This window comes from Hibiscus syriacus, unplaced genomic scaffold (genome assembly GCF_006381635.1).
Source record: "Hibiscus syriacus cultivar Baekdansim isolate YM2019G1 unplaced genomic scaffold, ASM638163v2 tig00000764_pilon, whole genome shotgun sequence".
In the NCBI taxonomy this organism is placed as follows: Eukaryota; Viridiplantae; Streptophyta; class Magnoliopsida; order Malvales; family Malvaceae; genus Hibiscus; species Hibiscus syriacus.
The window spans coordinates 335428-407516 of record NW_024061820.1 but is presented as its reverse complement, the minus strand read 5'-3'; the positions used below and the strand labels follow the sequence as shown (position 1 = coordinate 407516).

At 33.5% G+C, this 72089-nt stretch overlaps 2 protein-coding genes, 1 long non-coding RNA gene and 1 pseudogene across 11 annotated transcripts; 3 read left to right on the top strand and 1 right to left on the bottom strand.

The window, feature by feature from the left end:
* The first annotated feature begins 38686 nt into the window (after positions 1-38686).
* LOC120215379 lies at positions 38687-61554 on the top strand. Its single transcript, XR_005524938.1, has 3 exons — positions 38687-38699; positions 40272-40276; positions 61406-61554. It is a non-coding gene; the product is annotated as an uncharacterized LOC120215379 (long non-coding RNA).
* On the top strand, positions 49643-53253 carry LOC120215313 (ethylene-responsive transcription factor RAP2-7-like). Of its 6 annotated transcripts, none has more exons than XM_039213041.1 (10): positions 49643-50625; positions 50774-50799; positions 50928-50958; positions 51045-51132; positions 51253-51398; positions 51616-51660; positions 51769-51863; positions 52015-52142; positions 52389-52499; positions 52895-53253. In XM_039213041.1, the coding sequence occupies exons 1-10, from the start codon at positions 50102-50104 to the stop codon at positions 53171-53173; spliced, it is 1473 nt and encodes a 490-aa protein (XP_039068972.1). In that variant the 5' UTR covers positions 49643-50101; the 3' UTR covers positions 53174-53253. The 6 variants fall into 6 exon arrangements, with proteins under 6 accessions (XP_039068972.1, XP_039068964.1, XP_039068960.1 ...); XM_039213033.1 differs by having other exon boundaries at positions 49644-50625; positions 51769-51872; positions 52898-53253; XM_039213029.1 differs by having other exon boundaries at positions 49644-50625; positions 51769-51872.
* Positions 56223-62014, bottom strand: LOC120215303 (annotated as a pseudogene).
* Positions 62015-69588: 7574 nt separating this feature from the next.
* LOC120215348 (L-ascorbate peroxidase, cytosolic-like) lies at positions 69589-71632 on the top strand. Of its 4 annotated transcripts, none has more exons than XM_039213072.1 (10): positions 69589-69684; positions 69784-69909; positions 70005-70179; positions 70273-70338; positions 70563-70611; positions 70704-70786; positions 70895-70974; positions 71073-71175; positions 71296-71354; positions 71451-71632. In XM_039213072.1, exons 2-10 carry the CDS (start codon positions 69791-69793, stop codon positions 71464-71466), a joined length of 750 nt encoding a protein of 249 aa, XP_039069003.1. In that variant the 5' UTR covers positions 69589-69684; positions 69784-69790; the 3' UTR covers positions 71467-71632. The 4 variants fall into 4 exon arrangements, with proteins under 4 accessions (XP_039069003.1, XP_039069021.1, XP_039069009.1 ...); XM_039213078.1 differs by having other exon boundaries at positions 69597-69697; positions 69786-69909; XM_039213085.1 differs by having other exon boundaries at positions 69616-69687; positions 69786-69909.
* Positions 71633-72089: the final 457 nt, after the last annotated feature.

The following is a 72089-nucleotide window of genomic DNA, read 5'->3' as shown; positions in this document are numbered from 1 at the left end:
TATGATCAATTAACAAAGAATTAGGAACTAAAGGGGTAAATGAGTCTTTTAATAAGGGAAATAATTAAATATTAGTTGAGGATATTTTATACTCACGTGGAAGGCAATTGAGGGATAACTAAAGTTCCAGACTTCTCTTCTTCTTTATTCTTCTTCTTCATCGTGAAGCCAAGCTAAAGGTGAGTTTTCTTGTTAATCAAATTCTTGATGAATTTAAGGTTACTTATTGATCATTAGATGATAACTAAGCTTAAGGAAAGCTTAGGTTGTCTTAAAATCAAAAGATGATGGAGTTAGGAAGGATTAAAGAAAGGAAGTAGAAAAGTGAAATCTTGGAATAGAGTTCATAATAAGAATTAGAAGTGAGATTTGACTTGTCATCAAGCTAATTAAGGAATATGAAGTGTTATAATTAAAATTAGAACATGTTGGAATTTGAGTGAGATTCTTAAATTCCATATGGAGGATTGGATTTCTAAGTTTTAGAAGTATTGAATGGATAATCATTAGTTTAAGTAAGTGTATGCAAGTTAGGGATATAAAAAGAGGTGAATTATGAAGTGTTGAGAGGATTATAAAGAGATTTTGTGCTCAAAATAACATTTATGGGCTATATGCATCGATGCACATTCAATGTGTACCGATGCATCAAGGATAAATCCCAGAAATTGTTTAAGGTGTATCGATGCACATGAAGTGCATCGATGCACTAATTTAAAATAAAAACATCGAATGCCATCAGTGAATCGATGCACAAGTAGTGCATCGATGCACCCCCTTAAATACAAACATCGAATAGGATTTCTGTATCGATGCATAGATAGTGCATCGATGCACCCGTCAAGGGATGCATCGATACATGGTGTAGTGCATCGATGCATATCTTCATTAAAATATGAAAATGGCTTTTCTTTTAGCCTAAGGAATGATAGTTTAGAATATATTAATTAGTATACTGATAAGTATCAATGAATTACTATGTAGATACAGAGCCTAAACAAGTTCCAGAACAATTACCTAGTAAGATCGATTGAGGAAAAAGCAAGGAAATATAGGTGAGTGCATATGCATAACATGATTATAATGATATATTTAGTTCTAGACTTGTGAGAAGTCTAGATTCAATACATTGATGCATGATTCATTTCATATTGTGAAGCATGATATGAATTCATATTATGTGCATTGTGTAGCATGTTTTAAATTAATATGTATGCAAAGTTATATGAGCCATGTGATGAAGGTAAGGAAATGATATGTCTATGCGATATAGTATGTAATTTGGGAAAAGCCCATGTTATGTAGATGAGAACTATAGGTATAGTTGGTATGCCAAAAGTAGAGGGTCTATGCGGTCCTCGGGACATATATGTATTCTTTGGAACATGTGTAAGGTCTTTTAAGACATATACTTGATCATTGGAATATGTATATGATTCTTAAGGAATTTTCTACGTGGTCCTTAGGGACAATCTTATATGGCACTACGGTACAATTCTACGCGGTACTTCGGTGTAATTCTACGTGGCACTTCGGTGCATTTATACGAGCTGTGGTAACAGCATAGTGCACAACCTCACAGTACTCACATACCTTAGGTTCTCAGTATGGTACCATGGGCTAGTGAACTGATTAATATGAACTTATGAGTGTTAATGTGATGAGTCTATGTGTAGGAAACATGGTTATGGACATTATATAGATTAAATGCATATGTTTATTGCACTTCATTTCATTTTGGCATTCTCATGATATTTTCATATTATTATTATATTGCCTCACTAAGTCGAGGACTTAGCGTGTGAGTGTTTCACACGTAGGATCCGAGAAAGTAAATGAGACAGGTTAAGCAGCTGGACAACACTACTCCTGCAACTATCAGATCAGAGGTAACTTAATCAGTAGGTCATTTTGTAATGTAAATGAATGTTGGCATGTAATCAAAGGGTCATGTTGTGTATGCTCTGAGTATTTTGATAAACTTGTATTAACATATGTATATTATTGTATTTTAATAATACAAGTCCAAATGTTTTATCGTTTTTTTAAGAATATTGTTTTGTTTAGTCAATGTGACATCCTGGACTCGTATACGGGTCGGGTATGGGTTGAGGGTGTTACAGTGGAGGTTCAGCTCTAATCAAGCTGATAATTCCTTACGGACCTAAAGTGACATTGGGTAGGCATTGAGGCCCTAAGGCATTTCCTTGAGTAGGCTCTAAGGCCCCAAGGTACTTCCTTAGGTAGGCTCTTAGGCCTTAAGGTAATCCCTTGGGTAGGCTCTCAGGCCCCAAAATATTCCTTTAGGTTTGCACCTACGCCCAATTAGCCTAAGGTAAGTCCTTATGGATGCAGTTATGAGGAACTACATATCGGTGTTGGGTTGGATGGTATTATTGTGGTCTTAAAAATACGTTTTAAATTGTTGATGTTTTAAAATATTTGTACACTTTCTATGGTTTTGTTGAAACACACTAGACTCCTCATATCAATCTCTTGAATATGCCTCTGAATATTTCCTTTAAATTTTGATTTTCTGATGGTTACCTGAATAAATAATTAAGGAAATCTGAGCTCGTCGCTAGAATCTGGTGATGTATGTATCGTTAAGAAAATTTATGTTTTACCACATACCTGATGACCTATTGCATTCATCTGGAAGTTTTGTATTATTGGGCTTTCCAAAGCTCATTCTGTTACTTACCATTTCAGGGTAAAAAGTTTGATCATATGATTTTACCGACATCAGTAAAGGAGTTCCACCGGCGTTGCTTGTGGAGTACAATGCATGTAATTAGGGGGTATGTAGTTGTATTCTATTTTTATATTCAAGTCTGAAACTTGTTTTATTAATGAATATTGTTTAATTCTATTTTTAATAAAGAAATAATTTTTTGAACTTGTATTTTGGTGACCTTAATATGACACTCCGAATCGGATAGGATCACTTATATCGGTATGAGGGTGTTATAGTCAATTGAACTAAAACAAGTGTCGATTATGAAACAAGTAGAATCTTGAGCAAGCTAGCTATGGGAGCCATGGCTCGTTCTGAATATTGAAAACCAATAGTCTGAAATGACCCCCGCCCCCCGGCGAAAGGGAAAAAAAATCTTACCATAACATTAATAAAAACCTTTTTTGAATTCTTTGAAAACTGCAAATCAAATTCTGCAGACCGACCATGCATCACAGCCACATGTCATGGACCGTGGACCTGCCTAACTTAATTAGGTATCTTGGGACATTAGACTCAACAGAGAGTTGGAATAAAGAATTATTTTATTTTATTAAAAAATGGGTCAGCCCTACCCTTACTGAACCAAGACTAGGGGTTGACTTGATTCGAAAAGTCCATGGCAATAAGAGCCAACGCCCAACAATGATATATAAAGTCTTGAGCTCTGGCAGAATAGTGGGCATTGGCTAGAAACAGCTCATCATCATCATTGCATTTTACCCAACACCGTGATTGCATCATCATGGGACCTGACTTCGGTCTTCGGATTCCATTAACGGGCCCCAAATTTCTTCATTAAATTAAATTTTAAGAGAACCAAAATAAAAATAAATGGACTGATTGTTCTGTTCGCATATCGACATACAGGAGATTGGAGAATTTTAAGGTGTGTTTGGTTCACGGAATGTAAGATTATCAGTGTGAATAAAAGACTACCTTTTGTGTTTGGTTGGTTTAGTAGGAATATAAGATTATAATGTTTGGTTAAAGGAATAAAAGATTATTGGAACGTGTATTTTATCAAATTGTCCTTATTATATATTTGTTTTTTTAATAAGTTGAATTCTACTATAATATTATTATAATTAATTTATATATTTTCTTTAAAAAATTTAAATTCATAAAATTTGTATAATTTTTTTACAAAATTGAAAAGATAAATAAGTTTAATGAAAGGGTAAAATTTTATTTTAACCCTTGAACTTCATATAAAATTCTAATTATGAATTTTTTTTGTAAATCTAAAATAATTTAAGAATAAATTTGTATTTAACCTTCATAGAATTTTTATTATTCAACGACAGAAGAAGTATAATTTTGAAGAAATTTTTTAAGGGCATTTTAGTTTAAAACGCCAGTAATCGAATAATACCTAAGGAAATGGATAATCACATTCCCTGTAATATACCAAAAAATCCATTGTTGGTAATAAAAGATTACCGGAGACTGAAAATGTTGGCCAACCAAACAGGGAATGAGGATTTCATTCCCCGATAATAAAATTTATCTTTAACCAAAGAGCCCCTTAGGCTTTCATATGTTGGCGCTCACATATCAGAATTCAGCTGCCTCTACAGTGAACAATTCAAAAGTATTGTTCTATATTTGAACCTTTTCCTCTCTTGGACTTTGCCAGGTAAAGAGCCGACCAGTTTTATCATTTTAGTGTTTGTAGCAGTTAACCTGTAGCGCTAGCAACTGGTCCAGAATGTTGACCTTCTTTCAGAAAAAATGGAGGTGTAAATCTGTACACCCTATTTTGGATTCTAACTTTTGGTGGTATGATCCATATGAAGTTTATATATATATACACACACTGAGAACAGGTTGCAGTCTAAATTAACAAAAAAGTTGTAAATATTATATTTGTTGAGTGGTTTGATATTAGGTTTGTTGCATACTAATATTAAAACTGGATCCTTTCATATCAATTATCAGTTCGGTTAAAGTGATTCATCAGTAAACTTTTTAAATAAATTTAGAGATTTAAATTGTAATTATCAATAAAAAATTGGATCAAAAGAATTATAAATTTATATAATACTTAAATTAATTAATTAATCAAATATTATGATTAAATAAAAAAATCGATCCTTCCCTGGGTTATCAAATATTAATTTGGATTTTGGATTTATTGGTTGCCAAGTTTGTTAATTTCCTGCTATATATATATATATATGTTTTGACTCCTTCAGCTTATAAAATGCATTTTTTTTAAAATAAAATGATTATTTTTGCTGTGTTTTTCCACAAACTAATAAAGAAAAAGTGCATCTTCACCTTTATATTTATATATAAAAGAAAAAGCTTGCCTGACAGCAATATATGCTGCAAAGGAAGCAATCCATCTTTTATAGTAATTAGTAAAGAAACATTATCTCTACCGACCAAATTCTAGTTTTTGTTGTGTTTACACACGACACCATAACAACAAACAGGGGGAGGGGGGCCTCTTTATTTAGCTTTCATCAGCTATCACCAAGAATTTACAAAACTTAGGTTCTCCACACTGCAACAACTTTCTTCATCATCATAATATTCTAACAGACATTTGTTCAATGCGTTGAGGAAGCCATGGACATGATTCAGGTTTGTGAAGTCAAAAGCTTCAACAGTGAATGAAATTAATTTATACATATTTGGATCGATCTTGTTTAAATGAAAACTAGTTATAATTAGTAGGGTTTATGGTAAACTATCCCCTACTAATGATTTCCTTAATTAGCAGGCTTTTGATTATCTTGATCTTCAATGGTTTTTTAATGGACTTCGTAGCTTTTTGCTTCTTCTTTTTTTAAAAAAAAAATACCATAAATTTTGATGATGCTTATGATAACTAGATTCCCTTACTTTCCAAATACCAATGTGACCTTAGATTAAGAAGAAATAATGAAATCCGAGTTTGTGTTGAGAAGCATAGATGAGTTGACTCACATGATTTGGGTTAGAATTGAGTTCATTTTTTTGTTTCGTTTGATTTGGCAATGGATAGGTTAGATTAGTTTGAAAAAGGATATTACCAAATAAGAACAAGACAACGACTCCAAATCCCACTACATAAAAGGATAAGTTGAAGAGAATTTATTTATTTATTTATTTATCGACAAAAATATTTTAAGGAAAAGAAAACAAAAAAAGCTGCCAAACTTAAAAGAACTTTTCAAACATTCTCTCTAAAATGACCAAACTAAGCTGAGAACAATGGAATCCAGAACTCAAGATTTACAGAAAATCCAAATATTCTTCATTAAAATAGAGGAAACAATCGTGCGAGAGAGCTTAAAAACACAAAATACAAAAGGAGAAATAGACAAGGGTTCATATATTATCAACCCTACCTTAATTGACAAAAAACACCAGTTAAAAGTAGGGTTACCCTTGATACCTGAGTCTAAAATGTCAGGTTTTCAAAAGCCTAGCTACTAGAATTTTAGAACGAAACTTTGTTTTATTTTTGGGATACTGCCCCCTTTTCTTCATCTCAAATTCAGAGAAGCGAAGAATATGATGGTGCTTGATTTGGCCATGGGATGTTTGTTTTCTAAGACGCGTGGCCATTTCCTTCAGAGAAATACCCACTTTGATGTGAACTGGAGGTTCCAGAGGAGCTACTCTTTCCATCGCTGCCTTCACCTTTGTTTTTGGCCGTTGCTTCTTTAGCCTTGGATGCTACAGAAACAACACTCTTTACAATGCTCCCAAAAATCTGAGCCTTTACATGCCCTCTCCTCGGCGGAAATTGGGTCACCTTCCTCTTGTTCTTCCTCTCCTGACAAGTCGAACCACTCGCCATCAACATTCAAACAGACGATTCTGCAAGTGAAACAGAGAAGAAACATGCATAATAAGAAATATGTAACACATACACACACACACAAAAAAATGATAAATCGAACAGCTAAAGCTCCAATTGAAATTCAATGAAATCAAAGAAGAGAAGAACATGGGACTCCTGAAAGACGAAAGATTTAGATATACACTTGTTCTTCGAATTGTGATACAAAAAAAGATCCAAGCTTTTACAAATTTCAACAATAAAGGAAAAAAATATATAGTTCGCATAGAAAGAGGAAGAAGAAGCGGGATGGAAATTAGGAAGCGTTGGTGTTGAGTTTATTTTTATAGACAAAAAACAATATTTGACAAGGAGCAGGTAAATTACATTGTTGTTTCTTGCCATTGTTATAAATACGTGTATATAGAATTTGGCCCCCGAGGAATAGAGAAGAGGGTTACAGCTAATAAAATTTATATGAGAATTGATTGTATAAATTAAGGGATTGTGAAGTGGGAGAGGCACTTACTTTCTATGCAAGTTCTTCGGATCAGAACCCAGTAATCAGAATAACGACACTTGATTAATCTGAATAGAATCTCAAGAAAATGTTCCCCTTTTCCTTTATTGTTTGGATCATTATTCAATCAATTTAATGACTATCAATATCAATAAAGTTTCCATCTTGTTTCCAAAAAAAAAAACGGAAATTGTGCTCAGCCGCCGTTGCTGCCACATCAGACTCCAGTAGTTGATGTTTAATATAAACCCAAAAGAACATACCTGTGGGCGTTGGATATGGTGGACACAAACCAACTAAACATTAAATAAAACAAACCGACTAAAAAGTGCAAGAGGATTCAAATATTTACCTATTCTTTTCTAACTAAACCTTGGTGGATTACATAATACAGACCAACTAAAACATCCAATATAAGGATTGGAAATGGCATTTTTCAGAGATATACAATGATGCCACTTGTGCTCTATTCTCTTCCTTCCTTGGATAAGTTGTTCAACATCTCAATTAAGTCCAAAAAGAATAGGTCCAAAGCCCAGCCTTTTACGTTTGTACACTTAATCACCTAACACTTTTCATTAAAAGGAGAGAGAACAACGTAGACCAGCTTCAAATTATATATATGAACTATTTTACATGGAGTGATCCTCAAGTTAAAGCACAACGTGCTTATTAGTCAATTAATTTGAAGTTCTTTTCTTTGGTCTAAGCCCACTTGTATTTTAATTTTTTATATATTTTTAATGATTAATGGTTAAATTGATAAAAGTTATAGATGTAAAGAATTTTAAAACTTATTTTTTTCTATTTTTATAATTATCTTATCAACTATTAACGTCAAAATGAAAGAAATTTTTAATGGAAGATCATTTTACTCTTTTCACAATATACACAGATCAATTTGCTTATATTTTTAGCAGAGAGATTAAAATACAATCTAAGACATAATATAGGGACTGCTATGGTACTTGTAAAGTTGGTTGTTGAAGCAAAAATAAGTGAGTTTGGAATTTATCTCTTTGAAAATCAAGGTATTATTGAAATATATGGACCCCGAGTAGAGTTTGAAAGCCAGTAAAACTACTGTAAGTTACTTTTGTGGAAGACTAATCTCTCTGTGAAAGGCTGAAGTTGATAACAAAATTAAAGGAATTTGATTGAAAACAACATTGTTCACAGCAATCACTTTTAAATTACATGGAAACAGATTTGGAGTCCAAGAAAACCGCAACAGTATCGAGTCATTACCAAACACCCTGCAATAGATATATTATTGGGTTAAGTTTCATATGCATGTGTTTGTATATTCGAAGAACCCAGGATGTGGTCTGAACAGTAGTAGCTTTACCAACCATTTATGGAGATCTAAACTCTCTCTTGTCCAAAGATGATTCATGTCTTAAAGCCCCTTTCCAATTTGGGCCACTTTGTTCTTAGGCCGAATCAATGCAAAAGCATTACAATCTCAACCTCTTCATAGTTTATGTTAATTTCCTGAATAATGGCAAAGTCTGCTGTCATATGTTTGATTACAAGGCGGCAGCTTAGCTGGTTTGATTACACAAGATATTTGGGGACCAGGTTCCTGGTGGGGTGCCACTGTCCATGAATATGATCAACTGAACCTAGGCTTAATATAATGTGCTGTGCTTTGGTTTAGGGTTAAAATCAATAATAAACAATCTGTTACATGTTTACTTCAAAGGGAACTGTCGTAACCGGTTTTCGTCCGGGCACAAAATATTTACTTGACGGGAAAAGTGACGTGAATAAATGGTTTTGAAAATAATTTGAGAGTCGCCATCGGCCTTTTGGGTCAGGTAGGTCGAATACCTAAAAAAATATCTTTTAAAAGAGTTTTTAAGAAAACATCAATTTAAAAGATAAACTGATCTGCGTTTATAACCAAAAATTCGTTCTTTTTAAATAATAAAAAGGGATTCGTGGTCGATTACGTTTAGGGAAGGATTAGCACCCCTACAACGCCCAAAATTGGTACTTTAATTATAAATTGTCTCTATTATTAAAAATTTTAAAAATTCAAAATATATTTAATTTATAATCCTATTATTTCAAAATTATATAAAAATATTTAAAATATCGGAAAATGACTTCTAGGTGCCTTAAGACGGCTCTTTTCTTTGATATTGATAAATATTAATTTAAATTAAATAAATATTTTTTATATTTTTTAATTTTAAAATACCAGAATAGGACATCCAGTTGTATTAAGACTGTCATTTTCTTCGATATTAAAAATAAATAAAAAATTTAATTACTATTTATTATATATATATTTGTGAATACATAAAAATATTTAAAAATATAAACAAATAAAAATACCACTAAAACAATATATTTTAAAAGCAGTAAAATAAATGAAAACATATAAAATAAATGACTAAATTACAATGAAAATAAAATTAAAAATCTAATTAATAATTAATCGAAACATTAGGGACTAAACATGCTATTTCTTTATTTTATTTATTTAATGACTAAAATAAAATTATCTAAAATTAGGATATTATAATAAAATAAATTAAAAATATAAACTAGGGATTAAAATATTATTTATTAAAATTAAGGGATTAAATCTGTTATTTATCCTAAATATATTATTTTAATATGAAGGACTAAAATAAAAGAAATTAAAATTAAAGATCTGAATTAAACGTATTATATAATCGATTTAGTGACTAGAATGTAAAAATTACAAATTAGAATGGCTTCAAACGGGGTTTACCCTTTGTGAAATTACAGAAATACCCTCCCCGAAACGACGTCGTTTGGGAGAGGGTATTTATAACCCAAACCGGTTGGCCCTACGGGCCAGCTTCTCATTTCATTTTCTCTGTTCTCTCTCTAACAGAGAGAACAAAAATGTTCTCTGCCTTCTCTCTAGCTTCCCTCACCGGAGGGAAGCCAGTCACCGGACGGCAACCGTCTGCCGCCGTGACTGTCACCGCCGGCCACCGTATATGGTGGCCGGAAAATTTTATTTTTCCACCAATGGGTAGATCGGACCGTCCTAAGGACGGTTCCGGTGTTATTTTCTCCTAAAAAGCTCCCAATCGGAGCAAATCTAGGAAAATACCTTCGGTTTTCGAAGGTTGTTGGTGACGTTTGGAGGGTTCCGGTGGTCGTGGCTTCCTCGGTAAGCTTCTCTCTTCCCTCTTCTTCTATTTTTGATTGCTGGTTGTTATGATTTGGTCTCTATTTTGTATCTTTTGCTCTCGGTTTTTGTCTCTCTGGGATCTGTTGTTCTCTGTCTTCTTCCCTTTTTTTTTTTTCAGGTTCGGGTGGTGGCTTTTATAGCCACCACCGGTGTGGCCATCGGACCGGTCCAAAGAGGGGATTTCGGTGAGTCACCGGACTACCAGTGGTGACTCACCCCGTAGCCATGGCGTGGAGGGCAGCTGGGTCTTCTGGGTTCTTCGTTTTGGGACGTGGCAGCGGCGGAGGCGGCGAGAGCAGCAGCGGCGGCCGCGTGGCCCTAGGGTATCATACCCTAGGGTTTCCATCTGGAGCCATCTGGACCGTTGGATCTTGCCAGATCCAACGGTCAGTCTGAGGCGGCTGGCTTGGGATTAGGGTTCTGCTTTGAGCTATCCGGATTGGGTCTCCACTTGGGCCTGAACTGGGTTTAATTGTAATATATTTGGGCCTGTAAAATTATTTAATAATAATATAATATATATAATATAATAATAATATTTAATAATAATAATAATAATTTAAGTAAAATGAAAAATTAGTGTTTACAGCTGCCCCTCTTTGCTCATTCTTGTGTTAACAAGAATAGAGCAAAGACGAAAAAGACAATAATTTTTCACTCAGCTTATTTTAAGTAATATGGAAATGTTGAAAACATTCTGCCCAGAGGTCTTATGAATGAACCCGAGGGTTTAAAAACATCAAAAAGCTCCCGAAGGCTTTTTGGAAACATCATGCACTGAAGGACTTACAAATGTGGGAAATAGTTTACTAAGTAAGAAACTATGAAAATTGTTTTTTTTTACTATTCAACAATTTCATTTTCAGAAAAGATTGAATGAGAAACTATGGAAATCGTTTTCTCATTATTTTTTTTGAAATAACATGTTGATTGGGTAACATGCCCCAATTTCAAGATAATTTTCATTCTTGTGGATTGCATCCATCTCTTCTTCACTTGATTAATATGGAGATGTTGAATAAATTCTTCTCTTTCTTCAGAAGAGTTCTTCTCATTATGAACTTTCCGCTGGGGATGATGTTGACCTATTTCCTGTGATAGAGTCATTCAAAAGGTTGAATAAGCTCTTGATGAGTTCTTCTCATTATGAACTTTCTCTAGAAAGGCTGATGCTAATCTATCTCCTTTTGTGATAGAATTATGCAAAAAGTTGAACAAATTCTTCTTATTATGAACTTCTTCTTCCTTCTTCAGATGACTTATTCTCATTATGAACTTCTCTGGAAAAGCTGCTCCATCAAGTGATGGATTTGAGCAAAAGGTTGAACAAATTCTTCTTATTATGAACTTCTTCTTCCTTCTTCAGATGAGTTCTTCTCATTATGAACTTTTTCTAGAAAAGCTGATCCATCAAATGATGGATTTGAGCAAAAGGTTGAACAAATTCTTCTCATTATGAATTTCTTCTTCCTTCTTCAGATGAGTTCTTCTCATTATGAACTTTTTCTGGAAAAGCTGATCCATCAAATGATGGATTTGAATCTTTGCTAAAATTTTGAAATTCCTGTCAAATATTCAACATGGATAAAATGAATGAAAATGCTCCTATTTTGCAAATGTCTAAATATGATGCATGAATGTTGATGCAATCTTCATTTGACTTCAAAATGGTGAACTCGGTTTTCCTCCACTTCATCATTTATTGCCAGGGTCACCTCTGGATATCAGTGTAGCAACTTATGCTATCAAGCTTGCATTTCTGAAGAACTATCTGATCAACTTGTATCTTTATGTATTCTTTGCTTCATGAAAGTCTCAGAAGAATTGTTTTATTTGTGGAACTCTTGTCGTAGTCAGAATTATGACCTCAATGCCCCATTTTGTCTTGGATAAAACCAACTTTATTTGTTTGGACTTGTGTAGAAATCCCATAAAGTTTTCATCTTTGAAAAGAGAATCTGTTATCTTTAAAAAGAGAATATATCATCTTTGAAGAGTGTAGATGTAGATATGCCTGACTCAGCAGGGATTAATTAAGAGAGTAGAGTCTGTTCTGATTTGACTCTTGAAACATATCACAAGGAGGATTTATTCCAATTCCTTTCATGTCTCCACATCTAATTGGATCTCGAACAAAGCAACTCAAACCATATCATGTAAAGATGTTTAACAACAACCTATTGTTTGATCTTAGTTGGCTCCAATAGTTTCTTGTTGTTAAAATTTCAGCTCTCCTTCTGTGGAAAGAAATCTTTATCATATCTCAACTTCTAATCTTGGGGTTGAAGAAGACAGACTTCATCTTGGATCAAAAATGGAAACCATATGATCACAACATTGGTTCAGCACCATAATCACTGGTTCATAAAACATTTGATAATACATTCATCTTTTCCTGTGGTTTCTGTCGAGATGTAAAACACTTGACAATACATTCATCCTTTTCTGTGGCTTCTGCTCAGATGTTTGTAAAACATTTGACAACACATTCATCCATTCTTGTGGTTTTTGCTCAGACGTTCATAAAGCGTTTGACAACACATTCATCCTTTTCTGTGGCTTCTGCCAAGATTTCTTAATCATTGAAGCTCTTTGCCTAGTGTTCAAAGCTTTTGAATGATGTCATAAGACCATTTGAGAGCAAAACTCAGTGGAGATTCAAGTGTGATATTAGTATGACCAAAAAGTTGGTCAAATTCACAAAATGTACTAGTGTCGAATTGAATAGGAGATACCAACTGATCACGTTTTCATATCGGGCAAAGGCAAATATAATACTGATCACGTTTTCTTCTGTAATGAGCGTTGTAAGAATTAGAAACATATCAGCTATAGGGGCCATGTACAGGAAGAGGTTCATGGAATTCTTGCCACTGGGGATGAAACACCCATGATAAAACCAAAATAGATGAAAACTCAATTCACCCTGGCTAGCAATGATGATCCCAATAACAACGGGAATAATAATAATATAAGGGAGAGTCGAGTCTCCCTTTTCAATGTCATCAAGTAAGCAAAAAACTGATGTGAAAAACAGCTTCATAATCTCAACATTATGGTTGAAACTAACTGCTAGGAATCTCAAAAAAATATTTCCAATCATTACCGACACACAAAAGGCCAAATTCAAATTTCGAGGTCTCGAGGAACTGATCCTTGGATCGAATGGTCTACAAAGGGACCATCTTTATTCATGCGATTGTGATGTAGCTTAATAAGGAACACGCTATCATGTGACACATGGTTAAGAAGATTGGGTATTTGAAAACATATTTGCTGAGTAGATATTTTTTCAACATGATCATAATGTAACTGCCTGATGAACGAAGCAATTATGTATAGTCAGCTTCATTGTCATTGTTTCACCATTTTCATTCTTCATACCTTTCTGTCTCATTGGAAATATCTGTTCAAGTCAATGATCTTGACAGATGATGATGTGGGCCTTCAGCATGCCCCAACAATTGCTGATACGATCGTTCAAAAATGCATCAACAGTCCTAATTCTGATTGAAATGGGCTTTCAACATGCCCTGATATTTGCTTCTTGTTAATCTGAGCCTTCAAAATGCCCACATGGATCTGTCTGAAGGAACCTTTAAAATGCCCCAACATTTGCTGATACAGATGTTAAAAGTGTGCTCAACATTACTTCTTGTTGAGATGAGCCTCCAAAAATGCCCAAATATTCATATTGCTGTGAGCCTTCAAAATGCCCCAATATTCTATTTCTGGTAGAAATTGGCCTTCAATATGTCCCTCTAGATCTGTCTAAATTGGGCTTTCTAGATGCCTCAATTTTCTATTTCTGGTTTACTCTCGACGTCTGTTTGACTTGAATATCATGATCCCTACAAGGTTCAATTTTGACAATACACTGTGGTGGATACTTGTGGCTTTATTCGTGCTTCAAATATGTTTATCCTGAATACTCTCATTCTGGTGTCACTAAACAATAATATTGTCAAGTAACTGGAGAAATTCTCTTGATATTGTCAAAAACTTAAGAAGTACTCAATCATTCTGATAGAAACGTCTGAGATATGTGTCTTCTAAATGAGGTGACCATTTTCTGTATCTGGAGGGATTTAGTCGGACAGAGTAGTAAAAATATCTTGGTAATCTGTTCCAGGCTGACACAGTGGCTTATCATCTTTCAGTGAAGGCCATCTCTGAAATATACTTTTCTGTGGGAGATAAACCAATTTATGCAAACAGTAATCTGATGCAATGGTAAGACTACATATACAATGGTACAAGCTCATCAAAAATCCGCACCCATGTAACATGTTGATCCTGATAACAACTCATCTGATTATGAAGCGATCTTTCAGGATGATTTCACAGATATTGATAGTTCTTCTGATATCGAGGAAATCATGAATTCTGATTCTGATGAGGAGAGTAAACTGTTATACTTGACAAAAATGGGATTCTCAGAGGTTGAGGCTTCAATAACCATGGAGAGATGTGGTTCAGATTCATCAATTGCAGAATTGACAGATTTTATATGTGTTGATCAAATGGCTAAGGTTACTGATGCACTTCTTATGGTAGAAGATAGGAAGCCATTATGCAATGATCTCAATTACAAGCAAAGGCGAAACTTGGGCTATGATTTGTGGAAAAGGAAGAAACAGAGGAAGCTTGAAAAGAAGCTTCTTAATGAAGATGATCATGCAGTTCATCTTTCAATTCCAATGATCGGTTCTGGGGTTCCTACCGAATCAGATCAGATAAATCAAAGAACACTTCCAGAAGATGCTATTGGGTCTCCTTATTTCTACTATGAGCAAATTCATCTTTTAAATCCAATGATTGGTTTTGGGGTTCATACCAAACCAGATCAGATAACTCAAAGAACACTTCCAGAAGATGCTATTGAGTCTTCTTATTTCTACTATGAGCAAATTCATCTTTAAAATCCAATGATTGGTTTTTGGGGTTCATACCAAACCAGATCAGATAACTCAAAGAACACTTCCAGAAGATGCTATTGAGTCTTCTTATTTCTACTATGAGCACATGGCACTTGCTCCAGTTAATGTTTGGACTGGAATATCACAGTACTTATTCGATGTAGAGCCAGAATTTGTAGATTCGAAGCATTTTCATGCTACTACACTGAAAAGGGCTATATTCATAATTCTGCCAATTGAGAACAGATTTTCTCTTATTCTGCTTCCTCCATGTGTTGATGTTTTTCCATTGACAAAGAAATGATGGCCTTCCTGGGATCCAAGAACAAAGTTGAACTGTTTATAAACATGTACAGGAAGTGCCAAATTGACAGAAAGGATCTGTAAGGCTCTTGAAGCTTATAACAATGAGCCACCTTCGAGTGTCCAGAAGTATGTTCTTGATGAGTGCTGAAAATGGAATCTGGTATGGGTTGAAAAGAATAAAATTGTTCCACTTGAATCTGATGAGGTGGAAATGCTTCTAGGTTTCCCTAAAAACCATACACAAGGATCTGTATAGAGACATGTTCCATGGTGGTATCAATGTCCTGTCTCTTTTCTCTGGGATCAATGATGCAGAAGTTGTCTTTTACTGTCTTGGCATACTTTTGAAAACAGATGTGCAAGAACTGAATGATGATCGGTTGGAGCAATTGATGAGTAGTTTTGTCGAATTCGACCTTGTTGTAAGTGGCATCCAGCGTAACAACCTTACTGGAAGAAATAAACATCATTATGATGGGCTTGAAGATTTTTGTTGGTGCATTTACTTGCAATGGTTGCTACAACAAACTGTCTCTTCTGCTGCTTCAATATATCCCACTCTTTTCGAATTATGGAACGGTTTAGTTGACAGTAAAATTTGTCATCTTCAACTTTTGGAATCCTGTAACCAATGTTACCCTATATAAAAGGCCTATAAGGGTAGATTCTGTTCCAATGTCTTATTCTGTGCCATAAGTCCTCAAATTCAAATTCAGCAATCTTCTGAAGGACATAATGAATATCATCTTGACAAAGAAAATGATCAGCATAGAAGAAGTAGCAATAATGTATCAAGACTTGAGCCAGCATCACGGTATAACCAGAGTGCAGGTAGTGACTTGTTCATGGCTTTATGATGTAATCTTCTAGAGAACATGAATTGATGGTTGGGGAAAATAATCTTTCTGGTGATGCTTATCGCCCTCAGTATGAGATAAACGATAATCTTTCTTGATGAATTGCTAATGTTATAGGAGAGTGTCACAAGTTCAATTCTCCAGACTTTCTGGCTTCTTGGACCACTTGCCTTCAAAAATGTGAAGCGCTTCATTCTTCTGGCTTCGTTCATTCTTTTTCTACAACAGAGGTAGAATAAGCAACAATTGCTTTAAGGATCTTCCTCATTTGAGACTGTACTGTTTGAAAATGTTTTTTCTCCTTTCTTTATTGAAGAATGAAAGAATTTTGCAAAGTATTACCCCTTTCAGGTTCACAATATAATCGAATCATAAACAATGAGTTTAATGAATATCAAATAAATCAACTACACTTTTAAATCATTCAAAAATCATAGTCCTATGGCAAGTGTCAAAATTATTGACTGATTTGAGATGTAGGTTGATTTTGGTAAAGTAGGTTCTTTCAAGTTGGTTCAGTATGTCGCTTCGGGCTTCCACTAACTTGAAGAAATGGTTGTTATGCTCATCTTGTAGAGATGTTTCTCGTTTCCAGAATCTCAGGAACGTTTTTGAGATGTGTGGTGCTTCATTAAGAGCTTAAGATCGTCTCTTATGTCGTTGTTGCACCATTCAATATTCGAGCCGCCTTTTCAGGTTTTCAACTCGAATCCTCCTTTGGTTTCAAAGATGTTTTATTAAAAATTTATATCTTGAACCCTCCTTTTATCATTTTTCATATTATGCATTAAAGATTTTAAAAACCAATTTTTGCAAATAAAAATCAATCTTGAGAGGCGGAATGAATTCTGAAGATATTCTCTTTTACTTAGAAATCCATGTACGATTAAAATGGACTTTTCAGGTACGTAACGTAGGCCATGGCTTATGGTTATGAAAAAAGGGATAAAAAGGCCCAAATAAGTGTTTAAGGGTCATCAAACCAAGGATCAATTCATTCTGATGCCATCAATCTTGTTTTGTTTGACTTGGATCTGCCTTGCTGGGGAATTTTCCATCAACTGGATCCCTCTAGACTGCCAAATTTTGGATTCATTTCCATTTTCTCATATCTCCAGCATTTCTTGCTCTTCTTGTTTGTACTTGATCAACCTTGTAACTTGAGGCTCAATAAATCACCCATCTTGATTCAATTTTCCTTTTTCTTTTTTTTTTTTTTTTTTTCTTCTTTCTTTGCTGGATGAGTATAATACTTCAATTGCTTTGAGCACCTCCTTTTCCTTTTGCATTTTGGAGGTTTTCCATTATTCTTGATTGGATTGATCTTCAAGCACTCTGTATTTGACATACTTTGTAGTTCAAAACTTTCATGACTTCATGGAAACTTGTCTTCGTAATAAAACTGTATTGACAATCTTTATTCTTATGAGCCAATATCCTTTACCTTGCCCCCCAATGTAGAGGGTGATCCTTGGTTAGGGTTGAATTAGAAGAAAAATTATTCAGGCTCAAATGGGGACAACAAAGGATATATATATATATATATATATTAAAGGATAAATGAAACAATGCCGTTCATCATCTCATACACAGAAACCTTTGTAAAAAGAGGTATCCACAGGGGGATGAATATTCAAGATTAACTTTATTTACATGAAAAAATGTAATTAATGCATGATATATTTATTTCAATCAATCACTTTCCCCTTTTTTTTTTGAGTATGCTCTAATCACTCGAAATTATCATCAATGAGTTGGTCCATGATGCCTCATCTCGTCTCTTCTTGCAGTAAAATTCACGAATAGTTGAAAGTTTGGTTCTTTTGAGGTCTTTTGGTTTATGATGGTTTTGTATTTGGAAGGACAAATGTGTGACTTATAAAGTCATGTATATGGTGGAAGGTAGTATCATCAATTAATCGACTCTACCCGAGAAGGTAAACATCTAGAGTTTGTGTCTCAAAAACAGGTAGAGACATTTCTTCAGAGTCTCAGATAAATGTAGTGTCAGGATTTGGTTTTGGTAAAGGTCGAGTAATTGGTGTTGGATGGGATATGGAAGATATAATTTTATCACTTGCCAATAGATCTATAACTCTTGCAAATTTAAAAGAATATTTAATCTACTTGATACTCAATAATCTCAAGATTAAAACTTGATTCTTTGCTCATAACCATAAAAGCAACACAATTTATTTTTTTTGCACAAAAGGCGGAGAAAGAAACAAAAAAACAAGTTCAAACAAGATGCTGAAAATAGAAAAGTATTATAGTGGTAGATAACACTTCCACTTATTTATTTATCATGACTCATCACTCCTCTATTATTGGGTATGTACTTGACCCAAGATTTTTATCCTTATTTGCTCCCCATTTCTTGATCATTTCTTGTGTCAAGACTCCCATATCGACGAGCGTCTCTATTTCCTTTAACAGTGACCAACAATTCCCTGTTGAATGTCCAGATACTCCCAAGTGAAAATTACAGAAGCTATTTTGATCATAGCAATGAGCATAATGCCTTGGTGACACCTTCACCAATCTTGGTGTAATGTATTGAGCTTTAACAAAATGAGGGTACAGGTCTGAGATAGATTCTTGAAACACCTTTAGAGTTTTTCTTGCTCGCGAGGCTATCACTTTCTTTGATCGTTCTGAACGAATGAATGCTCTCATGTTATTGAGGGGGTTCTGAATGCTCATTTCAGCTATAACTGGGGTAGTATTAACCAGACTCCTTAAGTTTCCCCTTGCCTTACTGGTTTTCGGAATATCTGATATAGGTATCTGAGGTATCTTCTGGGTTATATCTGCCTCATTCTTTCTTAGACCTATAGGCCAATCTCGAATTACATCCATGGGAGCCTTTTGATTTCTTTTCTCATTTTCTTGTGCCTGATATTCTTCGTAGGATTTGGTTATATTAGTTTTTGTTGCAACAATGGTTTCTGAACATTGAACCTTATCCCCTTCTTTTATCTTGCATTTTTGAATTGCTTGCTCTAAAGGATCTTGGAAATTTCCCTTAAGGTTACCAGGAACCTTAGCTGATCAATTTGGAATTCTAGTCTGATTTATCCAAGGAACTTCCTTATAGGTCCAATTCTCATTTGGAGGCCATTGTGATTGATCAAGTTGTGGAGTAATTGATCTGGCTGAGAGCATTTTTGGATGCAATTTTTCACTCGAACAGTGGAAGGGAGGAAATTGAAATCCCTGCACATTCTTTTTTTTCTTGATCACTCTATAAGGTTTGGCACCATGTTTAACTGAATAAGACCTCATTGTATTAACCCCAGCTTCTTTCTTGACTTTAGTATTGTCAGAGCCTCTTATTTTGCCATTCTTGATAGCCATTTCGATGATTTCTCCACTTATGATGATGTCAGAGAAATTATTAGGGACAACCCCTATCATGTGATTAACATAAGGAAATTTTAATGTGCTGATGAACAAAGTAGTGAACTCTTTTTCAGTCAATGGTGGATGTACTTGAGAAGCAACGTCTTTCCATCATTGTGAATATTGTCGAAAGCTTTCATTGCACTTCATATTCATGCTTTGCAACATTGTTCGATCAGGGGCAATATCAGTCATGTGCTTGTATTGACCCAAAAAAGCTTGAGCTAAATCCCTCCAAGAACGTATTTGAGTACGTTTTAGCTGATTATACCATCTGGATGCAAACCCAGATAAACTGTCTTGGAAACAGTGGATCAACAATTTTTCATTCTCTACATAGCCAGTCATACAACGACAATACATAGTGATATGATATGAAGGGCATGTAGTCCCATTATACTTCTCAAAATCTGGAACCTTGAACTTTGGTGGAATAACCAGGCCAGAGACCAAACTTAGTTCTTTGGCGTCAAACCCATAAAATGACTCAACTGTCTCTATAGATTTTATCACCTCTTCTATATTTTCCAGTCGTTTAGTGAATTTTTCCTTCTCAACTGATTTGTTTAGGTCAAGGACCTTATTACAAAATTCATTAGGCTCCAACTCAGAAGTAGTAGGACAATTAGTGGGGAATGATGCTCCAGCTTGATATGGTGAGTTCTTAACAGCAAAATAAATTGGTGACTGAATTTCCTGGGGTACAGAGGTGAACTCAGGAATATGAACAGGTGTAACACCCAAAGAATTTATGGGGTTTTCAACAAGACTCTTTCCAGCTGTCTGGTGCTTCTCAATCATTTCTTTCATATTGTTCAGTAAATCGATATGAGAATTTGTGATATTAGCTCCAATTTGTGCCAACTTGCTCCTTAATTCCTCTTGTTTTTCTTTCTGCTCTATCTCAAATTTGGCTAGCCTATCTTCAGTTTCTTTAGACATTTTTCTTGTGTCGTGCTGAGCGTTATTGCTTCAAGGAAAAACCAAGATCACTTCGTTTGAAATCCTTATTTTAATGAATGAATGTTTTAATGTATTATGACATAAAAAATGCAAAGATGCCAAATGCAAATGTAAATATGTAAATGTAATAACAAGAATACAAATTGTGCAATACAAATGCAAAGATGCCAAATGTAAATATGCAAATGTAAAAATGTAAATGTAAATTATTTAAAATACCAGAATAGGACATCCAGTTATATTAAGACTGCCCTTTTCTTTGATATTGAAAATAAATAAACATTATTATTTAATTAAATATGTTTTAATGCATGATGTAAATTTAAAAATGTAAATGTAAATACAAACGTAAAAATGTACAAATGCAAAATACAAATGCATGTATGAAAAGGTGTTACTCAAGAGTGATCATCTTAGAACAGATTTCATTGAACGCAAAAGTTTCGGTACATCAAACAAAACTTTACATGTAGGGATATATTTCATTCCTAACTTCTCCAAAGCCAAATTAGTCTATCAACTTAAGGGACATATTGCTTGTCTGGACTGCAACCTCTTCCATGACATTCTCTTTCATTTTCTGTCACTTCTCGGAGTTGCTCATTTTCCCTTGTAAGAGATCTTTTCTGTCCAAGAAGTTCTTGAACAAGATCTTCATATATGTTGCAGTTCTTTTTCAGCTTGGTGACCCCTGTTATCCATTCTTCTGGGGTACTTCCTAGGCCAGCATTTTGAAAGGTTTGACTGATCTTCTAAAAATCTTCATGCATGGTTTTCATTTCTGTGCTCAATTTCTCGTTTTGGTCGTTCAAGTCCTTCAAATAACATGCTTGAGCTTCATAAAAATCTCCACTACTCTGAAAGTCCCGACTGATACTCTTACCATAGACTGCTTTTGGTATCAATCTGGCAGAATCTTTATGGATTACTTTTGGTATTAATATAACCGGTTCTCTGTGTGCAGAACTTCCCTCGATCCTCGTAGTTTCTTCAGGATGTTTTTCCTTGGTCGTATCATATTTTGTTTGATCATAAAACTTTTTGTCCATTTATGATTTCTTTCCAATATGATGAACAGTCTTTCAAGCCAACACCTTTTGGTTATGCCATGATCATGTAATGCAAACAAAAGAAATCAATATGAACATATTAGAGCAATGTAATATGCATGAAAAAAAAATAGAATAGTTAGTACCAACTAAAAAAATCTATTTATCAATGTATAAATCTTAACCTCATGTTTTCTAGTTCTATGATTTGTTTGGAAAATTTAACTTAACCGCACGATTTCTAGTTCGCATGCATTTATTCAGGAAAAGGAAATAAAATAAATTAAAAGCTAGAGCTTATTTCTCCTTTGTGTATACCTACTGACAAAATTTCGGCATGGTTTCAGATCGAGAGAGTTTCTAGGGTTTATTATATGCAAGTTTTCAGTTCTAGGAGTAAAGGTACTCGAACTGTCCTTGTTGATGCCCCCTTGGGCTATCAAACCCTCAATCCTAGTCCATTACAGACTTAAACGGACCGAGTTCAATTCGAGGGGATACATTTCTCTATGACTACCACGGAGAATAAATTCTCACGAAGACATAGAGCATATGAACCCCAAAAGTTACTTGCTAGGTCTGACACGGAGAATAAATTCTCACGAAGACGTCGCTTTCACTCCCACTTAAAAGGGACAAACTCAATTATAGAGCTTTATGTTATGCAATGCAAGTATTGTGTGTGAGGAGAAATGTTTAAACCTTTGACAGAAAAATAAATAACGAAATAAAATACTTACAAGTAAAATGAAACATATAAATATTATGAAAATAATAAGTAAATATAAAAATTTTGAAAAGAAAGAATTAAAAATTAAATATATGAACTTTTAATTTTTAATTAATAGAGACAATTTATAATTGATTTTAAAGTTTGACCAGTCCCCAGCAGAGTCGCCAAGCTGTCGTAACCGGTTTTCGTCCGGGCACAAAATATTTACTTGACGGGAAAAGTGATGTGAATAAATGGTTTTGAAAATAATTTGAGAGTCGCCATCGGCCTTTTGGGTCAGGTAGGTCGAATACCTAAAAAAATATCTTTTAAAAGAGTTTTTAAGAAAACATCAATTTAAAAGATAAACTGATCTGCGTTTATAACCAAAAATTCGTTCTTTTTAAATAATAAAAAGGGATTCGTGGTCGATTACGTTTAGGGAAGGATTAGCACCCCTACAACGCCCAAAATTGGTACTTTAATTATAAATTGTCTCTATTATTAAAAATTTTAAAAATTCAAAATATATTTAATTTATAATCCTATTATTTCAAAATTATATAAAAATATTTAAAATATCGGAAAATGACTTCTAGGTGCCTTAAGACAGCTCTTTTCTTTGATATTGATAAATATTAATTTAAATTAAATAAATATTTTTTATAATTTTTAATTTTAAAATACCAGAATAGGACATTCAGTTGTATTAAGACTGTCATTTTCTTCGATATTAAAAATAAATAAAAAATTTAATTACTATTTATTATATATATATTTGTGAATACATAAAAATATTTAAGAATATAAACAAATAAAAATAAAAATACCACTAAAACAATATATTTTAAAAGCAGTAAAATAAATGAAAACATATAAAATAAATGACTAAATTACAATGAAAATAAAATTAAAAATCTAATTAATAATTAATCGAAACATTAGGGACTAAACATGCTATTTCTTTATTTTATTTATTTAATGACTAAAATAAAATTATCTAAAATTAGGATATTATAATAAAATAAATTAAAAATATAAACTAGGGATTAAAATATTATTTATTAAAATTAAGGGATTAAATCTGTTATTTATCCTAAATATATTATTTTAATATGAAGGACTAAAATAAAAGAAATTAAAATTAAAGATCTGAATTAAACGTATTATATAATCGATTTAGTGACTAGAATGTAAAAATTACAAATTAGAATGGCTTCAAACGGGGTTTACCCTTTGTGAAATTACAGAAATACCCTCCCCGAAACGACGTCGTTTGGGAGAGGGTATTTATAACCCAAACCGGCTGGCCCTACGGGCCAGCTTCTCATTTCATTTTCTCTGTTCTCTCTCTAACAGAGAGAACAAAAATGTTCTCTGCCTTCTCTCTAGCTTCCCTCACCGGAGGGAAGCCGGTCACCGGACGGCAACCGTTTGCCGCCGTGACTGTCACCGCCGGCCACCGCATATGGTGGCCGGAAAATTTTATTTTTCCACCAATGGGTAGATCAGACCGTCCTAAGGACGGTTCCGGTGTTATTTTCTCCTAAAAAGCTCCCAATCGGAGCAAATCTAGGAAAATACCTTCGGTTTTCGAAGGTTGTTGGTGACGTTTGGAGGGTTCCGGTGGTCGTGGCTTCCTCGGTAAGCTTCTCTCTTCCCTCTTCTTCTATTTTTGATTGCTGGTTGTTATGATTTGGTCTCTATTTTGTATCTTTTGCTCTCGGTTTTTGTCTCTCTGGGATCTGTTGTTCTCTGTCTTCTTCCCTTTTTTTTTTCAGGTTCGGGTGGTGGCTTTTATAGCCACCACCGGTGTGGCCATCGGACCGGTCCAAAGAGGGGATTTCGGTGAGTCACCGGACTACCAGTGGTGACTCACCCCGTAGCCATGGCGTGGAGGGCAGCTGGGTCTTCTGGGTTCTTCGTTTTGGGACGTGGCAGCGGCGGAGGCGGCGAGAGCAGCAGCGGCGGCCGCGTGGCCCTAGGGTATCATACCCTAGGGTTTCCATCTGGAGCCATCTGGACCGTTGGATCTTGCCAGATCCAACGGTCAGTCTGAGGCGGCTGGCTTGGGATTAGGGTTCTGCTTTGAGCTATCCGGATTGGGTCTCCACTTGGGCCTGAACTGGGTTTAATTGTAATATATTTGGGCCTGTAAAATTATTTAATAATAATATAATATATATAATATAATAATAATATTTAATAATAATAATAATAATTTAAGTAAAATGAAAAATTAGTGTTTACAGGAACATCTACTTCTGCATCAGATCTTCTGTTTTTATTCTCCATTGGAAGCTGAGATTATACCCCAAAAACAAAAGAACAGAGGTTGGTGCAACGAACCCTTTTCATTTCCCATAAACCAGGATTCATGAATGTGGACCAAATTAAAAATAAAGTGGATCTTTGAGGGGACGCTTTGGGACTTTAATGATGTTCAAACACGAATGACCGCTTGGTGAGTATGTTGTGGTGAAAAAAATTGGATCTTATCTCATGCAACATATTGTTAGTTTAAAAAAGTTAAAATTTATTCCTATAATGATGTTATCTGAAAATTTATATTTTCGTATTATTTACAAAATAATACTTAATTTATGATATAGAACTAAGAAAAATATACTAACGAACCATTTCTTAAATTCCCAAATATTAACTAAAATTAAATAAAAGGTGCATCTCATTTATGACATGATTTTGCATCGGCCTCCTTTCATTTCAACGCCCATCTAAGAATTTGTTTTCAACATGTACATGATTAATTTCTTTCTCTCGGCTTCCATTTATGTTGTTGAAAATTTCATACCCAGATATTATCTTACATTTGAACTCTTTTAAGCCTTGTTTGGTGATTGTAATTATGAGCCATTATTAGTCGGTACCACAAAAAACAACAATGGTGGGCAGAGGACCTCCATTTTAGTACATTAACATAAGTATGAACAAACCAATGTTTAGCATGTTTTACATGTAATAAGAGGCAGTTTAATTACAGTTCCCATTATCTTGATTTAAATATTGTAACTTTTATATAAAAAAAAATAAGATCCAAATTTCAGATATGATATCATTAAATAGAATGGTTACAAATCTAAATATGAACATAGAGTAAACTTTAATTATAAAAAACAAATATTATATATGCAAGTGTTGCATGATTGAGTGTGATAATTACCAAAAAAATTTGCTTACATTGTACTCAATATCAATATTCAAGCATCATATGGGAGCATTATTTTTCTAAAGGAAAAAGTAAAACATTTTACAACCTTCTGGCAAAAGGGGTTATTTTAATAAACCAATTGCATTCGCTTGTTTGTATTAGCTAAGAAAACATAAATAAAAGGTGTTCCAATTTTTTAATGACCCAATGTGATGGGCTCTCACCGCATGTATTATTTATGGTCCAATTATAATTTTCCTTAATTTATAAAAAAAAAATAAAACGGAAAGAGGAAAATTGTTCCAGCTGCTTCGAATAATGAATACTACACTAAGCACCGAGTCAGCAGCCTGACTAAACAAATAGTTAAAAACGGTGAGTTCGCAAAGCTTGTCGGATTTGACTGTATTTTCAAGCCAAAAGGCTTTTTGAAGTTTAAAAATTAGTTTCAACTTACAAACCAAACCTTAATAAACAAAAAAAAACTATTTAAGATTATGTTCTGATTTACCTACTATTTAATTCACACTGATTTTATTAACATTGGTTTCGGCATCTTATTCTCCTCCAAGTTTTATTATTTTATTCTTTTTATTTATTTATTTCCCATTTGTACTTTAATATTCAATTAACAATTTAACTTCTGACCTGTCATCTCGGGCCAGTATCCAACTTTTTTTTATTTTAGGTCGCTCAGTTAAGAGATGAAATAAATATAAATTTTAATATTTATTTTTTAATTTAATTACCTATATTTAATTTATTAATTAATTATGTTAAATCAAGTATTATTTATTTTCATTATTGCATTGATTTCCAACACAATTTACTTCATTTGTAATATTAATATTCGAAATCTTAGTCTTACCTAGATGATCTAACGATTCATCCTATTAAATCGATTAATTGTCGATAAAATGTATGTATTTTAAATTACTGAAAAATTTTATACAATTTATATATTTACACATCAAAATCTTAATCATTACTTTCTATTTATAGGGCTTCGCACTGCAGGCCTTACATTTTTACCATTGTTTCGATTAACTTCAGGGCTAGTCCAAGAAAAAATTGAGTCAAAACTCTAATAATTTTGTATTAAATAAATTTGTTTGAAAGCATCGAACTAATATGTTTATGATCAACATATATGAACAATAAATAAACAAGAAAATAAGCTAACTGTAATTTATTATTATATTTATATAAATGCAAATTTATAGAAAATAAGTTAGATTTATTTTTTTAATAATTTTCTTAATTATTGACAACATATACAAATACAGTTATTGAATCCAATATTTTAAAGGAAAAGCAACACTTCCTTTAACTACCGTAATCATTTAATAATTTTTAGTTAGATGTAATTTATTATTAAACAAGTATTAAACATGCAATGATAAAACAAGTAGTATTATTAATTGATTATATAAATAAATACAGTATTCGTGTTAAAGTCTTGACATATAGTTTTATTCAATAAAATAACCGTCGCTTTCTTTCCTTTGGTCCTTCTAATATTTCCTTTTCACTTTTTCTCAATTATTTTACTTTTTGCGGTATCGTTGGCTTCCTTAAACATGTGCTTTTTAAGGCTTCCTCAAATAAAGTGTTATTGATGTTACATGTTTGGTGTGATTTATGTGAATATATGATACAAATATATGGGTCAAAGTTTTCTATAGTCTATCTGTTATATGTATACTATAAATTTAATTTTTATACTTTATTTTATTTATATTATATATTTTTAAGATTTTAAAATTTGATCTTGAATTAATCTTATATTCAAAAAAATACATCAAGTGAGATCATGATATTGTTTCTTATATTATATATAAGTGTAGACTTCCCAAAAACTCTTTAACTCTATCTTGGACGATCCCTCCTCTTTGTTTCGGGTTATCGACCTTCAGTTCCCTTTTTTTTAATTTTTTTAATAATAATAACTTTATCTTTGTAACACATTTTTCCGTCATTATTGTTTTTCGTCTTCTTTCTCGTTTGTTTCATAGTTTTTTTTATTTTATGTTTTCTCATGATTGGATTTGATGACATCATGACTGATCAAGCTACACTTATTTGTAATCTTGTTGATCTTCTCTGTTATGGATTCTCATATTGAATTTAGATACGCGATTTTATGCTCGTTGATAGTTTCTCGTGATGTTTGGCTCTGATTTGCGATTCTCGATAGTTTTTCAATAGCTTAATCTCCTTTTCTAGTACGTTTGTCGATGCAGTCAGATTTGTTCGAGTCTTTTGGTTGAGTTTTTAACAGTTTTCATGTATGTTTCTTATATGATCTAAAGTGGTCAGTTTCAATATTATAGAAAAATGTTCAAATTATGTATTTACTTTACAATGATAGTTGTAAACTTTTATTGTAATTATATATATATATTACAATTTTTATATATTTTCACTTTTTAATATGATTAGCGAATTGTATTAGAAAAAGTTGTAGACTTCACAGTCATAGTAGTCATATATTATTTAGATCATGATTGCAATTCTAAATTTATTTAAAAAAATGTATAAGTTAAAATTGATCAAGCTATAATATATTGACTAAATTTATACATAATACAAAAATTAATGAGAAAAACTCAATGAATATATAAAAATTCTCATTTATTTTTCTTCACCATTCAATTTTGACAATAAATTATATTCATATATTCATATGGTATATCCTTTTACAATAAATTATGGTCATGTGATATAATTTTTTTCTTGAAATTTAGAACTTCATCCTATAAAAATAACAACAGCGTAACTATAAAAAAAATTAATAACCTCAAAGACAACAAAATCACCCAATGCACTAAATTCAAAGCCATTGTGAAGAATCGAAATTATTGAAACTGTTATTTTAATTGATAAAAATAAAAATATTATAATAATATTTTGGCAATTAAAGCAATATGCTCAAAATAAGACTATCCTAGCGAAGTAGTGAGCCCATTATTAGTATATTATCTGATCTAGCAAAAATAGATATGTTAAAAAATATTGATTTTTTATAATTAATATTTTATTAACCAAAATAACAGTAAACTGTTACAAAACCAATTAATCAATGAAACAAGTAGGGGACCTATTTACAATAAAAATTAGACTATACCCCAATGATTACAAAGAATAAATTTGTACAATAAGATTGAATATCATGTTTAACTTGAAAAGTTATACTAATAACTTTAAAAGTGATATATTTGGTAATTTTTTTAATAAATATGGGGTGAATTTAAGGTAGTATATGTTCAAAGACTTTTAACCAAACAATGAATGTTTATATTCCTACATACACGGTACTCGAACTTAAGATATTAAAAGATAACAACAAATCTATTAATAGTTGAGATTGTTTGTTCATACAAACGTTTATGAATAATTAAAAGAGAAAATAACTTCAGTGACCGAAAATGCCTTATAATATACGATTTTAACCAACTTTTTTTAGATTTGCGAAAATGACCAACAAATTCGTAATGCGATCTTGAATTCGCAACGCGAACTCTAATTTCGCAACTCAGTTTCCAAATTCACAACGCGAGTATCTAAATCGCAACGCGAATCTGTAACTCGCAACACATAAGTCAAATTCGCAAAGCGCGTTTATTTTCGCAACTCGAATTTTATTTTCGAATTCGAAACACAATATTAATTTCGCAACACAAATGTAAACAGTATAATCGCAAATCATAACCTAAAACCCTAAATCACAACTCGGTCTCATCTCCATCTCTCACTCTCTATGGCAAAATTCGTCCCCATCTCCGACGATATCCGTCCCCATCTCCGACGAAATTCGTCTATCTTAATCTCTCAGAGCTACCCTCACAACCATTCACGGACAGAAATGGAAAATCAACCACCGAGGGTTAGTTTTTTTAATTATTTTTATTTTGAAATTTTTGTATTATTATTAGATTTTTCATATTTAAATTAATGATAAATTTATTGGTAATTTCAATAATAGATTAACCATTTCACTTAGATTGCTTAATAAATTCATTCGGTTGCTGCCAATACTGCTAAACTGTTTAGTCTTTAACCCTGTGAAGGTAGTATTTGTCTTTGTTTTGTCTTTTGGTTGAAGTAATGCAATTCATTCAAGTTTCAATTTGCAGAAGACTATTTGAAACTTAATTTCGCAACAAAAAAATGAAAATCGCAACGCGATTTTAGTTTCGCATTGAAATTTTCATTTCGCGTTGCGATTTTAAGTTTCAGAAACTATTCTTCTTCTGCAAATTGAAACTTGAATGAATTGTATTACTTCAACCAAAAAACAAAGACAAATACTAACTTCACAGTGTTGCGAATTTAAGTTTCAAGAATAAACTATTACTCTTTATGTTGTCCTTGAACCTGCACTAAACCTATATGTTGTCCTTTTAAATGTTTATATAAGTGCCTACTTCTATAATGTTATCTGATGCATTTTGTGAACTATGATAAAATAATGACTTGGGTGAATAGCGTGCAAGTTTGAAACATATTTGGCTTTGTTTTCACTGTTTAATATCATGTTTGTTTATAGTGTATAATTTGTAGTTTTTGGTATATCTAACTTGGTATGTTTATTGTTTTTGTAGAATTTTTTTCGGCTTCATTGACCTTAAGGAATAAATTAAGCCTAGCCACTACAATTGCGTCGACGCTTACATCTGTACAAAGAAAATTATTTGAGGATACTTGCTTCGGGTCATGGCTGAAAGTACAATATTCGGGTGGAGATGCTATGTTGACCCATTTGTTTCTTCAGACCATGACTAACGATCTACCCGAGAGGATACAACGTGGTGATGAAGAGATATGGTTTCATTTTCCTCCGGCGTATACTTGCTTTGGGTGGGAGGAGTTTTGCTTAATCACTGGTCTACGCTTCAGACACGATGATGTAGGTCGGTACATTAGTCATATCGCCCGCCCATCATGGTTATCTCGGGTTTTTCCTAAGCTGGCAAAGGCGAAGCCGAGTTTACACGTCGATGACTTGAAAAGATTATTTGTTAAAGATGGTTTTACTCGGATTGATAACCTCGAAGTTGTCCGAGTGTGCCATTTATTACTTTTACATGCCAGCTTTTTAGGCAAAGAGGCCAGACAACCTATTTCTGAGGACCTAATATTATTGGTAGATGACCTAAATGCATGGAACCTGTTTCCGTGGGGTTTATATATATGGAAAGCTACATGGAAAAAGTTGTCGTATGCCTTTGAGGACCAAAAAAATTTGTGTGGCCACGGTTCCAAATACACTTTGGTAGGCTTTATTTGGCCCTTTAAGGTAAGAATTTCTATATAATGTTTCCAAAATTATAATTAATTATTTAATAATTACTAATGTTTGTCTATTATATTGTTTGTAGATTTGGATATTTGAGGCTTTTCCTAACATGCAGACATATGAAATCAAAAATTCAAATGATATTCCTAGGGCTATTTCCTGGAAGAGGATCCGGCTGTTGGATTGGGAAGAGTTACTACCATATACGACGATGAATGATGTAAGTTAACACAAATACTACCATATATAAACAAGTTATTACTAGTAGACATTTAACTTTGTTTGAGCTTTTATATTGTTAGGAGGCCAACTATCTATTACAGAGGCTGACATCCACAGAGGCTTAGCTTGCCACTGATTAGTTGCAAGCTAGTAAGCGTTTTTTTATGGCACAGATGATGAGAAGCCCCCACTTCGAGAGCCATCACATGATCGAGCCGATTATACACCTCCACAACGAGAGCCATCACCTATTCCGTCACATCATCGAGCCTCTTCTCCACCATCACCTCATGATAGGCGACCGGCAAAGATGTTACGACATTTATCTCCCTGTTCTCCACCTTCACGGGATGAGTTAGGGGAGTTACGTGATGAGGTAAATGCTTTTCGTGAGGATGTCAGTACTTTACGTGAAGAAAATAGTGCATGACGTGATGAAGTACGGTCTTTACGTGGTGAGGTAGAGGTTTTACGCGATGACAATGGTGCTTTACGTGGTGAGGTATCTACTTTACGTGATGAGGTAGCCGCTCTACGTGAGATTGTTGCATCGTTGCAGAATGAGGTAAGTGTGTTTAATACTATACTAAAAATGCAAATAACCTTTTTCGAAATTATTTATTTGTTTATTTACTTATTTATATATTAATTTATTTTTAGCGGCCTGATAAGGTAGATGCTTTACGTCGGGTTTTTCTTGCACGACAAGGTTCACGCATCAGACGTCGTGCACGTGCCATTACGTCTCCGTTCACTCCAATAGTGCCAAGACTCCGTAAGAAGAAGCTCGATTCACCTTTCATCGTTCAAGTGGCCTCTCCTATTGTTCAAGAGGCTCATTCCACCGTTCAAGAGGCCCCTATCATCGTTCAAGAGGTCCCTTCCACCGTTCGAGAGCCCGATTCACATGGCATAATATGTCGACATATTGATAAACCTCATCACGTGCCCAACATGATGGATGAAAGTTGGCTTTCGTATGAGTTATCGGTCAATACCATTCCGGTATCTAAAGTGGAGAGGAGAACACTACCGGACACAATTCTGGATAATACCCTTTGGGCTAAGACCGCAGTTGATTTTTATCTACATGAGCGGAGCCAGGGGTGTTATGCTGATATATGCAAACTCGACGATGATATGCATTTGTTTCTTGATCGGTCTTGGTGGGGTGTGTTATTAGGGGTTGAAGACAATGACTATTTTGACCGGGGGGGTAAGTCTTATATTGTATTTTGACTAATTTTTTTAAAATTTATGAAATTCACTAATATATGTATTTTTTTTATAAAACAACATATTGATGCATGTGTGTCATGTCTTATGATAATAAGGAAATTGAAGAAAATAAAAAATATGCGATGGACTATTATGCCGACATCTTTTCACATAGCTCACTTGAAGGAACAAAGAGACACTTCATATGTGTTGGGTAATGGAAAAGCTAAACTTTATCCTGTGTGGTGGGAGGTCGATAAGGTTAGTATTTATTTTTGAATATTTTAAAGGTGTTCATAAATAAAAATTTGATGTGCGCAATTGAATTATTATTTATGATTGCAGGTGTTTATCCTTGTTTTAGAACGTCGTTATTGGCTTCTCGTTGAGCTTCAGCTCTCATCCTTGAAGACAATGGTATATGACAACATGTTGAATTACATACCATTATCTGATTTAAGAGATATTATTTGTAAGGGATGGAGCGCTCATTTGGCTAAATACTTGGATGCGATTGATTATTGGACTAATTCTGGAAACAAGAAGCAAAAGAAGTTCAAAGTTACAATGATCAGAGACAAGACCGCGCCAAAAAAATACATAGAGCCAGAGGGGATTGTGGTCCTCTCGTATACATGTTCTTGGAATGTTTGATGACGGGAAGTAAACAGTTTCTACCTCCCACATATAGAGACAGAGGTGCAGTAGGCTTGTGGTTTTGACATTTTATGGCTAGAGCGATATATGCGAGACGCTGCCTACCTGCATCCGCGTGCTTAAAGTATGCATAAACAATTGGTAATTTTGAGCAAGTGTTGTTAACATATATACTCTTTGTTGGTTTGAAAATGTTTGGTTAAGTATCTAGAATTCAATAATTTGTTGTTTGTTGGTTTTAGATGTGTAGAAAGTGTTGTTTGAGCAAATGTTTGGTTTCTGCAGGTTAATCCTGAAGTGAGCTGCGTGAAATTGATGTATTTGTGCATAAACAACTGTCTGCGTGAAATTTATGTATTTGTACAAAAGTTGATTTGTAAAAGTTGATTTGTTTAATTGATGAGGAAATAAGAATTATTTTTTGCTTGTTTAATTGATTTGTAAAAGTTGACTTGTTGTTTTAAATTTCAATCTGCATTATGTTAAAGGCAAAAAGACCTATTGAAGGTACACTTTCGCAACGCGAAAATCAAATTTGCAACGCGAAAGTCAAATTCGCGTTGCGATGGTTGCGAAAGTCAAATTCGTAACACGAAAGTCAAATTCGTGTTGCGATGGTTGCGAAAGTCAAACTCGCGTTGCGATTTCAAGGAAAACACCTTCAAAAAGATAACATACAATAATCTGATAAGTGATAACAACTGAACAGATCATAGCAATGTTCAAACTCAAGTTACTAATGAATGTCTAACTGAAATGTATGCATTCACACATAAAATATACATAATACAACGCTTGCATTTAAAAATGACCTAAGTTAATAAGTCCCAAAAGGTGAAGCCGGTTGTGATTGGGATTTTAATTTTGATTGCGATTTTGATTTCCTTTTGCTTGGCACTATATGAGCTTTGGATTTTGATGAGGATCCATATTTTGGTAGAGGAAAAGATGATTGTGATGGCACTGGTGATCCACATGTCAACCTTATATGACCACTTTCCTTGCACCTACTACATGTCGATATCCTTTTTTCTTCACTCTTAGACGGTATACGATCGTGATTTTTTGGTCGACCAGGTAGTCTGCTGTCTATGACTGGTGGCAAAATTGTTTTTAAGTCATCTGGTATGTCCCACTCAGAAGGATGTGGAATAGGGTAGACAATCTCGGCATAAGTCAGTTGATATACTTCTATAATATAGCAATCCATAGCGTATGCGCTTGAATCATCTTGGTTTAGATGAAGAGCAACTTTTATAACATGGCTACACGGATAACCAGATGTTTGCCATTTCATACAACTACACGTCTTTGTATTTAGATCGACAAGCCCATTTAAGTTATTATTCAATACTTCAAACAAAGTGTTTGAACATGGTTCAACTCTCCATGACGTTGATTTCACAACACGTTTCGTTATCTTTTTTTCAGTCCATGGTGTAACACGACGATCCAATGTTCCTGTAAATTTAAATAAATAATACTTAGTAAAATATATGATAAGTTACGAATTTAAAGAAATAATACATGCATGGTTTCTTTTCTTGTAGTACCACTGTTGAATAGAGGCTCGAAAAAAACTCCATTAACATAGTAATGGGTAATTTATGGGAATGACTACTTAGAGCGTTAATTGATTCTACACTATTAGACGTCATGAAACCATATCTTGCTCCAAGTTGATGTGCTCTTGACCATCTTTCAAACCCGACATCTTCTAGTGTTTGAGCACATTGAGGCAAAACACGTCTTAAACAATTTATATGCTTATTAAAATTCACTTCCCGATAAGCTTTTACAGTCTTCCAGTATGTTCATTTGTGATTTTTTATACCAGCAGACCTTGATTTTAGATTTCTGTACAGATGAACACCACAAAGTCCATGAAAAGCATCTGGGAAACACCTTCTAACAATATTGTCAATTGAGTTTGCCCTATCGGATATGATTGTCAGATTGCTAATAGGACCTATACAATCCCTAAGATGCCTCATAAACCATGTCCATGAATCAGAGGTTTCAGATTTGCCAACCCCGTAAGTTATTGGCAGTATCCCATTGTTAGCATCCGTGGCTACTGCTAATAAGTTTACTCCAAGGTATCGACATTTCAAATGTGTTCCGTCAACTATAATAATTGGGCACATACAAGTAATAAACGAACGAATCTACAAAATAATATAAACAAGACATAATCATTTAAATGTGAAATGTATGCGACTAACAAAAATGAATCAACAAAATTATATTGATTTACTAACCGCAGTACCAATGGCGATAAACAACAACTCAAAGCATCCATCTTTATCTGTTTTGATATGAGTTACCGACCCAAGATTTTTCAGCTTTAAATTGTGACAATAAGCCGACAGTTGGATATACCCTGTCATTCAAAAACATTAACTCAGCCAGAAAACCACCCAACACCTTTTTATTTGTCTGTCTATGGTAAGGAAAAACTTGGGTTCTTGAACATGTATGTTTATCAATAAAAGTCCTAACTTGAAACATTTCACAATCTTTTATCGTCTTTGCAATCATACGCTACGTACAGTTTTTGTCAATCATACACTTTGTTTCGAAACAATCTTTGCTTGATTTGATAACTTTTAGTTGATAGCCATCTTCCACACATTTCGTATACAAAACTATCTTCAAGTCTTCATTTGTATCAAAACAATCATCTTTCTTGATACGAATAATTTTTTTGTAACAATCAACTGCTATATTTATCAACTCTTCTTCCGGTATCTGAAGTAATTCTGGCATATTCCAGTTATACTACCGTGACATTTTCTTCTTTTTCTTTTCTTCGGGGACTTCTTCTTTTTCTTCTTCAGGGTTATATGAATTACATAATGGATGTTCAACATGTTCATTCACAGTCGTAACTTCCTCCTCATTATTATCAACAACATCTTTCTCGGCATCGACTATTTCATCATCAAAATTCGAGTATTGACCAATATCAAAATCATTACACGTAGGGTCTGTTTCTTCTTCTGAAACATCATCAAAATCCGAGTATTGACCAAGATCAAATTTCGAATACTGACTAGTACTCATAATTTTTTTTTGTTGAATCATAATCATCTAACTGGTCAATACGAAAACCGGAATTTTGTGATGAAAGTTGATTGGGATTTGGATTAGGAAAAGGTTGCGGGTTTTGAGATTGTGTTTGGTATTGGAAATGTGGTGAAACAAAATTTTCTTGGTGATGAAATTGTGGTGGAACCATTAAATTTTGAGGTTGATAACAACGTTGTACATTGTGAGCACCATAAACTGGGGTTGAAGAACTTAGTTGATTACTACCCGCTACTGACCCAACTTCACTACTTCTAGGTTCAACAACATACAATATAACATCATCTTCTTGCGAAACACTAATGTAAGCAATGAATCGTTCAACATCTTCATTGTCAGTTAATAAATAAACTTTACATTTTCTCTGATAAGATAGCCTAAATCCACTTAGAGGCTCTAAATTCAATTTCTTTGCAACACGTAACATTAGAATTTCATAAGTTAACTTTTTTTAATGACAGTTTTAGTTGAAGATTCATGGGTAAAGGCATATATTGTAAAACACCATGAACATTCTCCAATGACCCTCCAAAACACAAATCTATCCAAACATGATCAACATTAGATGATTTCATTATACAAATTGTAAATTAATTTACTAAACAAACGAGCTATAAACTACATATCATCACTAACTTAGAGAAAAACATACATTTATTAAGTTGATAGTTGATAATTTGGGAGAGAAATCATTAAAAAATTATATAGAAATAAAATTATGTAAAAAAAAATTAGAGATGGGGAAGGATGTCGTTGGATATAGGAACGGATGTCGCCGGAAAGAGTGATAGATAGAGATGGAATGAGTTGCGATTTAGGGATTTAGGTTATGAGTTGCAGCTGCTGCGTAGTTATATACCCAAAACATTTGTGTTGCGAAACTAAAACCTGTTGCGAAATTAAAATTTGTGTTGCGAATTCAAAAAATGAGTTGCGAAAACAAAATTCGCGTTGCGAATTCAGAAATCAGGTTGCGAATTTGAAATTCAGTGTTGCGAATTTGGAAACTGAGTTACGAAATTGGAATTCGCGTTGCGAATTTGTTGGTCATTTTCGCAAATCTAAAAAAAATTCGTTAATATTATATATTATAAGACATTTTCGGTCACTGAAGTTATTTTCTCTAATTAAAAAGGTGAAATGTTAAGTGTAATTTTCAGTGTTGTAATTACAATAAAATATATTCAGTTTAGTAATTTTCAATAAACAAAAATTAAAAAATTAAGTGTAACTTTTTCAATTAAGAAGTCCAGTTAATTGATTTTTGGCACATGCCAACTATTTTTTTTTATAGAAGCGAGCTAAATATTTTAAATAATGGCTAGTAGTTTAGTCGAATGACTCACATTCGCATTTTCGCACTTAAGAAAAAACAAGACAAAAGGTGCATGGATCTTAATTTATATGCCTCTTCGTTATTGTTTAACATATATATACTGTAATTTTTTGTTAAATTATTATTTTTTGTAAAATATACATTAACAGTTGTTTAATAAATAATTATACGTGAAAGGGTAATTGATTTTTAGTTTTGTGGTTGAAATTTTAATAGTTATTTTTAATTATTTTTTTTGAATATTTATTTATTTTAAACCAAATTAATACCTAATAAAGTAAAGATAACGAAGCCAGAGGTTTATTCGTTTAACGTAGGGTATGGTTAAAATAGGAAAAGTGAATAACATACAGGGAAGTACAAGGAGGTAAACATGGGAAGTAAGTTTATGGAAATGATGGGCGCGTGTTAAAAGTTAAAACCCTGGAATCACGGAATAAGAACCAAGCACGAGGTTTCCTTAAAGGGGACCACCGTATATGATATAAAGGCCGTCTTTAAGTCCCCGTACGATTCACTGCGTTTGATGGACGCGTGGTTCCAGAGACTGGGCTTTCTCACTTTGCTCCCTTCATATCTTATCCTATCATTATTACTGTCAGGAACTTCATGCTTTCCATGGTTGCCGTTTGCTTCTTTCATTCGTCCCAAACCACTCTCACTATCACACTTGGGGATAAAAATCAATATGAATATTTGGAGTTGTTTTTTTAAAATAACTTTTAATAGATAAAATATTATTTTTAAAAATATAAAAATATTTATGATATGAACGAGGATAAATGAATCATTTTATTTAAAAATATTCTTGAAAAAAATAAGAGTTCGTTTGATTCTAAAAAATATATTTTATTTTTATTTTTAAAAAATAGTTTTTATTTTTAATTTTTAAAAAATTTGAAAACATGTTTGGTTAATATAAATAAATATTTAAATTCAAAAATAAATTAGTAAAAATATATTTTGTATCAATTTTTAAAAAATAGAAATGAATAAATAATTATTAAAAAAATTAAATTAGACTATAATTATTAAAATATTCATTACATTAATTTAACATGCGAGTTATGTAAAAATAAAACAATAAAGTTGATAAGAAATTTCATAACACAAAATTTATTGTAGTGTATAATAAGAATATAATGTTATTTGTATATTGGACATCAAATAAATTTTAAAATTACACAAAAATATTGTTATAAGCAAGAGCACACAAAAGTATTAATAAAATCAAAGTATATTTAAAAGTAATTGAGGCCCTCAAACTTTTGTAAAAAAATAATTAGTGTAGCCTCTGAAATTTTTTGCACTTAAAAAAAATCTAACCCTTTGAAGAATAAAATTAAAAACGTTGATTGTCAAGGTACTTACACGATAGTTCATAAACTTACATGACAATCTACAATATTGATGTCGCAGTTTAGATATTGTTGTGGCAGTACACGATAGACAATGATGTAATAGATAGACTTAATTGATTTTTTGGCTAAGTTTGATGGCGTAGTTGATTTTTTTAGAAAGTTTGAAGATTTTTTTAAATTAAAAAAATAAAATATAAACAATTATTAAGATATTCAATACATTAAATATAAAAATACTACAAAATTAAATTATTAAAAAATTTAATTTAAGGACTATATTGAGTGTAAAAAATGTTCAGGGATCATATTGTTTTTTACAAAAGTTTGAGGGTTTAAGATACTATTAAATCAAAAAATATATTGTTAGAATAATTTGAACTCATGTAAGTTAAATTAAAAATCTATATCTCATGTTTCCTATTCTTCAAATTTCCAAAATAATTTTAATAAAAATATTGAAAACATTTTTTTTATATTTTCATATTTTCACTGATTTTTGTTTTTATTTTCTAAAAATCATTTTTCAATTTTACAACCAAATATATTTTCTTCAACGTTGTTTATTTTCTAAGAATATAAAAATGAAAACAAATATATATTTTCTAAAACAAAACAACCCTTAAATACCTATTTTGATTTGTAATTAGAACATTTAATATAGTTTTCTTTTAAATATTACTTTAATAAGTACGATTAGGTAAAAATCTCTCTTGATTCAATGTCAACCGTTGATGTGTTTGCTTTCCAATTAATGTACTTTTTCATCATAAATAGTACATCTAACCTCAACAGTCTGTAGTGCATATAGTTAAAAGATTTTAATTGAGACATCTTTATCTTTTAAGAGGTTCAATATTCATTAGGATCAAAATCCTCACCCTCCTCCTTAATTAGAGATTATTAAAATACCCACAAATTGTTAAGAGAATCCAAAAAAGATAGTCTCTCTATTTTACTACTAACAAAAGACAACCGTCGATATAATAAATCATTTAAAACACCAGCCATGTTGAACCCCAGCCATGTTGACTAAAATGGACGGTGATAGTTAAAGTAGGATCAACAATGCACGTGGCAAGTGAGAATTGGTTGGAGAATGGATAAAGAGGATAGGTTCCCGCATTGACTTAGGAATCAGGATCAATGGTGACGGGCAACGGGGTATAGCCGGTGGATCAGTCACCATCGTGGTGGTGTGTCGGGTCAAGGAAAAGGATTGGTTATAAAACTTCGAATTTCTAAAATTGGAAAATTAATTTAACAAAGGATTTTAAGGTAAGCCGACTACCTTAATGGGAAGGTTGTCAAAGGCACTAATAGTGTGACATTGTGGCCAACAAAAACATTATCTCCCGTTTGCCTTCCCCACCACATATACCTTTTTTTTCCTTTTATGGACATTATTTATTTGTTCTTTTAACTGTCACGTGTAGGTTAGTTCTCTCTATCATCTTTCCAGTGCTAATTTAATATTTTGTAACATATTATTTAATATAAGAATAAGTACATAAATTATACCTTTTTATTTAAGTGCATAAATTATTTTTTGATTGATTCAAATATTTAACGTTAAAATTATTATCATTTTAAGTATTATGATCATAACGGCTATTAAAAAATATCTTTAAGTAAAATGTATCATATTTTAATAATTTTAAAGATTTTATTTTTTAAATAATTAAAATAAATTATTATATTTTAAAAAATAATTTTTGAAAAAGAAAAATTCTATCACTCCTCCTTCTCCTCCTCTCATCCTCTCTCCCTTCCCACCTTCCTCCCTCTCAGTCTCACCCACTAATCTCTTGTCTCCCTTTATCCAATATTAACATTTGGTAACGGCGGTTGAAATGATTTCAAAGGCTAGCTTGTCAGGGATTGTGTCGTTGGTGGAGGTTCGATCATAAAAAGGTTCGATCGATGACAACGATGATGGCTGACGTGGTATAAAGATTGAAATAAAGGTTTTCAAAGTTTTTGGAGTTTTTTCCCCAAAATTTTTGAGTTTTTTTAAAATATATTTTTTAAGTTTTTTTAATAAAATTTTCTAAATTACTAACACGTGATACATGTCATTTAACAAACATTTTCAACATTATTACGGTCATAACACTTTAAATGATAACGCTAGATACTTTGATTGATCAAAAAATAATTTAAGCATCTAAATAAAAAAATGTATAGTTTAGATATTTATTTTTATATTAAACTTATATATTTTATGAATTTGATCCATGAATTTGAATTAATGATATGGTATTTTAAGATTATAATATTATTGTTAAAAAATTATTACAAAATGAAAATATTAGTAATAATTGAAAAAATAAACTGATCGAAAAAATAAGGCACACGTTAATCAAGGACAACGTATGGCTTTAGAGGGAAGTATATGCATATTTATTATTGTGGGAAAGCTGCTAATTTAGTTTATGTGTCAAAGGGAGAAAAAAATATGTATAGTCGATTATAAAAAGAAAGAGTATTGAAACTTTATACTCACACTTTTGAATTTCTATATCCACTATTGACATTAATTGCACTGTTGAATAATATATAACCCTTGAATTTAATAATATATTTGATAACTTATTATTTTAATATATTATTTTTATAAAATATTATTTAATACATTAAATAATATTTTCAATTTTAAATTAAAACAAAAAAATCTTGATATGTTTTACTCATTTATTTATTGAAGAATTATATGATACCTAAATTATATAATTTTAATTTGCACTAATATATATTTTAATATCACATGTCCTATTTAATATTTAGAGTTTAAAATTTTTGACGTTACTATTTAAAATGTAGGTCAATAGATTATGATTTCTATATTTGTTAAAATATATAATTAGGGGTTCAGTTTTTAAATTTTAATTTTAAAAAATAATAGACATATTATATTAAATAAATTTTATTGCCGGTTATATATTAATTAAAAAAAGTTGACTTTTTTATAAAAGAAATTCAGTCTATTATACTTTAAAATATTACTAGATGGCTTGGCGTGGAATGTTGGCAGGAATGCGGGAAGTTTTGGATTGAATGATTTCTCGGTTTAAAGGTAAATCATTTCTTGTGTTTATATTTAAGATAGTTTGGTGTGCATACGTATAATGTATATGGGAGGAAAGAAATTATAGGTAGTTTAGGGACATTAGTAGAAATATTGAGAGTATGATGAATTATATTAAAGGAATTGTTAGGGTGAAGGCGCTTAGGATGGTCATTAAGAATAATGATGTTAACATGAACTTTTGTATATCTTGGGGGATTAATACCTTTAGAGAGGTTGTTTTCGTTCTTCTTTGACTGTATTGATTGTGGCAGTGAATTTTGTACTGGTTCTTGGATAATAATATGAAAAAATTTTCAAAAAAATATATATTACTAGATGGGTTTAACTAACCTAAATATGTGAGATGGGTTTAACTGAAATGACTGGACTGCCCCTTCATAAATGACAACAACTTGTCATGGTTTTTCACCTATATTTGATCTTTTTGTCCCCTAAAAGATTTGTTCGATCGGTCGAATATAAGATTTTTTTTCTGCACATTTTTACTTTTTTTAAAGGTTAAAAGATGAATTGATTATTTTGACTGTGAAAATTTGTGTTCAAAACTGCGACATGTCCCATAAAATATCTGATGTAGCGTGATTAACTTGTTCTAGAATGCAAAAAAAGAAAAACCCCATCGTTAACCTACTCCTATCTTCAAACCTCGTTTATGCTTTAATGGAGTCTCAACCCCAGAGATTATGAAATAAAGTAAAGCTCTTGGGTGCAGGTTTTTACATGCGTTATTTTCACTCATGTGTCATGCCCGATATTTGTCTTTGAAAACATTCTCAATCATTTTACTTTGCTCCTCAATCAAACTCTAATCAATTAATTTGAGTTAATGAATAAAAACATGTATGGTAATTTAAAAAATCTATAACGCGTATTTTTAACTTTTACAAATGATATATTATAATTTCACTAGATTTTGTACTTTATGAATTTTAAATACATACCGTTAAAATCATATGTTATTCTAGAAATCGTTTCTTTTGAGTATCAAACAAATCATTGAAGATTAATTTATAAAATATTTTCTCATGAACAAAAACGTCGGTTATAGATGTTACATTTTATTTGAGAAATTGGGAATTTGGTTGCAATTAAACTAATCGCGAGACCTTTAATTACCCAATAGACACTTTATTAGAAAACATATATACAATCTGCTACGTCCAACCAAATGCATTTAACTTTGTATTTTACAATAACTAACCCCCAAGTCGTATCTTCCCGAAAAATCAAGCCCTCTCTCTTTATTTTTCCATTTCACATATATGATCTTCATTCTATTTTTGGGGTGGAAAAAAAAATTCAATCATCGGTGTACTGAATAACAGTCTATATTTTTCATTTTTAGTATTGGTGCTTGGGATGTAAGAGTAGTTATAATATTTCATTTTTTATAAACAAAGAGGTTGGAAAGCTTTGCTAAAGGCAGTCCTTTATCTGTACAATACGATGTTCTTTTCTTTTAATAAAAACAGTGGGCTAAAAGCATTAAAATACTGGAGTTTTGTATATGTTAATTCATGAATTGGTTATGAAAAATACTCAAACCGCATGAGTCACGATTTTATACATGGTTTTACAAATCATGAGTTTTTTCTCATGGGACCCAAAAGGAAAAAAAGAAGAAAGCTCACGTGAATAAAACATTTCAATTTTTAAAGACATGTCATATCCTCATTTGAAGAATCACGAGGCAAAGGCCCACATTATATACTTTGAAACCCTAAAATCAAGTCCACCCAAACATAATTAGCAGTAAAAAGGAAAAGGAGAATTCAAATAAATTACAAATTAACGTGATAATTTTAATATATTGAGATTATGATTAAATTAATAAAAAAATTCATATTGGTTAAGAGTGAAAGCAAAAAATGCCATTGGAAACATGTGTCTACCTCAATAACAAAGGAAAAAGCACATACGGTCTAGACTTAATTTTTTTTTCAATATTTTGTAGATGGGATGTCGTTCCCTATGAACAAAATTTCCAACTTCCTAGACTTCGATAGCATTTCTCAAAAAGTGGTTTTCACGGTCAAAGATTTCAACTATTTATTGTTTATCAAAACATGAAGACGAAGTTTGTTGTTTCCGCCTGTTAAAAAGTAATAATGATCCTTCAATAAAATAAACATTAATATTTTATGTGAATTGTTTTTAAAAAATTATAAATAAAAAAAAGAAGGAAATTCATTAATATCAAGAGAAAAAGAATATAAGACTTTATATGAACAATCTAATCTAACTCTAATCTTTAGTATCTATTTATAAGATAGATATGTGATTACAAATGAAACTATATAAAGTAAAAAGCTATTTTAATAAAATTTTATATTTTTAATCAAATTATATTTATTACTTTCTCAAATTTATATATTAAATAATATATATCATTTTGAATTCGAATTAAACTTTAAAATTACTTTTTCATATTTGTCTAAGGAGCTATAACTTTACTGGAAACAACAACAACAAAACTCTATTTCCATATGCAATGGGATAAGGGGGAGGTAGGGTAGTAGGCTGCCCCCAACGCCAAGTTGAGAGCAGCTTCCGTGTAAGACCTCCGGCAGTCAGAAAATTAAAAATAAAGATAAAATATAATGCATGTATAAATAAATAAATAAATAAATACATAGTTGAACAATAATTATATGCAGTCTTCATATGCGCGTCTGTAAGGGTAAGTAATCCCTACAAATAAATCTCTACTTAAAAATCTCTGCATATAGACAGAAACGTAACTCCTGAGTAAATTTAGAAAGAGAAAACATTAAGAGAATGATGCACAGAAGTCAGCGATAGCAAGCTACAAGAAGGCATAAAGTCAAATGAGTTAAAACGTAAACTAAGGCAACACTACTCTGCTACCTTAGTTCTAAGCCTTCATAATTTCCAATGACATAAACGTATAAAAAGTAAAAGTAATTGAAAATTACTACAAAGGCATTAAAAGGAGACAGAGATGCTACACCCTATGTCTGTGACCCACACTACTCGGCTACCCTGGTCTTAAGTCACCATACTTTCCTATCAGAGGTTATGTCCTCGGTAAGTGCTAAATCCTTCAAATCAGATATCAAGCAGTCTACCCACTTCCTCCTTGGTCGTCCTCTCCTTCTGGCACTGTCGACTGTAATCGACTCTACCCTCCTAACCGCATCCGACGGTTGTCGCCTAAGGACATGCCCAAACCACCGTAGTCTTCCCTCCCTCAATTTTTCGGATACATGCACCATCCCCAAGGACATCCTAATTGTAGAGTTTGGTGTCATATCCCACAGAATCCTACCGCATGCCCATCGAAGCATTCTCATTTCTACGGCCTCCATCCTCATTATGTGACCCTTCTTGATTGCCCAACATTATGATCCATATAGCAACGCTGGTCTTATTTTCATTCTATAAAATTTTCCCTTAAGTTTTACATGCACCTTCTTTTCACATAAAACTCTAGTAGCAACCCTCCACTTTAGCCATCCCACCTTTATACGGTGTGTAACGTCATCATCTACACCCCCATATTTATATATCATAGACCCTAGGTACTTGAAATAATCTTTTGAGGGGAGAACGTATCCGTCGATGCATACTTCTACATCTTCATCATTTTGGTTCCCACTGAAGTTTGAACATAAATACTCTGTCTTTTCAATATTGATCCGTAGACCTTTTTCTTCCAAAGCAGTCTTCTAGGTAGCCAGTTTGCTATTCAGCTCAGTTTTTGTTTCAGCAACTAGGACAATGTCGTCAGCGAAAATCATATACCATGGAACACCGTCTGGTGTCGCACAATAGATGTCGTCCATAATCAAGGCGAAGATGTAAGGGCTAAGAGCCAACCCCTGGTGGAGTCTGATTTCCACCGAGAATGCATCGGTGTCGCCAACTGTAGTCTTGACGTAAGTAGTAGATCTACAGTACATATCATAAATCGCCCGGATATAAGCAGTTGGGATCCGTCTCATTTCCAAGGTCTTCCAGATCGTAACGCGGGGAACATTATCATACGCATTCTCATGGTCAATGAACGCCATGTGAAAATCTCTATTTTTTCCCTATATTTCTCCATAAGCCGTCGAAGTAGATGAATCGTCTCCGTAGTAGACCTGTCTGGCATAAAGCCAAATTGGTTTTCCAAAACCCTGGTAACCTGTCTCAACCTAGCCTCTATCGCCATTTCCCATAGCTTCATGGTATGACTGAGTAGTTTAATACCTTTGTAGTTACCACAACGTTAGGAATCTCCTTTATTCTTATAGATTGGTATCACCGTAGACTCTCTCCACTCCTCTGGTATCTTGATAGTCTCTAATATAATCTTAAAGATGTAGGTCAACCACTTAACTCCCTATTCTCTTAGGACCAACTACACAGTGATAGGAATTTGGTCTGGACCGACAGCTTTGTCCCTCCCCATATTTCTAAGAGTTATTTTGACTTCTTCAATCCCAATCCTACTTGTAGAGCAGTCATTGGCCGTAGTATAATGGTCGGCTGACCCATCAATGATACTATCTCTACAGGGAGAGGCACCGTCATTAAATAAGCCAAAGAAGTAATTACCCCAAACTCTCTTAATATCATGATCTTTCACTAAAAGAGCACTATTGTTGTCCTTAATAGACCTAATGTTACCTATATCATTTTTCATATTCTCCCTGGATTTTGCAAGCCTGAAGATGTCGTTTTGTCCTTCCTTGGTGTCTAATCTCTTGTACATTTCCTCGTATGCCTTATCCTTGCCTCCTTGTATCTTTGTTTAGCTCTTGATCTTTCTTCGTCGTCATTACATTGTAAAAACTCCTTGAAGGAAGTTTGCTTTGTCTTCACCTTAGTTTGTACTTTGTTTTTCCACCACCACGATTCTTTATGCTCCTTGGCCTTCCCTGTCAACAACCCAAGAGTGTTTTTGCCCACCTCTCTGATGGAATTTACCATATTTTTCCATAACATATCTACATTATTAAAGGATCCTAGATTTACCTAGTTTAGCCCTCCTATCTGCATTATTAAAGGATCATAGATTTACCTAGTTTAGCCCTCCTATGAGTGCTCCGCCCGTGGCGTACGCGGAACACCAAAACCAACAATATGTGTTGTGATGCACATGTCTCTTCAGGGAACACCTTACAGTCAATGCAAGCCCATCGATCCCGATTTCAAACCAGGATGTAGTCAATTTGGGTATAATGTCCCCCGCTATGGAATATAATCAAGTTCACATCTCTCTTGTTAAAGAAGGAGTTAGTAACCACCATATCATGTGCAATAGCAAATTCAAGCAACGTACATCCCTCCTCGTTCCTACTTCCAAAACCGAAACCCCATGAACACCGTCATACCCGTCGATTGCACTACCTATATGGCCTTTGAAGTCTCCCCCTATGAAAACTCTTTGGTCCTCCGGAATGCTCCTAAGTACATCATCTAACGAATCCTAGAAGCAACGTTTTCCCCCTCCCCTAGGCCGACTTATGGGGCATACACTGAAAGGACATTCACTACTTTCGCTTCTATAATAACTTTAATCATCATGATCCTATCACGGTATCTACAAACTTCAACTACATTTTCTTTGAGTCTAGAGGATACCAAGATACCCACCCCATTTCTAGCTTTATCTAAGCCTGAATGCCACAACTTGTACCCGTTACGCTCTCTGGTGTGAGCCCCTTTTCACCTAGTCTCTTGAATACATGCAAAATCTATTTTTCTATTACTTAGTACGTCATTAAGCTCCAACAACCTTGCATTTAATGTGCTTACATTCAACTTACAAACTCTAAGTCTAGTCTCCTTGACACCACTCTGTCGAGCCCGCCCCCTATACACTCTATTAAAATATTTTTTTGATTTAAGATTTGTGTTCCATTTTATAAATTAAGAATAGGATATTTATTTTTTTAATTAAAATATTAAATTATTTATATAAAAAACTATTGTTAGTTGTGAGCGGAGGTATAAATGCCATTCATGAGTTAAAACAAAGAAGCGTAACTATCAATTAAAAAGAGTAAAAAAAAAAACTAACCACGTGTTTTTTATGCTGGGGGTGGGGAAGGACGGCGGGGATACAAACGAAAATAGGCAATATTAGAGAGGGTACAACCGGAAAAAAAACGAAACAACCACAATAGTTCAAGTAGGGTAGCACGGGCAGAAAGTGATTGACAGCTGGCCAACTGCTGGCAGCCATCGACGTGTACGGTTCCTGTCCTCTCATTCACAATAAAATTTATAATATAATAATAATACTTTATAAAGTGTGTTGTTTTATGTTCTCCCAAATTTGTTATATATATATATATATATATATATATTGGACAATAAATAACGATGCTTTTTAAGCAAATAATAATTTCCTTTCATCTTAATTATAGGTCGGAAAAGTGCAAAAGATGCCCCAAAATGGGGATTGGATTATCCATTAACGTAGGATTAGCTGACCCGATATGAATACGAGCAAAATCTAGCCGTTAGATAATAAATACCAGACCGGTAGGTCGTAGAGGCAATACTTGACTGGAATATCAAATGTGTAATCGCGTGGTCCCTAAACCAGAGAAAATCGACACCTGGCAGTCAGTAGCGTACTAGTATGGACACGACATAATGGCTTATAGTGGGGCAACATTATTTGAATGCACCATTAATGTCTTTATATTTACACGAGGAACACGAAGACGAAAGAAAATATTTCGCCGCCGTCAGAACCATTGAAATGCCTTCAGATATTCATTTTTGGGGCAATACTAAATTAACTGGATCTGAAATTAATTTTTTCTCACAAACAGTGGCTAAAAAAAGGATCACAAACATTACAAGTCGATCAGGCAAGTAAAAATAACTAATTTAATCTTTATATATAGTTCTATTTAAATATATTTACATATTAATTTTATTACTTAAATTAAACAAGTACTAAATTTAACTACTTCACCGTATTAAAATACCACTCCAAAACATTTTTTTATTAATTTGATGTAAATATAAGGTAATATTTATTTAAAAATAATTCTCAACATTGAACGTTCATACTCCTAATATCTATGATGTTCGAACGTAGATTCTTAAAGAATAACAATAATTCTTTTATCATAAAGACGACTTGTTTCGTGTCACTTCAAAACAATTACTAGTATAAAAATGGCTGTTTTTTAAAATTAAAATATAGTTTTAATTTTCACGAATATAAAAAGCAAAGTTGTTGACTTGTAATTTTTATATTTATATTAAATAAGGGTTAAGGATAAATAATTGGAAAACTCTGAATTGTTTGTTTTCCTAAAAATGTAGGATCAATGTTTATTGAGACTGTTTCCATTTGTATTTCATATATAAATAAAAGGATTATTATTATTAATCATTGTTTTGTATTCTAATGTGATCTCAAAATAATATATATTTCATTTTAAATGATAAAAATTATGTATCATTTAGAGATAATATTATCTGAGTACAAATTAATTAAATAAAATATATTCTTCATCATCAAAAACACTTACTAGATTCAAATAGATTATTATTAAATATATTAACAATATAAGTATTTTGCCATAAAATTATAATAATAATAATAAATATTTTATTTTTTAAATTATTAAAAAACAATAATTAAAATCCTAGTCGACTTGTAAAAAATATGTTTGCCATCAATACACTAAATAATGTCCATATTAGGACTTCAAAATCACATGTACCTGTTTAATTTTTAACAATATAAGGGAAACTGGTAACCGGAGAATCCGGTGTCCGAGAAAGAGAAAATGTTATATATTCCGCTGCAGCTTGATAAAAATGTAGTCTGTAATGTTTCTTTCATACGTACCATCGCCTTCTCTCTCTGTTTTTTGTTGTGGATTCAGTTAGTCGGCGATCATCTCTTTCTGTTATAAACTGATCGCCGAGTAATTCAATAATGCCAGCATCATTCTGAACTTCCTTTGCTTCCTTACTGCGCTGTTTTCCCTTCTTTCATCTCTTCTTAGTCCTCCGTCACAGGGAAGAGATCCGAAGTTTGTTTGTTTTGATATATTTTTTTAATATTCGAAACTCCTTTTTTCCGGAAGCTCCGAGTTAGCGTTGTGATCGAGTCGGTTACTGCCGTAGGTTTTGATTATTTTCAGACAAAAAAAAACGCTGACTGATGATTTGTTTTTGAAGATCAGAGTTAATTATTTCTTTATTTTATTGTAAAATTTTGCGACCCAAAGCTCAATTCGACAAGAAGTTGAGACGAAATGCTAGATCTTAATCTCAATGTCGCGTCGACTGATTCGACTCAAGAATCTGACTCTGTGATTCTCTTTACTGATAAGCTCAACGAATGTCCTGGAAACCAAATGGACGAATCCGAAACCTCTAATTCGTCAATCATAAACGATGATACTGAGTCGTGCTCCACACGCGCCAAGGGAGACGCGTTCACTCTAAACTTCGACATACTCAAAGTCGGGAGTGGAGGAAGCGAGTACGAAAACGACGGCGCACCGGTGGTGGTTGCTAAGGAACTTTTTCCGGTGAAGGGAGATGGAGCTGATTTCCGAAGGCTCGAAGGGCAAAGCTCGGGAAACGGTAGTAACTATAATTGGATCGATCTATCGTTCGAGGGAAAAGAAGTTGATCACCCGCAGGCGATACAACAAAATCAACAACCGTCACAGACGACGGTGAAGAAAAGCCGTAGAGGACCTCGCTCTCGAAGTTCACAATATCGAGGAGTTACTTTCTACAGAAGAACGGGAAGATGGGAATCTCATATCTGGTAATTTTCCATTCCTTTCGAACTTCTAATTTTAAGAGAATTTTCTGATTGGCTACTACGTGTAACTGAATTTTGACTTGGTTTGTTGAGTAGTTTTAACTGAATTTTCTTTTGGAAATTTTGCTCAGTTTTATTTATTTATTTTCAGGGATTGCGGGAAACAAGTATATTTGGGTATGGATATAATTAGTTAATTTTGCTTTGATTTTGTTGATAACTTTATTATCAAGTTTTTTTCTCTCTTCATAACGGAATGTTTTGATCAAACTTTCCCTTTTTCGGTTGGATTTTAATTTTTCTAGGTGGATTTGACACTGCTCATGCTGCAGCTAGGTATATTACTGGAAAATAATCTGTTAATCTAGTTTTTGAACTTAGGTTTATCCTAGTTTTCTAAAATCTGGGTATGTTCGATTCAGAGCCTATGATCGAGCGGCTATTAAATTCCGAGGGGTTGATGCTGATATCAATTTCAGCCTTAGTGATTATGAGGACGATTTGAAACAGGTTGGGATTTGATTACTTCTGTAGAAAAAAATTGATTAATAAAACTCACTATAAAAGCTAAATGGTTTGAACTGTGAATGATAGTTAAGTTGTGGCCTTCTTTCTTTTGTTGATGCACAGACGAAGAATTTGACAAAGGAAGAATTTGTGCACATACTTAGGCGGCAGAGTACTGGCTTTTCGAGGGGAAGCTCAAAATATCGAGGAGTGACGCTGCACAAATGTGGCCGGTGGGAAGCTCGGATGGGGCAATTCCTTGGCAAAAAGTGAGGAAAGTTGTTTTTGGAATTTTCAATTTTGTATAAAACATACTATGGTTTAGTAGTGAAGTATCCAATAATTACTTTTTTTTGTGTGGAATTAATTCATGGTTTGTTTTTCGGTTCTCTTTGAATGGAAAAACAAGTCCAAGATGCCTAAATTGAAAGAGGAAAAACAATTGGGGTAGTGTTTTATAGTGGGGATTACGATGCTTGCTTGCAGGTATATTTATCTTGGGCTATTCAACAGTGAAGTAGAAGCTGCAAGGTCTTTATGATCATGAATTACACTCTACCTGATACTTTATTATCCTCAATTCTCAACTTCAATTGGATTCCATTCAACATATACGTTTTGATGTTTTCTGGAAATCAGGGCCTATGACAAAGCAGCTATCAAATGTAATGGAAGGGAAGCAGTCACCAACTTTGAGCCGAGTTCATATGAAGGGGATATGATCTTTAATACAAGTAAGGAAGGTATCATTTTTTACTGGTTGCTTCTAATTTTGTGACTACAATGTTTCAAATAATCTTCTTAATCAAAGGTTATTTGCTTGATAAGAACTTTGTTTTTTGCTGGTGCTCTGTTAACTTGTGTTTAAATGCTGTTTTTATGCAGGCGATACTCACCACCTTGATCTGAACCTGGGGATATCTCCACCTGTTGGGAACGAGTCCATAGAAAATGAGGGGCATCCCCATTTTTGTTCTGGCTCTTTTGACATAAATGGCAGGAAGATTTTGAGGGTAACTTTTAATTGAACTAATTTAATTTTCTTGTATGTTTTATTTTTACAACATTGAGAGTATTGTTGTTCAATTCAACCTACCAGTAAATAATGATGTCTGTTGCAAGCTTTGGGATGAAATGGTGTTTGCTAGCTCTAGGAAACATACACTGCCAGTTTTTGGATGACGGTCGAGTAACTTTACCTCACCCTGTTGTAGATAGATGGTGTGATCATTATTATTCTCCATGATTTACTTTTACAGGCGGCAAACACTACTGCGGCGACAGTGGGTCCAGCTCACAAAGGGTTAGCGGGGACTTCAGATCAGCCAATTTTCTGGAATAGTGTATATCCTGCGTACATTCATAGTGAGGTAAAAAACTTCATTGCACTACATCTGGGTTGAAGTTTAAACCTTTGTTCACTCCATCATTTGGACTTTTGCTTGAAAACAGCAAATATCCTCATCCCAATCAATTCGTTATACTTCCTAAACCAACACTGTATTGTTCAATTTCATAGATCCTGCCTAAATTTATTAGTGTAGTTAATGCTTTGTTTCAAACCATGGTATCCAACATGTGTAAGTTTGAAGGGCTTTTAGTCATTGATTGGAATGTTAATTATGTGTGCAAGTAGTTTTAGGGACTGTATGATCTCATGTTTTTGGTGAGCGAGTTGTTAGTGGCATTGTTTTTTATTCTTATTGCCTCTTCAACGAAATCTTAGATTGATCCATGTATCACCCGAAGTCTTGATTTTTGTGTGCAGGAAAGAGCGACGGTGACAAGAGTTGAAACTGGTCCTCCGCAAGGCCTCCCCAACTGGGCTTGGCAAATGCAAAGTCAAGTCAGTGCTACACCAATGCCACTGTTCTCAACTGCAGCATCATCAGGATTCTCATACTTGGCTACCTCTCCTTCTGCTGCCATTCTTCCTTCAGAACCTCTCAATCAACTGGCCCGGAATCTCTGTTTTACCTCGGCGACCACCACCAACACCCCTCAAATCCATTTTCAGATGAAGCCACCACAGGCACCACCATAAGCCTCATCTCTCAAACATTTGCAGCATAAACGTGCATAGATGATAGGATTCAAGTACTGTTTCATTACACTGTCAGACTCAATGGTTCCCAACATGTTTTGATGAACTAAAAAAGGTATACTCTGTTGGAGATAAATATCAATATACTGCTAATTGGATTCGTATTTGTGTAGCATTAAGGTCTAATTAACATTGTTTACCGATTTTGTCAGCTTCTTCCATATTTAGAAACTTATAATTCTATTTTGAAATCTGATTCTTTAGGCAAAGAAGCTTAAACAGAAAAAGTCTCTCTTTTAGGTTTATAAAATTTGCTTCCTAATTTTTTTTTAAAAAGGAGAAAAGTTCCTACATAGCAAGCAACAAACACTTCCCGTTCTCTTATATTCTACCCTCTTTTTAGGATTATTACATAAAAAAAAAGGGATTTAAAAAAAAAAGCAACGAATTGAATTTGGTTTGTTTTTTTAAGTTAAAATTACATGATACAATCGTAATTACGAACATTATATGATCGAATAAACTAAAATTACATTTATAAAACATAATCAAATTCATAATTAAAATATACCTTATTAATATAATAAGATTTAAATATGAATAAAATCTAAATAATTCACTTATAGTGGGGTCAAATCTAAATAGTGATTATTTAAAATGATTAGGGGAAAGATATTTTGAGCATTATTGGACGTACGCCCCAAATTATAATGGCGTTGGTGATATTCCTCGTAACATTTAGCAAACTTGTGCTAAAAAAAAAGTACAGCTCCGAAAGAAAAAAGTGATTTGTAAGTACAGAGGCAACCCACCAATTGTTGGAAAGGTTGTTGCCTTTGCTTTCTCCGTTGTCTCTTAAAGTTGGATTAAAAGCGCTATTGGGACATTTCTTTTTCACAATTTTTTTAAATTTTAATACACTTAGGACAGGAGTTTGGGAAAAGACTAGGCCACAACTATTCAAAAATTCATCAAGTAAATAATTATTTATGATTATAATTGGTGTATTTTATCATACTAAATATAATTAAAGCATCTAATAAATCTTATTAAATTATTTATACATATATTTTATCAATTAAACATGTATTAACTAAAATTTATTGTAATCATATTAGAAGAATGTTGTTACCAAGATTAAAACAAGCTAACGTTAACATTCAGATGTTTAATGATTAGTTTTATAATTATTGGTGGGCTAAAAAAAAAGGTGAGGCTTGAGACGTATACATTATGGAAGAATGGAATGGTTAGAGAAGAGCCACGTATACTTTGTTTTATAAAAATATTTCCCAAATACATTACATCAATCATCCTTTTTTTGTTTTGTCAAATCTCCCCTTTTTCAATTCCCACTTGCTGCTTTACCAAAATGAAAACCAATTATTTATTTATTTTATCTTTATGGATTATATAAATATAAAGCATCCATGCTCTTTCTCGACCGTGCAAGTGCAAAATAATTAATAATACGATGGAATTAATAACGTATTTAAGATTGGATGTTCAGTCAAATACCAAATGTTTTTAATATTAGAACTGTGCGTCTTTATTTTCACTTTAATGATCTGTTGCTTCTATCAAATTTGTTTTTCATTTTTAAGTTTTTAGTTGGGATATTTTGAGGGTTTAAAATTTTCAACTAATTATATTTATATTGAATTAAATCCAGAGTTTATATGTGTCTTTTTAACCTAACCTTTGTTTATATATATATATATATATACATATTCTTTTCTTTTATGTGTACAATGAATTTTAAAGGACTTTTACATTTATTTGTGATTTAAAAAAAAATCATGGATGTTAGTGATAATGGTGTTTAAAAAATAAAGTGGAATTAAACTACATATTTAAAAATACTTAAATGGAGTTTACTCATTTGGGTTGAAGATAAAGCAAGTTATTAAATTATACCAATTGAAGAAAGTCATTAAAATTGATGGTGAAACCCATACTTATTAAGCAAATAAATTGAATGTAAATATTGATATACAATTCAAGCACTAAATAGTTAAGAAATATTCCAAGATAGAAAAATTGCTTCCTCAGACTGCAGCCCCACCAATGGGCAACTTTACTTTGAAGACATCGGCTATGAAATTCTGGACAAGAAGATATGTACAACACTGATTTATTGTTTTTCGTCTGTAACCTGTACCACGGGGGATGATGAATGTAAAATGTAGATAAGATTGTTTGAAAATAATGTGTCCGATACTATAGCCAAGTGAATAGTTGTACCACACTGAGTGAGATACACTTGAATTATTGGTGTCGTGAGACATCTAGGACACGGCTGTAAACACACAAATCTTATATTTGTATTTTTCTCTATATAATACATTAAATTATGATTACATATGAAAATATACAAATAAAAATTTTTTTTTTTGTAAAAAAAAGCGTAAATATTAGTTTTGATAGCAATAAAATGATTATTTAATTTAATTTAGTGGTTAAACATTGAAAAATTCTTATGGTATCAAAGTGTCCTTGATTCAAATCACACCATCCAATTTTCTCTCATTTTATTAAGAAAATAAAATATCGATAGTTGATGAAGACATTGAAGAGAGCAAAACATCATAGACAGCGGGTGATTAAAATATAAAAGGGTGCAGCGGAGGAAACTTTTTAGTAAAGAGAAAAGACAACGAAAATAACTTTTTTTGATTTATAAATTTATTTATTGTGATTTATACCACAATAATAAATGCAAAGGCTTCACTTGTAGTAGTAGTTACGTGTCTTCATGTATTATATAGAACAGACTCTGAACTTTTTTAAAGTAGCCCAGGTAACTTTTGGGCTTATTCAATTCTTTTACTCACCTAGCGCTCTCGTACAAATCTCGACTCAAAACCCACTTGAGTTATGAAGATCACTCAAAAATTTATCAATCCTCATTTGCTCAATGGCCCACCATCCTCTCAGCTATGAGTTAAGATTACCGAATTGGAGGTATGGGTGGCTCTGAGGATATAGAATTTATGGATCCAGCTATCTTGGCAGTAGGAAAGGGCAGACATTGAGCCCGTCAATTATCTATTTCTGCGGTACAATCAAATTAAATACATATACGTATACTATATATTGTAGCAGAAGCTCGCTTCACCTGCAACGGTTAAGAAAAACTCCAAATCAATTAACACACAATCACATGTAGCCCATCATAGCATTCACTTGCAGACACAATAGAAATTACGAAAAAGCATTAATAATAATTAACTTGTAATATTTCTTCAATACCTGCGAGACACAAGCTCTATTGGCTGACCTGAGTTACCGGTGGTTTGATCCCTTCATGAGGCTGCCCAAGAAGACACAGCAAGCATGCAAGATCACCTCAATGGGGCATGGAAGCATCCTGCACTTTGAATCTTCATAGCTGAAATAACTTGTTTAATCCCAGATTCTCATTTCAGAGGAGCTCTGCAACACCAAGACCGTTTCCACCTTGGACCTCATTATATCAATCCAAATGACCAATTGGAGAGACAACTGTGCAAACAGGGAAACATTGTTCACGTATGATTGATCCAATCGCCTAGAAGTAATTGCAGCATGACAAGCAACGCTATCTCCAACATCATATCTGACTGTTTGATTTGGAGAGGGATCTCTGCATCAATAGTTGAAATCTGGCCTCATTTTCATAGGGATCCAACTGTGGTGGAAAATTTGATCTCGTGTCTAACCCTTAACTGTTAAGCCCTCCCGGATGTCTGCCCTTTCCTACTGCCAAGATAGCTGGATCCATAAATTCTATATCCTCAGAGCCACCCATACCTCCACTTGCTGAAGGAGCCTGATAAGAATTTCTTAACAGGGAAGAAGAGTCCACCAAACGATTTCCTGAACATAAAAACAACCATCATTACTTTGCTAAAAAAACCAAAACTCCAAAGACAATGGGGTCAAAAGATAGAAAAGAAAACTTACCACATGTGGTGTCAAAGGCATGGTCAATTTTCCCACGAGAAAAAAAGCCTGGAGGTGGTGCCCTGCTGCTCGGAACAGAGAAACCAGGAGGGGCTGAAATTTGAGATCTTGAAACTGCTCAGAAACATTGAACAAACTCTCAGTAGAACAAAATCAAAGTAAAGCTTCACCAAAAAGCTAATAAAACAAGACAACAAATAAGCAAGGCGGTCCCGTACCCAGAAGCCAAATTAGAACAAATTTCAGGCAGAGATGGATTATCAGAATCCCTATTGTATTATTAATCATTACTATAACTAGCAGGAGCAGAGTAAATTCCAATTCTTACCAGGAAACTTGTAAGAAGAAAAAACTGAATGGCCGCTGATATAATTGTCTGGTTCCTCATAGTGATTAGAAGATAAACCATTTGAAATTCCAAACTTATTAAGATACATATCCCCACTATCTTCTGCAAAATTCTGGCTAGATGGGAGATTCTGTGGCATCTGCCTGAAAAGACTAAACGAGGACTAAACATCAAATGGATGATATTTGGAATCCTCCTGTCTTGCAAATGAAAATCTAGACTGATCGTGATTTGGTGCTTTCCAGGAAGTAGATAGTTTGAGATTGCCGGGCTGCCTGTAAGTGTCACCCAACAATTTAGCCAAGTTATGAGGTGAAGCTAGGTACTCATTCCAAGTATCAAAATCTAGAGACAATATGTTTGATATTATGCTGCTCTCCCCTGTTTGTATAGCATCATTGCTCTCAACATTACCAAGGAATCTTCCAAACTCCTTCCCCATCCCTTCATTTGGAAGCATAAATGAACCTTCTGTGTTACTATCAGAACCAATACTACTGCTTATGTACACATTAGGGTATCCATTAGATAAAGTAGAAGCACTAGATCCATGAAGGCGTAAACTGTCACTAACTTTATTGTCTACAAATAATGGATCTGAATTCAAATCAACTGCACCATGCGGAAACAAATGGGACCTAGATTGATTTGATAAAGAGAGTGAAATAGGTGAATTTGGAACATAACTTCGACGGCAAAAGACTTCTGGATCTTTATGTCTCTGATTATCAAATGACAATATGTCTTCCTCTACTTCAGAACTCATATTTGTTACCGCTGGAGTTTGTCTCTCAGTTCTCCAATCAGACTGCTCTTTAGAAATACGCAATCCATTGCGAGACATCACAGTTCTCCCAATGGCTGTTGTGCCTAAAGGATTTTGACAGTTGTCGGCATAGAATTCTTGTAAGCCTTGACTACGAGGAGAGCTGCTCAATCCATGATCAGAAGCTGAACTGCTTGGTCCAAGTACATCAGGTTGTACACTTAAGACCTTCCTATCTACTGTCAACTTTGACATGTCAGAGCACAAGCTCTGTACCTTCCCATCAGTAGATAAAGTATTCCCTGGTTTTTGACTAATGGAAATAAGTGACTGCTCAGCATGGTCAAAGGTGGAGCTTGTAAAAGTTGATGGCATATTAGAGTTCTGTTCATTATAATAGGATACTGGTGGTGAAGAGATCAGGCTGTGCAATGATTTAGAAGATGAAACTCCACCGGGTGAAGTAGGTTTCTCTAGTGCAGTTCGACTATCTAAGCCAGCATTCTGTTTTGAAGACTTCAACAAATCAGGTTTATCCTTCATTTGCATATCGTGAATATCCTCATATGACCTCTTTGTAACATCGCCATGCATCGTGCAATCCTGATTTGTGTTTGTTGCTGCAGAAGAAAATGGTAATGTGCTTCTAATCATATCAGATTTCTGCTTAGAAGGTCCATTTGAACATGCTAAACCAATCGGTTGTGGCTGGTTTAAAGCAAGCATTCCCCTGGCAGAACATTTCAGAATCTTAGCAACATAAATAAACATAACAAAAGAAAACAAAATTGAATGACATACCAGGAAGCTCCAGCAGGAAGAGCGACAGTTCTTCCAGTGCTTCCATTTGGGGGAGAACCTTTAGGTACACACACCGTCTTATTCTGTGCAACACAAAATCGAAAAGAGTCAGGAACAAGAGGTAAGGACATGCATACATGGTCCTTTAACTTCATTATATCTCAATCAATCCACCCCATTGTTAAAAAAATTCTTTCATGACCAATAATATAAAAACAAACTATTAAGAAGTATGGAGGTCTGCTTGCAGGTAAAGCACTTCATCATTTCCCAACTTTTTATGTAATAATTTAACTTTTTCTGTTTTTCTTTGGAAGGTGAAAAGAAACGAACTTACATTTGGAGCATTTTTGGCAATGGGTTTCACTGCAGACGCAGAACTGGTGGGGGTGGGGCAATAATCATCCAGGGGAGGTGGTAACATATTCCCAGCGCGTAATTGCATATTGTTTGTTGCACCAGTTATTTGTTGAACCCTACTCCTTTAAACAATCAAGTGAGGCTACTAATTAAGAGAAGGCATTACTCAAAATTCAAGAACTTGGGGTTAAACTGTATTTGGTTTAGAACTTGTAATTAAAGTTGGCTTTCCAATTCTATCATCTTTCTGTCCAAGTAAAGTTCAGCAAAAATGCCATGTGAACAAATAATGTATCTCTTTGCCACAGGCTACTGTAACAGCAATATCGATACATTGTACAACATGAATACATGCATTCATTTGAACTAGAAAGCAACCAAAAGTAGGATACCTTTGTCTCAGCAAAAGTTAAACTTGGCAAAGACAAGATTAAGAAGGCAAAAAAGATAAAAATAAATGAAAATGACAACTATAATTAGAGTGGCAAAATCAAAATGAGTATACCTTGTATAAGCTGATATAATCTCATCTTTTGTGAAACTCTCCTCTTGAGAGCCAATCTCATGCAAATATAGACAATCAGGATTACTGCAAGGCTGAAACTCCCCCAAAAAACTTCAATTTACATTTCATGTACTATTTTCTAAACCTAACAGCATTAAATAAATAAATTTCTTCTACTTAAAAAGCAAATAAACCAAAAATCTCTTCACATACCAAATTTCTCAGCCATGCATGACAATGTTTTGTTGTACCAAAGCATGCCCTGAAATCAGTATTTCAATTTTCAAGCATTAGAGACAATAAACCTGGACCAAGTATGCATCCAACCATAACAAAAGAAAACATTCCGTAGCAGTGTCATACAGTCATACTTTAATGGTCTATCCTCCAAGACAAATCCATGTATAGATTGGATACAACGAATTGCTTCCTCTTCTTTTGGGTAAGTAATATATCTGCCAACAGGGTCAACAAATGTAAGACAAAAAAGAATATACTAATTAACAGCGAACTACAAAGAAGCAGGAAGATAAAATCTTCAAAATAATATGATATTTCCTTTTCAAAGATCTGCAACTACAAAACAAAAATGCTTCTATTGAAGATCCAATTTACAAACATCTTAATATTTGGAAGCTATAAAACCAAATAAATGAGATTCATGCACTTACACTACATGTATTGTTTGGAAATTGCTGGATGACACCAGCTGCAGTCTGAGACATTGATACTTTCAAACTTTACCATATTGACCAAAATATTCTCGCTGCTGGAGAACCTGCAAAAACAGATGTGCGTTTAGGTCATGAGACAAGTATAAGAATTAGCTAGTAAAATACATGTATATGAAGAATGAAAAGGGAGAGTACATCTTCATCTGCCAGATTAAGCGGCAATCCAACTACATAAACAAGATTCCTTTGGACAACACGCACACTGCTCAGTTGCCTCCTTCCTTCAGATGATTTATTCTTTCCCTTTGTTGGCTTGCTTTTTCTCTCCAAATTAATTTCAGCAACCATCCTGATCGGGAAAAAAATACATGAGATAATAGCAGCTATATTTCCCAAGATCTTCAAAGAGAACAAGATCTAGGTGAGCTTGATAACCGCTCACAATTAGAAGCCATCCCTACAATCTTGTCTTTGTCATAAGCAGAACGGCAAGCTGGACATTTCCCTTCTGTCTCATCCTTCTCAGCCATATCCATTATGTGATGCCAACACCAAACACAGACCTGCCACGGAGACCAATAAAAAAACAATGACACATCAATTCTCATCACGTTCCACTCTCTCAACTTTAGTATCATTTTAAAACAATTGTATGACTTGAATTGCCAAATAAATTTAAGATAATAATAGAGTAAATTTTTTCGGACCTCGTAGCCACATTTGCAAGGCTTAAGCTGCTGATCAGTCAAATCCATCTCCTCAGCGCAAAGGGGACAGGTCTTTTCTCCCTCGCTACTCATGATTGTCTGAATACCCAAAACAAATAATGGAGTAATAATAATGAGCACTAATTATAGTCATCAAGCAGCATCACTGAAAACTCAATTGGATTACTAAAAAATATTCACAATTTCGCTTAATCATTAAACTAAAATAGACAAACCATAAAAATACAAATCTAATTTAAAAATCAATCCAAATATTCTTCACTTAGGTGTATAACAAATCAACCTATAACTCCGTATTCCCTAATAACCCCGAAATTTGTCCAAGAAGTAGAAACACCAAATTAAACCCCCCTGACGCTCAGCAAATCAACTACAAAAGCTACCTTACCAAGTCTCCAAAGAAAAAAAGTAACAACCGAATTCCTACATGCAATACAATAAATCAAGAAAAAAAATAAGAAGACATCCCGATGACTCGATACTCCTTAATTAATTTTGGAGAAAATACATCAGGAGTCTTAAAAATTAAAACAGAAAAGATCGAAGATCATATATAGAAATTTAGGGCTCCGGATTGCTTAAGTTAAAAAACTTACAGCTGGGTGAAGATCGACAAGGGAACGAGTCTGTGAAGATGAGATAGTGCGATAAAAAAAAACAAAAGAATACCACAACACCAGGAGAATCACCGCAATGAAATAATATAGCGAGGAAGAGGTATTTTTTTCTGGTATTTTTTTCCTGTTAAACGTCGATGTCATTTAAATATTGTTAGCTTTCTAATTTTGCCCTTGAATTTTCGTTTTTATTACGGGATTTTGCCATTACCATTTTCCGGTTTTGTCGACGTCTTTTTTAATCACTCAAGTTTTGTTTATAGAGGATACTTGTCATGGGTTTTGGTCGCCAATCATGATTTTCCCGTTGTGCGCCTATCAACTGCTCACATCAATCAATGAGCTATCCATTTCAAATGTTTGGTTTGAATCCACGGTCCCAGCTGTAATTTGCATCTGTTTGTTGCCCCAGTGGACACACTTTTTATGGTATGTACGAGAAAAACCTAATTTGTAGATTTATTAGATTTTGAATACACCCATGGTGAATGGATCTGAAATATTATATACAAAACTATTTAATACATTTTTATAAATATAATAAATATACAATTATTTATAATATTACTCAATAATAAACTTAATATAATAACAATATATTTAGCCGCTTCACATTAATGTTTTTAGATTAGACAATACAACCGTCCAAATAAAATTAATAAGGTAATGCATATCAGTTGAGTATTTTTAAATAAATAAACTTATTTGTTAAAATTATAAAAGTTATGTTATTAGTGTATTAGATATGATTTTACAATTAAATTCATTTTAGTATGATTATTTGATTCTTAAATAAATTCATGTTAGAACATATACTATATTATAATCATTTTAGATTAATGAAAAATGATTATTTGATTCTCAAATAGTGATTATTTTTGATTATATCATTACCCAATAAAATTCATAAGATTATGTTATGAACAAATCTTGCCTTTTGAAGGAATGGCTGCTGAGTTATTGAATTTTTTCACGAATCTTATTGGCTCCAGCGATCCTATGGTTAAGGGTTGCTCTACTGAGATTTTGAAGGATTTATTGGGGTATTCTCTGCCTGAGGGAGCAGATTCTGTTCTTACCAAGGAGGTGAGTGATCTGGAGATTAAGGAGGAATTATTCAGACAGGGGAAGGATAAAAACCCTGGTCCAGATGGTTTTACATCTGGTTTCTTTAAGGTTGCTTGGGAAATTGTTGATAATGACTTTATTTCTGCTATGAGGCACTTTTTTCATACTTCTTGCTTGCTGCCTGCTTTTAATTCTACAACATTGGTGTTGATTTCTAAGTCTTTAAATGTTTGCTTGGCAAAAGATTTTAGACCCATATCTTGTTGTTCAATGGTCTACAAAACTTTAACCAGGATTCTTGTAAACAGACTTATTCCATACTTCCCTGGTAAGATTTCCCTCAATCAGACAACTTTTGTCAAGGGTAGGAATATAGCGGATAACACTCTATTAGCACAGGAAGTGTTTAAAGGTTACTCTAGGAAGAGTTTATCTCCTAGATGTGCTATCAAAATAGATCTCCAGAAGGCATTTGATTCTGTCAATTGGGAATTTTTGCTGTATGTTCTTGGAGCCTTGGGACTTCCTAATAAATTCTGCAATTGGATTAGAGCATGCATTACTACACCCATGTATTCTGTTTCACTGAATGACAGCCTGGTGGGGTTTTTTAAGGGTGCAAAGGGGGTTAGGCAGGGTGATCCCTTATCACCCTACTTATTTGTCATGGTGATAAATGTTTTGTCATCTCTTTTGAATGATGCAGCCATGAAAGGAATCTTTCGTTTTCACCCAAAATGTAAAAGAATTCAATTAACCCATCTTTGCTTTGCGGATGACCTTCTAGTTTTCTGTCATGGGTCCCTTGAGTCTGTGCTTGGTGTTCAAAGTACTTTAGAAAAGTTTTATGAGCTTTCAGGACTTAAGTTGAATGTCTCGAAAACTGAGTTCTTTGCTAGTGGCTTGAATCAAACTACCCTCGATCAGATCCGGCTAGCCATTGGGTTTAGAATGGCTCAGCTCCCTGTTAGGTATATAGGGGTTCCCCTAGTTACCCGCAAGCTCACTGGTAAAGACTGCACTGCTCTGCTGGAAAGAATTAAGGACAAATTGAGGCAATGGTCTAACAAAAAACTTAGTTTTTGAGGAAGATTGCAGTTAGTCAAATCTGTTCTATTCAGCATCTTTAATTTTTGGTGTAGGCAGCTTATCATTCCTAAAGGGATTATTAAGGAAGTGGAGAAACTTTGTATGCATTTTTTTTAAAAGGGCGTGACACTCAGGGACCTTGCTCTATGGAGTAAATCGTGCTGCCTGATGCTAATTATGAATATCCTAGCTAATGCTGGTTCATTGTGGATAGCTTGGATAAAGGCTTACTGTCTTAAATCAGAAAGTTACTAGGAGGTTATTAGTAAGCCTCATTACAGCTGGATTTTAAGCAAACTACTGAGACTTCGAGATAATGCGAGGAGATTCTTTGTTCCTGGTACCGATTTGATCCAAATCAATGGTAAATGGATATGTGATAGTATTCGAATTAGCAAAGAGAAGGTGAGCTGGCACAAGATTATTTGGTTCCCTTTTCATATTCCAAAATTTTCCCTTATCGCGTGGATGGTTACCCTCGATAGGCTGCCAACTAAGGACATGCTTGTACGTTTTGGTTTGGATATTGATGATGTATGTATGGTATGTGGTTCTGGCAGGGAATCACGTGATCATCTATTTGCTGACTGCCCTTATGCTAAGGATGTTTGGAGTGCTGTTCTACGACTGTGTGGGATTCGCTGTGTGAATTTCAGTTGGGATCAGCGCCTTAATTGGTTGATCGAGAACTTGAAGGGCAAAACCCTTCGCAGTTCGATCCTTAAGCTTGCTTGGATCGGGTTCCTTTATTATATTTGGGAAGAACGCAACCACAGGCAGTTTCGAGGTCTTTCAAGCACTAGTGAGGTAATTGTAAATAGAATTAAGGTAGCGGTGAAAACCAAAATGTATAGCCTTAGTACACACAGAGTTGATGATGGCAATAGATACTTGTACACAAATTGGGACTTGATCTAGGTTGAGGCAGGTTGTTTGTAGTAGCTAATGCTGTTTCTTTTGGATGAAATATAATTTACTTATCCAAAAAAAAATCTTGCCTTTTGGTTTAGGAAAATGGTGAATGCATTTGTTTTTTTAATTGATAATTAGATGTTTGACATTAATTTAACAATAAGTTTTAAAAACATTAAAAAATAAGAAAAATAATATTTTTATTGGCTTTTATATATTTTATAGTTTCATATTTAGATGATTTTAATATTTTATACGTGTATAAAATCTATATATATATAAAAAAAGCAAAGAGTGTAATTTTTGAAGGAGTTAGAGTATAAATTTTAGACTTAAAAACTGAGATTAGATTCATTTTAAAAGTTTTAATAAAACATTAATTAAAAAAATTAAAATATGTGTCAATCTCAAAATACTGTTTATAAAAAATCATTGGAAAACATATTTGACCGTTATATGGATATGCTAATATAAAAATGAGGTGCACACTAGTTAATTAGTTATTTAAAAGAAGAATGAAACAGGAATATGATCACTAATGGAATATGATCTACAATTTTATAATTGATAAAAATATTGTCGATGTACACTATCAAATATATTAATATAATACTAAAAAGAGCGATATATCAACTATAGATGGTTTAAAACCTACACTACCGGGGAACAATTTCAGGCTGAAGAATCAATTCTGAGGGGCTTGACGACGATCGTACAAGGCTCCTTGCAATTTACAAACTAAGGTAGTAGTACAATCCTATTTCTTTTAAACAAAACTAAATGGTTGATGCACATGCACGTCTTCAAGAAGGTCATCATCGAGAAATGTATTATTAACTCGATACACTTTTCAATTTCGAATGACAACAAGTAGTAATTAAACATTAATAATAAAGAATTTGACGATATGATTAAATGTGTCCATAAAATCATTATTTGGTACTTGAGAAAAGTCCTTAACCACCAGACGTGCTCTGTACTTATTCACCGACCCATCAATATTATACTTAATTCGAAAAATTCACTTACATCCAATAACCTTCTGACATGCTGGAAAGATCACAAATTCTCATGTATTATTCGCCAACAAGGTATTTTGTTCTACGAAGACAATTGCCTTCTACTCGGTATGAAAAATGTCCCCTGAATGGTAGAATGTACCGGAGATCCATGCAAAATTTTATGTTAGGATGACGATATTTTAAAATTTAGTAGGAGGCGAAAACGGATTTTCAATAGAAAATACATATGAAAAATATAAAATATATGGTAATTTTAAATTTTCAGGGGTACGACTATGCTCACCCGTCCCCCTTCCGTATATCCTTGAGGGTACAACATTACACTGCTGCTAATATACCTTAGGCTTGAAAATGTCAGCCTTGCTTAAGGTGGCCATTGAATGATGATTTATTGAGATAACAACTTCAGAATTTAAGGACGATGGCACAAGTTCTATAGGAGTATCATAAGAGGACAGAACAATATTAGAAACAATTGTAAAACCTCCTAAAGACGCAGCATTAGTAGAATCATCCAAAATATGAGCACCAAAAGATAATTCGTGAGCATTAGATGATAACGCATGTTCACCAGAAACAACAGGCGATGATGTACAAACTAAAAATACAGGTAACGATGTTAACCGATGTTCAGTAGATGCAGAGCTAGATACCAATAATTTATTAGCGTATGAAAATAATATGCTCATTGAACACAATATTCCGAGATACATACAATCGACCATCACACACTGAACAACTAAAATAGTGGAATTAAACTGAGTTTGACCAAATGCAGAAAACAATTAAATGCAACAGATGCTTTTGATTTATTTTTAAGTAGGTAATACCAGCAATTGAATTCATGCTATACAAGTCAACAAAAGAAATGTAATAGTATAGGACTATAGGCATTAGACAAAATGGGTTTACACCACCTTCGACTAATTCGAAAGGCTTACTGTAGAAGATTTGTAAGGTGATAAGTGGTTTTTATCTATCTCGCAAATCCAGCAGACTGCGTGCACATCTATAGCTACACTTTTATTCAAAATCGTACTATCGTTAGAATAAAATACGTGTTCCAGCCTCCTAAGCCACAACAAGACTATGTTACATGACAAGAAACCTAACCACTAGAGGGAGTCGAGAAGTTCTCGGGGTTATTGAGATTTAGACAAACAATTAAGAAGAGAGGTGGGGTGTTTAGTACAGAGGTGTGGTTATTAACACAACGCACAACGACTAGAGTGTGAAAGTATTGTGTTTTTAATTAGGGGCATGCAAGGGTTGATGACGTTAATTAGGGTTATAAATGAGCCGAGACAGATCGCGAGCTATTCGAGATCGACTCAGTCAAAACTTGATAAATACTCGACTCGAGCTCGAGTTCTTAAGGAGCCGAAATGATCTACTTGATACTCGACTCGAAAAGCTTCTGAACAATTCGAAAAAATAATATATTAAAAATTTATTTTTTTAAAATTAAATTATTAATAATATTAACATTTATTTGTTTTTTTAAATGTAGTATAAGATTTTCATGTACTTAAGGTTCAAGTTTGAGTTCAAGTTCAAGCTTCAATCGAGTTAAGTTTAAGAATTGTTTTTTATTTAGATCTTCAATTTATGATTCAAGTTCAAGTCGAGTTTAAAATTTTAGGCTCGTGAGTTTTCGAGCCAAATCTAGCTCTATTTTAGAGTTTTCAAGTCGAGCTCAGTAATGCTCGAACTCACCTTGCTCATTTACAGCCCTAACGTTAATGACTACAATGATAACAGTTAGGGTTAGGGTTAGGGTTAGGGTTAAAGTGAGAAATTTCGAGAGAAGGATTTTTTAAGTTTTTTTGTTTGAATAAGATGAAAAATATAAAGTTTTAAAAGTATAAGGGTTAAATTAGAAATTAACTTTTTTTTACTAATATGCCTCGTCATCAAAGCAACAAGATTTAACAATTCAAGGATCAAAATAAGATAATAGATAACATAAATTACCAAAACCTTACTTTGTCAAAATCAATAACTAAAATAAGATAAATAAAAAATAAAATATACCATCCATATAACTTACCCAAAAAAATATTGTCACCGTCATAGTATTTAGACATAAATGCAAGCTGTGGAGTACTTTTTTTTTAATTTTAAATTATATCATTACGTGTAATTATACAAAGTGATTTATGCCATACAATCTTTATGTGGATAGCCAACGGGAAAGGTAATATTTCAAAATATTTATTTAATAAATAACATTAAATACTTATATTGATGTATTAGAATTAATATAGTGGTTTTTTTAAATAGACCAACGTGCATAGTGGCCAAAGCGGTTGCTTCTGTGAACGTGGACTCTAAACTCCGGCGGACACCTCACAATGGAAAGGAGGTCGTGATTACTTAACCCACGTGGCGGTTACCAATTGGAGAAGCTCGAGCCCCTAGAGGAATGGGATTATTGCAGCTTTTGGTCCGCTACAAAAGTGTGAGTTTTTGTTTGACCAATTCTTCTGTGAAACGCCCGGTGCTGTATCATTGTTTCGATGGAATCTTCTCTGCCTCGGCCGCGTTCACACTGTATTACAAGTATTTTCCACGGTATTAATTTTTTAAAATTGCCCTAAAATTTACTCAACAATAAATGGAAAAACGAAAATACCCTACTTGCCGTTCCTATCCCATGCGGCAACTGTAGTGTAACTCTCCGTTACTTGAAATTATTCACTTAAAAATAGATATGACGTTAAAAATTAATTTTTTCATCCTAATTAAATATAAATCGTTGTTAATAATTATCCACCCAATAAATGTTAAGTGTTAAATTACACTGTTAAATTTACATACTAGCCATGGTTAAAAAATATTATTTTCTTTTACGATTATAGATTAAAATATTTATATTTGTAGAATGTTTATATATTCTTAATGGTTAAACAAACAATTAATAAATATTATCGCATAATCATGATAAATTATTAAAAAACATAAAATTAAACTATATCAATTAAAAATCAACATATATCAATAAAGACACATCAATTATTTTTGTATAAATAAAATAATTTTCATTTTTATCATACAGTTAATAAGGGAAGATTCAATTTTTAAGTGTTTATAACTATCTTTTTCATTAATAATATATTTAATTTAAATATAAATTTTTAAAAATATAATATATCTCCTCATTATATTAATATTTATATATATAATACACCAATTTTAGATAAAATGTAACTTTAATGTCGGAAATTGAAGAACGAAATAGCATGGGAAAAATACAAAGGCAGCAAATTAAATATCTTATCATTGTTATAGGGACAAATCTGTCATTTCGAAATTCCGCATGTTATTTTTTTCACTCCGACATTCAGACAATAATTTGACCATTATTTATTTCCTTCAAAAAAAGAATAAACAAGCACAATTAACTCCTTTAATCAGCCACCTACCTCACGAGCACAGCTGCACATCGTGAATTTTAAACCAAAATCAAATTCGTCAATTCCTAAAGCAAACACCAACCACAAGATCATAACTCAATCCAACGGCTGATAATAAGCTACTAGAACCTTCCTTCTATCTCCACTCTCCTTTATATATTCCACCTCCCATGTAAGTGAGCTCGAGCTCGGCTCGTGTCCATTGCGTTGTTTTGGGGTTTATCAATCATTCCATTACTCTCTCGGTTACCTCACGAAAAAAGTTATTTACGGTTTGAGTTCGGATCTGAAGTTTGTGATTTTTTATTTGATTTGAATTTTCTCATTTTGTTAATATGAATCTGTTTTCGTTAAAAACAGAGAAAATGACGAAGTGTTACCCAACTGTGAGCGAGGAATACCAGAAGGCAGTTGAAAAGGCTAAGAGGAAGCTCAGAGGTCTCATCGCTGAGAAGAACTGTGCTCCTCTGATGCTCCGTCTGGCGTAAGCTTCTCCTTTTTTTCATTTGTCGTCTGATCTACAGCTTTGGTTCTGAGACTGATGATATTGATGGACCGGACGATGATCGTGGATGACAGATGGCACTCAGCTGGAACTTTCGATGTTAAGACCAAGACCGGGGGTCCATTCGGAACCATGAAGCAGCTTGCTGAGCTCGCACACGGTGCTAACAACGGCCTCGATATCGCCGTTAGACTTCTCGAGCCGATCAAGGAGCAGTTCCCTATCCTTTCCTATGCTGACTTCTATCAGGTTTTAGTTTGAATCGATCTGTTCTTTCTTTCTGTTTTATTTATGATTTGGCTGATTTTGACCTTTTGCTTTGCGTGTTTGGATAATTTGTAGCTTGCTGGCGTTGTCGCCGTTGAGATTACTGGTGGTCCTGAAATTCCCTTCCATCCCGGAAGAGAGGTTAGCCAATCTGAACTATGCCCTCATTTCTGCAACAGTTTTTTTTTGGAAATGTTAATGCAATTGTAGATGGTGAAATACTTTTAGATCGATTTCAACTTTTTATAATTATTAGATGTATAAAAACAATAGTTAGTTTCCCTTGTCTTTAGCAATTGTAGCAAATTTTAATTCTTGAAGTTGTCAATACCATTACTCACTAGTTTTTTATGACCAAATTCCAGGACAAGCCTCACCCACCACCTGAGGGCCGTCTTCCTGATGCTACCAAGGGTTAGTGTCTACAGTTTATTCCGGAATTTCTTTGTTAGACACCGTTAATTTTGACGATGATCTTGATTTAATCTTGTGATTAATACTTGCAGGAGCTGATCACTTGAGACAGGTTTGGTGCTCAATGGGTCTCAGCGACCAGGATATTGTTGCTCTTTCTGGTGGTCACACCCTGGTCTGTTAATAATCTACAGATCCCATGTTTTCATTCAATTTGATTTGACATATTATTTGTGTGCACCCGTTTAATGGTATATACGCTTCTTCTTTGTTCTTGATATAGGGAAGGTGCCACAAGGAGAGGTCTGGATTTGAGGGACCTTGGACTACCAACCCTCTCATCTTTGACAACTCTTACTTCAAGTGCGTTTCTTTCTCTCCTTTTTTGTACTCATGCTTTTTTCCTTCATTGCTGCTAATAATAACATGTTGAGTTCATGCTGATTTGGTTATACTTTTAGGGAGCTCTTGTCAGGAGAGAAGGAAGGCCTTCTGCAGCTGCCAAATGACAAAGTTCTCTTGTCTGATCCTTCTTTCCGTCCATTGGTTGATAAATATGCCGCCGTATGCTACACTTCCCTTCATATCAATGGCTCAATGGTTTCATACAATTTGTCGTTGATAATTTGTCGTTGATAAGTTCAATTTTGTTTATTTATTTTGATGGGTTTCCATTATTTGCAGGATGAGGATGCCTTCTTTACTGAGTATGCTGAAGCTCACCTGAAGCTCTCTGAGCTTGGGTAACCTTCGCGTTAATTTCTTATTTGAATGATGTTATTCATGGTTTCACCCGGCTCTTTTTTTTCTTTACTGATGGTTTCTATTTCATTTTGCAGATTTGCTGATGCATAAGCTTGTGGTTGCGGAATAGGAAGAAGCCAACAACATTTGCCTCCACAGAATGTATTGGGTTTTGTGATCTGAAAGAAGTTAGTGAATAGGCAGTTGTTGCTTGAAAAAATATGGGTATTTGCAGTTTTATTTTGTTGAACGACGTTAGTGGAGATTTCTGGTCGAAGTTAAGCATTTTCTCGATAATAATATACAATTTCTGGTAAATAAGCGCGCTAATTTCACCTTTTAATTTCGACTTCATGTGGATAATTCTGATATGATTCGATAATGCATCACTGTAGCTGCGTGATTTCTCAGCATGCTATTACAGATTCTCTTCCTTCTTGATAATGCTGCTCTGGGTATCATTTGTTAGTCATTTGCATTTCCCTTTCCTAATTTAAGGCAATTGGTTTGACCTTGCTTTGCAAATATTAGTCCCCGATTGCGCTTCCAATATTAAGGATTGAGCCTTTAGGGATAATACCTCCACGGAGCTTGACCTAATCGATGGGGGCCTTTTTCCCTCAATGGAATGCCACTAGGGAAAACGCTAGGTTTTATAGACTTGGTATTCTTGTATCTATTATAGGATCCTATATTCTTTTGGCATGACAAGCTAAGATTTTGGACATTTTTTC

Coding starts and splice junctions, on each gene's coding strand:
- LOC120215313 (XM_039213029.1), top strand. CDS start 50,102: ATGCTAGATCTTAATCTCAATGTCGCGTCGACTGATTCGACTCAAGAA. Junction 50,959..51,044: donor ACTGCTCATGCTGCAGCTAG/GTATATTACTGG, acceptor TGTTCGATTCAG/AGCCTATGATCGAGCGGCTA. Junction 51,661..51,768: donor AGTGAAGTAGAAGCTGCAAG/GTCTTTATGATC, acceptor TCTGGAAATCAG/GGCCTATGACAAAGCAGCTA.
- LOC120215348 (XM_039213072.1), top strand. CDS start 69,791: ATGACGAAGTGTTACCCAACTGTGAGCGAGGAATACCAGAAGGCAGTT. Junction 70,180..70,272: donor CCTATGCTGACTTCTATCAG/GTTTTAGTTTGA, acceptor GATAATTTGTAG/CTTGCTGGCGTTGTCGCCGT. Junction 71,176..71,295: donor TGGTTGATAAATATGCCGCC/GTATGCTACACT, acceptor CATTATTTGCAG/GATGAGGATGCCTTCTTTAC.